The sequence below is a fragment of the Ostrea edulis genome, chromosome 6, assembly GCF_947568905.1.
Source record: "Ostrea edulis chromosome 6, xbOstEdul1.1, whole genome shotgun sequence".
Lineage (NCBI taxonomy): Eukaryota > Metazoa > Mollusca > Bivalvia > Ostreida > Ostreidae > Ostrea > Ostrea edulis.
The window spans coordinates 46,476,502-46,544,802 of NC_079169.1; the positions used below are offsets into that span (position 1 = coordinate 46,476,502).

Sequence of the window (68,301 nt, forward strand, 5' to 3'; positions counted from 1 at the left end):
ACAAGTCTCCTAGTTACTCAACAAACAGCGACTAAGTATATCACAAGTCTCCTAGTTACTCAACAAACAGCGACTAAGTATATAGTATATCACAAGTCTCCTAGTTACTCAACAAACAGCGACTAAGTATATCACAAGTCTCCTAGTTACTCAACAAACATCGACTAAGTATATAGTATATCACAAGTCTCCTAGATACTCAACAAACATCGACTAAGTATATAGTATATCACAAGTCTCCTAGTTACTCAACAAACAGCGACTAAGTATATAGTATATCACAAGTCTCCTAGTTACTCAACAAACAGCGACTAAGTATATCACAAGTCTCCTGGTTACTCAACAAACAGCGACTAAGTATATAGTATATCACAAGTCTCCTAGTTGCTCAAGAAACATCGACTAAGTATATCACAAGTCTCCTAAATACTCAACAACATTGACTAAGTATAAAGTATATCACAAGTCTCTTAGTTGCTTAACAAACACCGACTAAGTATATAGTATATCACAAGTCTCCTAGTTACTCGACAAACAGCGACTAAGTATATCACAAGTCTCCTAGTTACTCAACAAACAGCGACTAAGTATATTACAAGTCTCCTGGTTACTCAACAAACAGCGACTAAGTATATAGTATATCACAAGTCTCCTAGTTACTCAACAAACAGCGACTAAGTATATAGTATATCACAAGTCTCCTAGTTACTCAACAAACAGCGACTAAGTATATAGTATATCACAAGTCTCCTAGTTACTCAACAAACAGCGACTAAGTATATCACAAGTCTCCTAGTTACTCAACAAACATCGACTAAGTATATAGTATATCACAAGTCTCCTAGTTGCTCAAGAAACATCGACTAAGTATATCACAAGTCTCCTAAATACTCAACAACATTGACTAAGTATAAAGTATATCACAAGTCTCTTAGTTGCTTAACAAACACCGACTAAGTATATAGTATATTACAAGTCTCCTAGTTACACAACAAACACCAACTAAGTATAAAGTATATCACAAGTCTCCTAGTTACTCAACAAACATCGACTAAGTATATCACAAGTCTCCTAAATACTCAACAACATTGACTAAGTATAAAGTATATCACAAGTCTCTTAGTTGCTTAACAAACACCGACTAAGTATATAGTATATTACAAGTCTCCTAGTTACACAACAAACACCGACTAAGTATATAGTATATCACAAGTCTCCTAGTTACTCAACAAACATCGACTAAGTATATAGTATATCACAAGTCTCCTAGTTACTCAACAAACAGCGACTAAGTATATAGTATATCACAAGTCTCCTAGATACTCAACAAACAGCGACTAAGTATATAGTATATCACAAGTCTCCTAGATACTCAACAAACAGCGACTAAGTATATAGTATATCACAAGTCTCCTAGTTACTCAACAAACACCGACTAAGTATATAGTATATCACAAGTCTCCTAGTTACTCAACAAACATCGACTGAGTATATCGTACATCACAAGTCTCCTAGTTACTCAACAAACAGCGACTAAGTATATAGTATATCACAAGTCTCCTAGTTGCTCAAGAAACATCGACTAAGTATATCACAAGTCTCCTAAATACTCAACAACATTGACTAAGTATAAAGTATATCACAAGTCTCTTAGTTGCTTAACAAACAGCGACTAAGTATATAGTATATCACAAGTCTCCTAGTTACTCGACAAACATCAACTAAGTATATTGTATATCACAAGTCTCGCAGTTGCTCAACAAACATCGACTAAGTATATCACAAGTCTCCTAGTTACTCAACAAACATCGACTAAGTATATTACAAGTCTCCTGGTTACTCAACAAACAGCGACTAAGTATATCACAAGTCTCCTAGATACTCAACAAACATCGACTGAGTATATCGTACATCACAAGTCTCCTAGTTACTCAACAAACAGCGACTAAGTATATAGTATATCACAAGTCTCCTAGTTACTCAACAAACATCGACTGAGTATATCGTACATCACAAGTCTCTTAGTTGCTCAACAAACATCGACTAAGTATATCACAAGTCTCCTAGTTACTCAACAAACAGCGACTAAGTATATAGTATATCACAAGTCTCCTAGTTACTCAACAAACACCGACTAAGTATATAGTATATCACAAGTCTCCTAGTTGCTCAAGAAACATCGACTAAGTATATAGTATATCACAAGTCTCCTAGTTACTCAACAAACAGCGACTAAGTATATAGTATATCACAAGTCTCCTAGTTACTCAACAAACACCGACTAAGTATATAGTATATCACAAGTCTCCTAGTTGCTCAAGAAACATCGACTAAGTATATAGTATATCACAAGTCTCCTAGTTACTCAACAAACAGCGACTAAGTATATAGTATATCACAAGTCTCCTAGTTACTCAACAAACAGCGACTAAGTATATAGTATATCACAAGTCTCCTAGTTGCTCAAGAAACATCGACTAAGTATATCACAAGTCTCCTAAATACTCAACAACATTGACTAAGTATAAAGTATATCACAAGTCTCCTAGTTACTCAACAAACATCGACTAAGTATATAGTACATTAGAAGTCTCCTAGTTACTCAACAAACATCGACTAAGTATATAGTATATTACAAGTCTCCTAGTTACTCAACAAACACCGACTAAGTATATCACAGGTCTCCTAGTTACTCAACAAACATTATTCACGAAAGCACAAACCACACTTACAATACTCGATAAACCCATTTGCTAAACGAAATCGAAACCAGAATACAATTATACTATAACTCTTTTTCTATTTCTTTGGAAATAAATTACCCCAATCAATACAATGCATCATTACAGTCCTAGATACTCACTTCCCCAAGATATCAAACTATTTTTACATTGGTTCAAGGAATGGTCAAGTACATCCTACTTAGCTAAGACTAAAGCGTAAGTCTGAACCTACATTTCTTTGGCAGAAACTTAAATAACTCACTATTTGGGGTCATCGAGAGCACCAAACACTTCGTGTTACAACCTAAGAAATTATACAGATATGAGAAATAGAACGGTATCTACAGTATTTTATGTACTTTACCATTGACTAGTCAGAAACCGAAATGTGAAGATAACGAAGAGTGATCAATTTCATAAATCCTATCAAGAATACAAAACTAAGATTAGGGCAATCAGAAATGGGATCAAGTGTCCATGATTAGCATCCCATGTTGACCGGCCATATCCGCCGTGAGTCCTACGTCTTGATGGGTTAAATGGAGTAATCTGTAGTCAGTATTAGTATGTAAAGAATAGCTTAACAATTGATGTGAAAAATATATTTCTTATTGTAAGAAGAGTTCTGGGAATCAGAGGTTTTTTGGTTTGTTTTTTGTTCAAAAACACTGTTTTTGGCCCCCCAGGATGAAAATGAAAATTAAAAAACTTATTGCACATCAACAGGAAATCATCAATCATGTTCCAAACGATGATTTGGTTAATGCATAAATTGTAAGAGGAGCTCTGGGAACCAGGTTTTTTTAAAAATAGAAAATACATCGTGTTTTTCAAAATGAAAATTCTGGAACCTTATTGCACATCTACAGGTCACCACCAATCCTCATCCAAAAAACAAAAAAATATTTGGCTACTGCGTAAAGTGTAAGAGGAGTTCTAGGAACCGGCTTTTTATGGGAAAACATAGTTTTTCGAACCCTCCCAAATTTCAAAACCTTATTGCACATCTATAGGACACCACTAATCATATTCCAAAAGATGATTTGGCTACTGCATAAAATGTAAGAGTTCTGGGAACCAGGGTTTTGTAGAAAACACAATTTTTCGACCCCGGGGATGATTTTATGGACAATGAAAGATAATGATTTCTGTTTAAGCATTACTCTGCAATGAAAAAAAACCCCAAATTTTATCCGGCGTATAATTCTAAGAAATAGACTTCATTTTTGAAAATACATGAGGGAATGAACACTTCACGTCGGCTTACGGCTAACACGCATCACAAAAAGCATGCTGGTAAGAGATGAAGTTCATTCCTTCCTATATTTTCTAAAAATGGGGTTTATTTCTAACATTTACATTTTGTTTTCATTTCTATCAGACTTCCCAGCCCTTAAAATAGACGAACTATATATATGTCCTTTATACGCGCTTTGTCTACAACCACAGTGAAATCATGAAGAAATGCCCACCATTACAATGTGTTATGTTTTCAATTATAAACACATTGGAAATTTAAATACATGTATTTCAGAAAATGTACAAATGACGGTAAAATTCGCTTATTGAAATTATAAACTAACAATGAATCAAAATTGTTTAGATGATCCCCCCCCTCCCCCCCGCGGAAGTCTGGCTCTAGAGTGAGCCTTCTCCCAGTACTCTCTCTCTCTCTCTTCTATCACTCACTCAGTTGGTGAGTTAAAATGACATTAATTCCAATGTGTTTTATTCACCGTTTAATGAGCGACTTAAGCAAAATCATTTAATGCCCTGCTGAAAAAGGTCTTGGTATCTAAACAATCTCCATAAAGTGGTAGTAGTTTACCAGGTATAAATGATGGGGGGAAGTCCTGCTATGGGGGAAGTTTGACTCTACAACTAGTGATATAGAGTAGTCTGGCTCTAGAGTGAGACTTCCCCGGGGGTTCTCCTGCTCTAGAGTGAGCCTTCCCCCAGGGGGAAGGCTCACTCTAGAGCCAGGCTTCCGGGGGAAGGCTCACCCTAGAGCCAGGCTTCCGGGGGAAGGCTCACTCTAGGGCCAGGCTTCCGGGGGAAGGCTCACTCTAGGGCCAGGCTTCCGGGGGGGGAGTCTCATTATAGGGGAAGGCTCACTCTACAACACCAGCACTTTATCATCATTATATCTTATTTTTAGAATTATTTTTACGACCGGTGGATGGACAATATTTATCACACGAGTCAATTTATGGGAAATAAAGCCGTGATATTTTCAGTATTAGAACAATGACTTTATCCATCGATAGTGCCAGAAAGTTTTAAAGATTTTAGTTGAACGTGGGTTTTATTAATTATCTACTCATTTTTCCATCAATGGACCGAATTTAATTCACGGATCTAATTTTATGCTGGGTCTCTAATAGGAGCGTTCCAAAAGGTGTCAATCGACAGTATTTGAAAAAGTGAAAAGAATTCTCCCCACAATGAATATTAATTACAATGATATCGACATTTTGCATCAATATCAATTGTACAAATTCAATGACCAAGCAATTAAAAACAAAAATCCAATTTTTATTACTTATTCAGAGATATTGTCATTGGGAAAAACATTTTCATTGATGGATACATTTGTGTGTGTGGTATGACGTTGATATTTTTTTGCATTTAAAATCATTCCTTTGTTTTGTAGATTACAACCAATCACCTGATGAGCAGGTAAGAATTGCAGTTTTAGATGAAATCAAACATCTCAATGTATGTGTTTTAAGTTATATCTACATGTTGAAAACACATTTTGGAAAAACGATTTACGGAATAAGCAATGAACGTGCAGTCTATTTCCTTTTCGTAAGCTTCAGTAATATGCAACGAGGAATGTAGATAATATTATAATAATCTTGTTAGACTTACTGAAAAAATAACGATAGGCAAAAATTTCAAAATTATTTTATATATCAATAAAAAATACAAATGTGCTTGTGTATTTTCAGGCTGAAAGTAGACATGCAATATAGATTTACGTGTACTTAAGGCAAAAAAGGCGTAAACTACGTAAGAGTGCAGTTCCTGCTATTACTGGACATTCAACATTCCATTGAAAACATCTTACCGACTCGGAATTATAAAAAAACGTCTTCCAAATATGACTTTACACGTTACAGAAATTCTCATCGTGTTTCTCTGTCTTCTTCCACTTTGTCATGCTAGAAAGTTATCGCCACTGGAACTGGCCATAAGGAAGTAAGTAGAAAATTCTTATATACATGTAAGCCTCAATGAGTGTGTGAGGGAATGTCACTCATTTTTTGGTTGTTTGTAGTTAGTGCGGAAATCTAGTGAAGTCAAATTAGGAGCGTGAAAAAAAAATTGAAAGTCGTAACAACGAGATAAAAAGTTGTGATTACAAGATAGAGAGTGGCAATTACGACGGAAGGGACTCGTGACAAAAAAAATAAAGAAATAAGTTGTAATAACGAGATGAAAAGATGTTAATTATGGGGTGGGGGGGGAGGTGGGTTCGTAATTACGTGATAAAACTCGTAATAACGAGATAAAAAGTCATAATTATGGGGTGTCGTAATTACGTTATAAAACTCGTAATAATGAGATAAAAAGTCATAATCATGGGGTGGGGGTCGGAATAGCGTGATAAAACTCGTATGATAACGAGATAACAAGTCGTTATAACGACTTTCTCAAATCGTAATAACGAGGTAAAAGTCGTAATTACAAGGTAAAAAGTGGAAATTACAACTTACGCAAATCGTAATGATGAGATAAAAATTCGTAATAATGAGATAAAAAGTCATATTACTAAGGTAAAAAGGCGTAATTATGAAATTAAAATTCATAATTATGATTTAAGAAATTCGCAATAACGAGATAAAAAGTCATGATAATGGATAAAAACTTAAGAAATTCATCATAAGGGAAGCGTATATTTCCCATCTACCAGTTGTTCTATATTGACAATGTTATGATTACATCATATATGTATTCATGTCGACATAAAACAGTCGATTTTCAAACTGTCAAATTCTTGTTATATTTGACTCGATAAAAGTTTCGCCGACTTTTATAAGACGGCTTCATTATGAAATACAGAAGGCGTTCTATAATGATATAATGTTTTGCAAATTTCTTCCCTCGAAATCGTCCATTTGGTTTAAAGTATTAGAACGCGCTGACATTTTATACTGCTTTCTTTTATTGTATTCATTTGTTTTCTAAAGGAACTTTTCCTGGCGTTGATCACTTAGTTTAAATGCTGACTTATATCATTACGAACAATGCCTCGTTAGGTCATTTGCAGCAGCCATTATTGTTTACATGTACAGTAGGGACGACGGGTGTTGAATTATGGGATACTGACCACTGGTTGAATATTCTTAAACATTGGTTAGTAATCCCTAAGGCTAAATTTACTTTCAGCAATAGAAATTTCTATCTTACGCAATTATATATTTAATACAATGCACAATAATAAACATCTTAACATGCTCATTAAAATAAACACGTCGATATTATGTGAAAAACTCAATTACATCCACTGGAAAATACATGTAAATTCACTTGTATAACATATCTTTACATTAAAAGGAAAATAATACTTTGATGACGAAAAGATGTACTTCAGTCCGATTAGGGTTGGGGTCATAGATCGCGTTTTGGTCGAAATCTCGACTCCTTGGAGTAATTTTAGAAGGACTTTTGAAGAGTTAAAGATTTGCAAATAAATTGGACCACTTTCGATATTGGCCACATGGGTGGTATGTGCAACAGATATCTTAAATTGAACTTCCTCACAAAACATCATCTCACTTTTTATTGTTAACTAAAGATAAACAAGTCATATTCGAATAAACAATTGAGGGTTTAGGTGACCCCACTTCTGAGTGGGATTTGTACCCCGCTGATCTAAGAATATAAAAGTAACATAAATCTTTAATGCGATCACTTCTCAACAAAGTGATTAAATACTTAACATTTTCCAAGACTCCTTTTCAAACAACAACAGAATTTAAAATTTTCTTCAAAAATTTAAAATAAAATGCTTTGGAAGGTTCCTGTAGCGACCGGTAGTCTCAACGACAAAAACTATTCAAAACTTCCTCTGCAACTGATAGTCCGTCATCCATGACTCTACCTCTTACATCAAAATACATATTCATTTTTGAAATGAAAATGCATCTTAAAGTAAAAGATAACAGTTTCAAATAAACAAAGTAATTTAAAAGATGAAGCCACCCCACTTCACTCCGTCAGCAGGCATTCATCCCACTCCGTCAGCAGACATTCATCCCACTCCGTCAGCAGACATTTTATTTATCTAATTCGTGCACAGCCCATTGTCAAACTGATAAGATAGTCATTATCATCATGGAGTTGTTTATAAACATTAAAGAATTCATTGAAAATTCTATTTTCAAAAATGACTTCAGGTAACCACCAAAAGTGTCGACAATGAAAATAATGGTACCTTTACACACATAAACACGTATCTGAGAGTATATACCATCCCTTAAGAATTTATGAGTTTGGACCGGTATTAGAAAACAAAAATCATTATACAATCTGAAAATGGACCATACCTCACGATCTGATGTATCTAAATTATTTATCTCAATATTCGTCAAGATATCAAGTTGGTAACTTTCCATCTGCTCAGATATCTACAATTTGTTTTTATCAAAATAGAATTCTAAGTATTTTTGTTGGAGACGGAGGACCTTAATCACTTTCTACATCGCGCATCTGTGATCACGTGCATTGGGAGAATTGGAGCTGATATACATGTACGTGTACTGCATTGTCCGTTTTGTACATTTTAATCAGTTCGTATGACAGGCGTTTACTAATGGGATATGAAGTGTGTCATATTTTTTTTTATTGTCTCAGACAAATTTCAAAGGGGATTCGACAAAGGTTTGTACTTTATCCAACCAAAAAAATGTGCCTGAAAACTCCAAAATGGCAAAACGTATTTACGAAGGAGGTGGGGAGGGGGGGGGGGGGGGGGGCGAAATCCCCTCTGCATCTGCCATTGGACTGCCTATTAAAAAGAAACAAAACACGCAAAACAAAACTTGCATTATATTCGCATTACGTGTATCTCGTTCTCGAGAAAATAAGTATCTTTCATGCATATCACTTCAGTTTCCATTCAGTTCCTGTAATACAATATTGCAATTTCAACTGTGGTTCCAGGTAGTGTGTTCCCCGTGTAATTAGAAGTTTGTGTACAGGTATAACATAAATTTATTTACCGAGATATCCAAAATACTAAATAGGGTTGCGTTTGTAATAAATCAATTATACATGATTACGCAATTTGTTTTAAAGGTCATGCTTTGAACTAATTTACAAAAGTTTTGAATTCTAATTGCTTGTCATATGTTTGTCATATCTGAAATGATGAAAATTCTTAAATAATTAATGCATAATTGTCACTTTACGTACATCTTTACCATTCATTAAATAGCAGATATGTACATCAACAATTATGCATGGATTATTTTCTTTATTCTCGTGAATTAAGCTTGGAGAATCTCGCATTCAGAACTACGGAGGTGTATGAAAAATGGGGGTGTCTCTCTGTGTGTAATCAGACTCTTTATGACGCTTGTTACGGTTCCGGGATAATTTTGCTGACTAATAACATACATGGATGATTGAGACTCAAAGAAAACACACTCTAAGTCAGTAGGAATTCATACTTTATTCAGTTGCTACAAATGTAACTACTATATGCAAAGTATATTTTTACACTAATAAGATTTTCATCAATTTTCAGAACATGTGCATGAATGCAATTTTTAGGTAGCTAGTATTTCAGGCGTACACATTGTCGCCTAAAATCTGAGACATGGAAAGCAGTATGAAAGATAATTTTGACCTCAATATTACAGTATTCGGCCGGACTATAAATTGGGAAGGGGTGTGTTATACCACTTTTGGGCATTCAAAAATAATAATAATAATAATAAATAAATAAAAAAATAACGAGAAATTATGCTACGTGGGGATTAGTAGATAAATTTTCAAAATGATCACTGCCTTGACATGAAATAGAGTTTTAATGATTTTTATTTAGGCTTATCCTATTGTGCAATTGTCAGTAGAGTACAGATTTTCCCGTTTTCTTTTAAATCAATTATCTTTATTCCATTAACAGAGGCTACACATGTATGTCAGGCATGCAAATATTGGGGATATAGGGTCCAAACCTACAGGTAGAAAATAAATATATCTACCTATTTTGTGTGCACTTCAAGTTTTTAAAATACCACATGTTAGTCCATAGTTTACATTGGGCCCCCTAGTAATGAATGGGATGTAACTATGGGAAAAATGTTTGCATCCGCTCATACATGTACATTTTGTACATGTGGCTGCGCTCGCTCTAGATAACGATGGCTCTGTCAACATATTAGAAGTACTTTCCTTTGATATAAAACCTGAGGTTACCATAATGCATTCAAGGTTGTTTTTTCACTTACCGGAAAGACCTAAGAATGTGCGATCTCCTTGAAATCTTGTGAAATTCTTAAGTTGTACGTAAATTAGATTTAGATTAGCACTAAATTATCTCCCTTGCAAATAACAACATTTCAAGCGATGACATGTTGTAAATTCCACATCATGTATTTTCAACCAGTCACTTTTAAGACGAAATACAGAGTCCGGAGACTTAGAGATTTCAGCAAGTTAACTGTCATACATCGTCATAATCTCTGACTTCCGTTTGAATGAATATATACATACATGTGCAGTAGTAGCAATGCATGTAAATTCCTTTTTAATTGAATTGTCTAGCTGGGTGGCTCAGTAGATTTAATACGTTGACTGATAATTTTATATTTATTTAGATTACTTAAATTATTCACATTACTTAAATTACGTAAATTTGAAACTTTTCAACTTCAAAATATAATGTTGTACATCCCCTTCTCTTTCCATCTATATCAGATTTCTCTGATGTTTTATTCATCCTGTTAAAATCATGCACGACGTACAATAAAGGACGAAAAATTGTACGCAATCAGTGATGACTAGAGTTTTGTACAGGTACACCTTTTTGACTAGACTATCTGTGCATCTTTGCTATGTTGATGCACCACACCCCTATAACGCCTACTCAATTGCTTGCTTGGTGTTTTCCGCCACACTCAACAATTTTTCAGTTATCTGGAGGCGCCCAGGTTTTTCATTGGTGGAAGAGAGAACCCAGATACAATGTACCTGGGAAGAGATCACCGACCCTCGGAAAGTAAACTGGGAAACTTTCTCACTTGCCGGCGCAAGCGGGATTCGAACCCGCGCCGACCAGAGGTGAGAGGCCGTGTGATTTTGAGCGCGATGCTCTAACCACTCGGCCCTTTGCCTACTCCAAAAAATATAGCTAATTACAAAATTGAATATAAAAATCTAACCATATGTCCAAAATGAGGTTAAAATTCCCGAAGTTTGTGGAGAATAGGGCATTATTCTACAATTCTGGTTCCCGTGGAGGTCCGGGTTAAAATGGGTCCTCAGTACCCTTTGCTTGCCTTAAGAGGCGACTAAATGGGCGATCTTTCGGATGAGACCGCAAAAACTGAGGCCCCGTGTCACGATAGTGTCGAGCATAGGCCTACATTTTGCAGTCCTTCACCAGCAATGGTGACATCTCAATTTGAGTGAAACATTTTCGAGAGGGAACTTAAGTCAAATAATATACAACCAACCAACATTCTGTGGAAAAAAGGACTTTATTATTTTGATATTATGTTAAAATTCATGAATCTGACTAAGATGGGACATGCACATACCGTATATATGTGTAATCAAATATTGATTAAAATCTAAATAATATCTTGGTACCATTTACAGCACGCGGCGACAAACTAGGTAAGTTCCACTCATGGATTATTTAATAAAATACGAAAGTGTTCTGTGTGGATGTACAGTTCACGAATTATGCAGGAAAAAATCTAAAAGAAAGTACCGCCAACGGTACATATTACGCCCGTGAAAATGCTTACATAGGGTGTTTTCTTATACCATGATTTGTAGACCTTTACTACGGGTAGTATCAGCCATCATCAGGCTGTGACATACTTTCTTTGCTTAATATGAATATTTCCTAAAAATGAACCAAGTTCAACAACCTGAAAGTTTCTTAAGAATAGAAGAAATTCAAAATCCTTGACACATGCAAATCTTTCATACCCGTACAAATATTCTGTAAAATGAGAAGATCCTCACTTGAAAACTGTGGAAGGAAAAATAAAAGATAAATCATATACTCTCTATGCAATATTTCCTCAAAACCGACTAAGTTCAACGACCTGTAATTTTCTCAGAAATTGAAGAAAATCAAAATTCTTGCCACATGCACATCTTCTATACCAATATAAATACTCTGTAAAATAAGAAGGTCCTCATTTGAAAACTGTGGAAGCAAAAACTGACAAATCATGTACTCTCTATGTAATATTCCTCAGAACTAACTCAGTTCAATAACTTGGTTTTTTCTTCTTCAAAAATTGAAGGAAATCAAAATGCTTTCCACCTGCACATTCTCAGTATCCATACAAACACTCTTTAAAACAAGATGGTCCTCACTTTAAAATTGTGAGAGGAGTTAGCCGGAGAAATTATGTAACCTCCATATAACAATAATTTTCAAATAAAGGGACAAATCTCCTGCAAGAGAGGTCAAAATGGATCGAAATTGCAACATGATCTAGAGTGATCCACACAGAAGTAACATAAGTTCCAGCTTGATATGTGAAAGAGAGAAATGAAATTAGAAACAGAAAACCCCAAACGGACAGACAGACGTACAGACATCGCTGTACCATAATACGTCCTGTTTAAAGACAGGTGCATACAAATTGCACATGCTTAGTATGAAAGGTGAAGATAACGAACATCCTCATAACTCCTATAAGCAATACAAAGTAGAGAGTTGGGCAAACACGGACCCCTGTATATAACAGCGGTGGGATCAGGTGCCTAGGACGAGTAAGCATCCCCTGTCGACCGGTCACACCCACCGTGAGTCCTATATCTTGATCAGGTAAACTAATCTATACTAATATATATTGAAGATAATATACTAATCTATAACAATACTATAAGACCGTGTTATGTTTTCAAAGCATGCATTGACAGAAACGACTAAATCCTACACATATCTAAAAGAGTCCTTTGATAGGAAACGTGCACACCTTTGGTGTGAGTGTTTTGACCGTGCATATTTTGAATGAAGACTGCAACATTTAATCAAAAGATTACAAAAGGTATACTAAACAAAACAAGTTGCGGTCATTTTAAAAAGGACTGCAATATATGGACCGTAGGCCCCGAGTGTGTTTGAATGCCGCAGCAGCAGTTAAAAGAGCACACAAGGTATATTAAAAAATGACTCATCAGACAAAAGTTTGAATGATTAAGATATATAGCTATATATTGATCATCATAACGCAATATACATGGATACGTATACATGTAACCAATGAGCACGCGTCTCAGACGAATGGACAGAGCCAACACAAGCTTTGTCCCGAGCGCATGAATGGCAATGTTGTTTTATTCAATCAAAATTGGGTTATAGAATTTATGAATATTTATCAGTGAATCAATGCTAAAGATAAAGGCAATGCAGCGATATGTTCTGACTTTGATTTTTTGTTGTTTGCCTTCATACATTGTGATTACATTCCTATATTATTCTTCAAACACGTTTAACATTTACTACATTACAACCGATATACATTTATCTAATGATTTCCAGTAAAAGGGCCACTGCAAACAATGGTGCTCTGTTTGATACAATATCGAAATAGTCATGACTCAGTACATGTATAAATGATGTATGTATAGCAATACAATATAACACAGTGCGTCAAAGTATAGAGATTAATTCAATATTGTTCGTACGATCATGAGATGTGGAAACCCAACGGGTACATTTTTAGAAATTACTGTAAATTTAAGTTGCTTTGAAAGAAATCAAGGACGAATAATGCGTACCTATTTTTATACAGGAAGTGCGTCACAATACATCAAATAATTGCTTCGCCCTTCAGGTACACGTATAATCTGTGTGGAGTAAATAGGCTGCAATGTACAGATCATAATTTGAAGTCCCGGTTTTATTTTAAACTTAGATATGATTGATTGAATGAATATTGTTTAACGTCCCTCTCGAGAATATTTCACTCATATGGAGATTTAAACTTATACCAAAACCTCACACGTTTCATTAGAGTTTTGATAGTTGTGTAATACATGTACATTGTATAAATTATATATGGTACATGCATACATTAAAGTGTAGATATGGGCACTAACAATGAGATGTGGGTAACCTTTAGAAACGTAAACGTCTTCATTGATAACTATGTATGTTTAACACAGCATCATTTAACCAGTTGTTTTGTGAATTTATTCAATCATGCCACAGGGGTTACATCAACCTATGATACTCATCTTCATTGATTGTCCCCATAAACGTCATAAACAGAATGACAATTTCCGTGATTGAAACTCGATGCTAAGATGTTTGTGTGAAATAATCATATGTGACCGTACATAAATATCAAGGCTATGAAAGGTATCATTTAAATTTGCCTTTAAGTTTGATTTTTTTTTTCAGAAACCTTCCGGAAGGACAGTCATTAAGGATGTTTCTGGAAGTTTGTGAGGCATGTGGTGAACTTTATGGATCCGCCTTTACACACTTCTGCCTGATCGAAAGGAAACACGAAACATACTTCAACTGTCTGTTAGCCATGGGGTTTAAACGGTAAAAGGATTAATGGATTATCAGCTCGAACGTGCCAGACCATAACACATTCCAAGTCCCGAAATATATCGATATCAAATGGAAAATCTAATATTGTAATGTTGTACGACAGTGCATGAAAATAAAATATTGTCAAATAATCTTGTTTCCTTTCTTCAAAACGTTCTTGTAATTGTAAAATCTTTAAACTGATGTGATAATGAACGTATCAGTCATAAAGGCTTGGTCAGTCATATACCGTTAATTATTTGCCTTTACCAATAAAATACATGTACATACGAGAAGGCTATTTACATTATTGAATAAATGCAGCTCAATCCGAATACAGAGAACACAAAAAGGAAATCAGCCTTCGGTGACGATCCATCCCCAAACACCACCCCAGCATTCGCTGTGTGTTGACAACTACAGTGACTGAATATTTTAAATCCTGGAATTTCAGCACAGGTTTCGTTCTTTAAGTTTTCTAACACACATTTATCGTCGCTACCAACGATTCCAAGATTGTTGGAACAAATTTGGCATTCGACATCGTTGCTTCCGAACGGCACGGTCCAGTTTTGCAGTCCACATGTTTGTGATACTTCGTTAACAAAATTGTATGTTGCATTAAATGAAATTGTCTCCAGTGGGTTCTTTTCATGCCATTCAAAATTTCCACTTTCCAGTCGTCGTAGCCCAACAACAGATATTTCGTCTTTAAGAATTTTCTCTTTCGTGCCAGAACATCCATTTCGAGGATAAATATTCTCGATAACGATTTCGGATTTGACTTCTATATCGTCATTCCTGAGGATACAGTGTACTCTGTATAATGCATGAAAAGACTCCGTGGAGGTGTCATTGTGGGCAATATAACCATATATCGTACCTAGAGCGACGATTGGAGAAATACTCAGTCTCTGCACGGCCGTAGTCGGTTGCCACATCGTAACTTTGCATGCTTTGTCTTTACCTGCCTCCGTTACTCCAATTAATAGTAAGATCATAATCAAAACGATGCGCGTCTTTACAAATATCATCTTCATTGTTATTAACCTATTGGTATTTTATAGCACAATAACATTTGTCACTGCCAATACCTACAAACCAGTGAAATTAATCGCGTTTAATCACAACTTTAATTTTAGGTTGTATTAAGGTCAACTTATAAAGTAATCGTGTAAAGCGGATTTTCAATGAACATTTAAATCTAGATACAGTATACTGTTCTTTTCATGTTGAGGGAAGCTTAAGTCCATTATTATCAAACGTTCCTATGTACGGTACAACAGACTACATGCGCACTTAATATACATGTATCTCATACGTCAGTACTAGTATATAAAGTGCTTTAATTCTAAAATAAAATCTGTATATTAATAAAACCAATTTTTTTTATTCAATGTTGCTTATATAATAAAAGACAAAGAAGGTCAACAGTAATTTTTTTTTATATAGTTTGCGTATTCTTAGTTACTAAGTTAACTTCAGTTGATCTTTATTTACGTCTTTATTGTTCTTTGTTTTAGTTTGATTGACATGGAAAGCGATTTAGGGTAATTGTGTTGATTAGATAAAGCGCTATATAAATGTACAATAATAAGAATAAATAATAATATACACAAATACTTCATACAATGTAACAACCATGATTCATGCGTCCAATCACTTATTCTACTTTGTGTCGTACTAAAGCTCGATTTCCTTTTCGCATTAAATGGTTTAGACCTATGTCATTTTCATAAAAAAGTCTTCAATCACAACATTTCAAAGAAAGTGCACTATACTTTCACACACTCCATGTCCTGCACTTATATCTCGAGTTCAGTGATGGCGGTTTCTTGGTCTCTTTAAATATCGCTTGCATACACATGTAACGCGTTCTGGAGTAAAACTGCCAAATGCCATTCCATCTTACGGCTTTGTTTCGTGACCGGGAGTTCGTTTCTTATCTTGGCCGCTTCCAATCAAAGACGTACTAACTGTTCCTTCACCAACGCTAAATCTTTAGAAGTGAGAGTCGTGTTAAAATGAAACGTCTCATGTCGCGCAGGATCCAACATTCTCACTGCTACGGCCCTGTGGGTTATGCATAGATCAGAATTTATGGTATACTATCTTCAGCCGGTGACGTCTCAATAGTGAAAACAAAAATATCGAGGTGACGTAAAACATCATACAAGCAAATCACTTACTCAGGGCTTGAGCCCCGCTCGTGCCATGGCCGCGTTTTAAGTTTGAAGCAGCCATGGCACAAGCAGGGCTCGAAGTAGCGACCTATCAGTTATGAAGCGAACACTACCAGTTTCGAATACGTCATGTATCTGTCTGCTAGAATGTTTTGGTGTAAATTGGACTTTATTTGAAAGAATATGAAAAAAATTATGCACATGTAGTACCAGTAGTTCATTACAAGCTAAGCATAAAATTCTCTATTTGACTGAATTTTAATGAATTATAACATGGAGTCCCGTGGGAATCTGGGTTAGAATAGGTACTTAGAACCCATTGCTTGTTGTACAAGGCGACTAAATGGGGCGGTCCTTCGGATGAGATCGCACAAAACCGAGGTCCCGTGTCACAGTAGATGTGGCACGATAAAGATCACTCCCTGATCAAAGGCCATAAGCGCTGAGCATTGGCCTAAATTTTGCAGCCCTTCACCGGCAGTGGTGACGTCTCCATATGAGTGAAATATTCTCGAGAGGGACGTTAAACAATATTCAATCATTCAATATAACATGGATACTAGTAGTTTACAACCTGTGAGTTTCTAATTAAGGGTTGTGTACATCTACCACATTCCAAACTTTTCTGTTCTTTTTCCCTCTATTCATTAATCTGTGACACCGAGTAAGTGAAATAGAACATTTCATGTTTTAAGGGATTAAAGGGAAAGGCAACCTCAAAAAATTGTATATGATAAATGATAAGATCAATTACATCATACACATTTGTCATATTAGTTTGTTGATATACGGCCTAGATAAGCTTCAGTACTAATTTGAAACCGTTAGAAATTGAAACTCCCGCCATCTATAGAGGCTGCTCTAATAATGTGGAACTCTTTTGTATTCAAGATCACAAAAGACAATAATTTTGACGTCATACCGTCTGTTCCGGTTTTGCTGAGATTCTAATATGTGCATGTGATATGGTTTACGAATAAATAGGTTGATGCTTCCTGTCAAGCTGTTAATTGCAATAATGCGAAGGGGAGATGTGATTTTTTTCTCGACATTCTTGACCCAACCAAGTCATCTGAACCTGAAAAGAAAACACTATGTAAATTGTGAACCCATCATAGATTTGCGTAATGACAAGTTGAGTTTCAGGACATTTCTATGAAGAAACGTGTACCGTCTGCCTTGTCTGCGACTTTAACTTCTATTTCTCAATTCCCTCTTGCGAAAGAACGGCCTCAAATCTATACGACTCCAAATTAACTTTTTCGTGACTTGTCATGTTTACAGTGCTGCTGATGAAATAAACCGGAATTGAAGGTGTGACATCATCAATTAAACTTCAATGGCCGCTCTCTTAGCGGCGGGTAATTCAAAATGTATGATATATTAGTATTGATTTAATCGTTAAGCAAGCATTGGTAGTGTAAAATATTTACGATGTCAGTAAGCAATACTTTATTCATAACAAGAGGCCCACAGGCCTTATCGGCCACCTGAATACTAGTGAAAAAGTATCACTACTTCCATGGACTTTGAAATCTAGAAAAAATTTCCTGTTCTAAATATCTAAGCTAAATTCTAATGTTAGTAACAGTATAAAACAAGATGTGTTCTTAAAACTCCAATGCCCTCAAAAGTGCATACACTGATGAAAGGCTTTAAAGAATAGGTGTATTAACATTAAAACATCTGCAAGTATGCATTTAGCTTTTATACAGTATCAGCAAACTTACACATAAATACTATATACTAATTTTGGCCCTACCCTGGGGTCAGAACCCTTACTCTGAGGATCATCAAATTTACAATTTTGGTAAAGACTACCTACTCTATCCATTTAGTTTCAATTTAGTATAAATAGCACTAAAGAAGATGTTATTCAAGTGTTTTACACATAAACACTATATAACAAGTTTGATACCGCCCTGGGGTCAGAAACCCTACCCCGGGGATCATGAAATTTACAATTTTGGTAGAGGCCTTCCTGCTCTACAATACTATGCATTTAGTTTTTCGTATATGTGTGTGGTTCTTGAGAAGAAGATTTTTGAATATTGATCATTTTGGGACATTTTTTACCCCGCCCCTAAGGCACCAGGGGTGCAGGAATCCTGAAATTTATAATTTATGTTCCCCTTGTTCTAAATATGTTTCATACCAAATTTGAAAAGAATTGTAATGATAGTTATCAAGAAGAAGTTTAAAATGTCTATTGTTCACACATATAATAACTGACCATTTTGGCTCCACCCTGATACCAAAACCTCTAACCCTGGAATAATCAAATTTACAATTTTGGTAAAGGACTACCTGTTCTTTCTAAATATCTATTTACTTTCAATTTAGTATCAATAGCACTAAAGAAGATGTTATTTAAGTACGTATTTTCCACATAAACACTATAAAACAAGTTTGGACCCGCCCTGAGGTGAGAACCCCTACCCTGGGGATCATGAAAATTACAAATTTGGTAGAGGCCTTCCTGCTCTACATCACTATGCATTTATTTTTTCTTACATGTGTTGTTCTTGAGAAGGTTTTTGAAAATTGGTTAATTTTTGGCAGTTTTTGCCCCACCGCTAGGGCCCCAGGGGTGCTAGAGTCCTGAAATTTACAATTTATTTCCCCTTGTCCAAATGATGCTTCATACCAAATTTGAAAAGAATTGGACTGGAAGTTATTAAGAAGAAGTTAAAAATGTTCAATTGTTAACGCATGGCGGACGAATTGCAACAATTTGTTAGGGTTGTCCTTCCCTTTAACTAGTAATGAATTATTACATCATTTTTTCATATTCCATTAAATTAAGCCCAATTTACACCAAAACATCATTAACAGCTTTGGAATGTTACTTTGAACTCCTGAACAGGTGTTGGCATCATGCACTGAAAAGTCGCAAAGGTTACTGCTGTACAGCTACTGATGACGGCCACCCAGCAATTTACGAGGGCTGTTCGATATGCAATGTGTATTGTACCACAGCGCGATAACGCTTTGTACGATTTAGTGGATGATGATACTATTGAATAGCTCTATTTAATACCTTTCTAACAGTATAAACACGAGCCTTTAGCTCCACATAGTTTTAAACTTATAGCCATTTCAATAGAGCCAGTCGCTGACCACTGTTGTAAAATGATTGGGAAACGGGTTGAGAATATTGAAGAAATTAAAGCTTAATATATAAAAGTTCGCACAAAACTCGGCCATTCGGTAATGCAGACTTTTACTGAATTGGGGGAACTTTATGGGTCTGATAAGGTACATGTATCTTATGAGACAGTTCGCAGGTGGAGAAAGAAATTTCTCACTGGCACAAAGTCCGTCAAAGATGCAGCAAAATCTGGTCGACCTGTGACAGGCAAGGCAAATGTCTCCTAAGCCATGGAAATAATTGAACGTCAGGTACACGGATTCGTGATATTGCCAAAGCTGTTGGAATATCGCTATTGCGGATGCATTTCATTTTGAAGCGTATTTTGAAAGTACGAAAGATTTCTGCCAGATGGATACCGCATATATTGACAGATGACCAAAAACAGGTACGAGTACAAACCGCTAAGCAAATGCTCAAAATGTTTCCCAAATTCAATCAAAGACAATTTGTAAACATTGTTACTAGTCACGAAACATTGGTTCACTTTTTCATGACACATCGTCTCATAGTGATACACTCATATGTTAAATATGGTATGCCTATGTCAAAGAACAAAGAAGTTATGGTCCGGACACGAATCCATTGTAAAAAACCTTAATTTTGACCATGAGGTCAAGGTCATATAGAGGTCATGAAGGTATTCGACAGATTGTCTCATGGTGATCCACCTGTGTGCCAAATATGGTATGCCTAAGTCAAAGAACAAAGAAGTTATGACCCGGACACGAATCTGCAGACAGACACACGGACGGACAGACAGATTCCTATTATAATATATACCCCCCCCCCCTTGCACTTCGTTCGGGGGGTATAAAAATGCGCGCCTGAATCTTAATAAATATACGTGTAGTATGTCTATTTTAATGACTGGAAATTCCGACAGAAATTAACGAATATAAATATATGAGGGCGTGAACTGCGACACTTTAAGCCGACATGCTTCCCTTGGAACGCTAACGCACTTCACAAACCATGCGGCCGATCACGTACGGTAGCTCAGTGGTAGAACGTTCTCTTCGTAACCGGGAGGTCGTGAGTTCGAGCCCGCTCGTGCCATGGCCGTGTTAAACCTAAGAGGTTAAAATAGGTAGTTATTGCTCCTTCGCCAAACGCTCGGCATTTAGAAGTGAGTCACAGGTCTTGTATATCACTAAACACCGAAGGTCCCGTGTCACGACAGACGTTAGCACGGTCAAAAACCCTCGATCACTGTTAAGGTCCTGAGTGCTTAGCATAGATCTAAATTTGTGGTACTTCACCTACAGCTGGTGACGTCTAAATATAAGTGAAAAATTCTCAACGGGATATAAAACAATAATTCATGTAGCAAGCAGCGTAAAGCGTCGGAGTTAATGCCCGTATGTACTTTCAACAAGAGGCCCACAGGCCTTATCGGTCACCCGAGTACTAGTGAAAAAGTATCACTACTCCCAAGGGCTATGAAATCTAGAAAAAATCCGCCGTTTTTCAACAACAGTATAAAACAAGATGTGTTCTTAAAACTTCAATACCCTCAAAAGTGCACACACTGATGAAAGGCTTTACATAATATAATAGGTGTATTAACATTACGTATGCATTTATATCTTATACACTAAGTTTGGATTCAAGAGCTTGTTCTGGGTATAGTCAGTTTTTAAATCGAGGTAAGCTACTGACAAACAAGTTGATGGTACAGGGATTTCAACAGTCTCGATTGAAGTCAGCATTTCGCAAATTCTATGGTCGTTATAACGATCTAGTTCGTCAATACAACCTTGCATTGGGTCAAATGCTGTCTGATGTGTTTCATACCGATTGTTAAGCCGTTCTTGGCACACTGATTTTGACTGCAGATAACTCCGTATACCTGATCCGGATATAGGGCTCACGGCGGGTGTGACCGGTCAACAGGGGATGCTTACTCCTCCTAGGCACCTGATCCCATCTCTGGTGTGTCCAGGGGTCCGTGTTTGCCCAACTATCTATTTTGTATTGTTTGTAGGAGTTATGAAATTGATCACTGTTCGTTATCTTCACCTTGCATTCACACTAATACCGAAACCCCTACCCCTGGGATCATCAAATCTACAATTTTAGTAAAGGACTGTCTGATCTTTCTAAATATCCATTTAGTTTCAGTTTTGAATCAATAGCACTAAAGGAAAATATTTTAATAAAGTGTTTTACACATAGATACTATATAACAAGTTTAGCCCCGCCCTGGGGGTCAGAACCCCTACCCCGGGAATCATGAAATTTACAATTTTGGTAGAGGCCTTCCTGCTCTACACCACTATGCATTTAGTTTTTCTTAAACAGGTGCAGTTGTAGAGAAGATTTTTGAAAATTGGTCAATTTTTGACAGTGTTTGCCCCGCCCCTATGAATTGATGCCCCCCTTGTTCCAAATATGCTTCATACCAAATTTGATTGAATATTGTTTAACGTACCACTCGAGAATATTTCACTCAAATGGAGACGTCACCACTGCCGGTGAAGGGCTGCAAAATTTACGCCTATGCTCGGCGCTTATGGCCATTGAGCAGGAAGGGATCTTTATCGTGCCACACCTGCTGTGACACGGGGCCTCGGTTTTTGTGGTCTCATCCGAAGGACCGCCCCATTTAGTCGCCTCTTATGACAAGCAAGGGGGTACTGAGGACCTATTCTAACCCGGATCCTCACGGGATATACCAAATTTGAAAATAATTGGAATGATAGTTATCAGGAGGAAGTAAAATATTACTATTGTTTACTCATTTAATACCTGACCATTTTGGCCCCACCCTAAAACCAAAACTCCTACCCATGGGATCATCAAGTTTAACATTCTGGTAAAGGACTACCTGCTCTTTCATTAGCACTAAAGATGTTATACAAGTGTTTTACACATAACACTATATACTAAGTTTGGTTCCGCCCTGGGGTCAGAACCCCTACTCCAGGTATCATGAAAATTACAATTTTGGTAGAAGCCCTCCTGCTCTACATCACTATGCATTTAGTTTTTCTTACACATGTGGTGCGGTTGTAGAAAAGAGTATTTTTGAATTTGGTCAATTTTGGACAGTTTTTGCCCCGCCCCTAGAATCTCAGGGGTGCAGGAGTCCTGAAATGTGCAACTGATGCCCCCTTACTCCAAAGATGCTTCATACATGTACCAAATTTGAAAATAATTGGAGAGATAGTTTTTAAGAAGAAGTGAAATATTTCTATTGTTCACACATTTGATAACTGACCATTTTGGCCCCACCATGATACTACAACCTCTACCCCTGGGATCATCAAGTTTACAATTTTAGTAAATGACTACCCGCTCTTTCTAAATATCTATTTAGTTTCAATTTATAATCAGTAGCACTAAAGGAGATACCACTATATACATGTAGTAAGTTTTGCCCCACTCTGGGTTCAGAACCCGTACCCCGGGGATCATGAAATTTACAATTTTGGTAGAATCTATTTTGCTCATCATTACTACATTTATATACTTACTTTTTCTGCTAGATGTTTAAGAGTAAAGAAGAATAATCTTTAAAGAAATATATAAATTTACCCCCCCCCCCCTAAAAATTAAGGCCCCGTAAGGGGGTGGGGGTGAAATTTACAACTTCCAGTCTCCTTCACCTACAAATGCAACATACCAAATTTGGTCAATATTGTCCCAGTAATTTCTGAGAAGAAGTTAACGGACGACGCCGGACGCAGAACTATTGCAATAAGTCACCTAAGTTTCCTCAGGTGACCTTAAAATGAAATAAATAGTTTAATTGACAACGGGTCTTTTTTTCAAATATACGATATGATGTTTGACACAAGCTGTCGTGCATGTACTTTCCTCTTCACACATTGAACGATGGATAGGTCTGGAAAAGGTGCACCTACATGTATGTCGAAAGCGACAAATACCTACCATCAATTCAAAATCATATCACGAGGTATAAACATGTACTTGTAAAGTATTATCAAGAATGTATACAATATGGAAGGTTGGTTGAATATTGTGTAACGTTTTTTCTCTTATGGAGACGTCACTAGCTGCAAGATTTTGGCCTATGCTCGGCGCTTACGGTCTTTGGGAGGGACCTTTATCGTGCCACACCTTGTGTAACACGGAACCTCGGTTTTTGCGGTCTCATCATAAGAACCGTCCCATTTAGTCGCCCATAACGACAAGCAATGGGTACTGAGGACCTATAGTCAGTGTCATTATTTAATCTACAGTACACACATTAAGTAACATCGAACTCCACGGCATGACACAAACACACCTTTTAATTTCTTTCAGTGGATATCCATATGTTAATAATTATACAGAATTTAATTTATTCAGCTTATTATTGTTCCCAGTATCCGTGTGTTTACTGTTCCATATTTATGTACTGTATGTAACTTTGGATTTCAAATGTACATGCAGTAACAAAGTACTCACTTTATTTTACAGAAGAGATGTATAAACCTCCGATTACTTTGTGGAAGAAGATAATCGCTGATAAACGTATAGACCGGTTAATATGTGTTTACGAATATTGTTTTATTACAATGTTGTTTTCAACATGAATCTTTATTGCTTTCAATAGACTCCTGGATATTCTTTCTGGAAAGTATTATCACGTGATGGAGCTTTCGCACACATGTCCACGCAGGCCTTACAACACTGCCGTCCCCAGGTAATGTCGCTCTGACTAGGATTTGTGCAGTATTTTGGACAGTTGCCTGCTATCTTCTGCTGGCAATAGGAATCAAAAGCTGTGTTGTATACGTTGGCATAGTTACCCCAAGGACAAACTGTCAAGAAATCAGAAAAACGTCAACTGACATGAAGAATTGTGTTAGTAACTTTGAAATACGAAGTCTTTCTATGAGTAGTAAAATGTTTAATGGTATTGTATTGATACATTAGGTAATTACGTTTGCAATGAAGAAGAACTCCCTCTTTGTTAAAGACTTGCTTTACGATTAAATATCCCAGTATCTATCACTTGTATGATTCTCTTATAATTCAAAAAGCATTTTGAATTAAAATCAACACACTTTTTGTACCAAGTACTATGCTCAACAATTTAACACACCATCCTTTTGCTGAGTATTGTATATATACATCAATTAGGGTTATTGCTCTTTGTGAACCCCTGCACGCACTGTTCCCAAAGCTGTTTCACTCCTACTTTTATCATCAATCGATGTTTGGGAGAATTTGATTTTGAAAGCCTTTCATTTGAATTTATTGCAATATCCTGTAGTGAATATAATGGTAAATAATCTTCGTTGATTACCATATTCAAGGCAGAGTATCTTAAAGCTATTGGAAAAGATTGAAACACCTGTGAAAATAGGTATGGAAAGGTTAGCCACATGTAAGGGAGAAACACTAAAGTGTCATTTAATTTCTTTCAATTTCATGAGTTTATTGCGAATCTGACTGGCTGAAAAATTCCATAATTTACTTCATCAAAGGAATTTGGAGATCATATGCACCGAGTAGCCAGCCCTACATTGTATATATATGTACTTAATCATATACATGAGTGACCACCGCACTGAAGCCGCCAGTCAGGTCATAAAACAAGTGTTCGGTAACACAGAAGTAGAAAGTTGAATCCTGCTTTGTGCTAAAGTCTTGACCAGTCCTGATCGTTTCCTCCAATACCATGCAACATAGTTCAAGTCACCGCCTGACTTCTTCATTTTCAACTCCGTATTTACATATATGTGTACAATGTGCCCTTCATTACAATCTCTACCCAGAGTTATCGTTCCCGCTACGCTCCACTAATACCTCTGTCAACGTCTAAAAAGTTATATCAAAACATACAAAAACTAACTTAGCATATCGAACTGTAATGATAATATCTGAACAAATCAAACACTTCTCTGATTTTTTTTAAAATCAGAAGATGGTAAATATGAGACACCTGAGCGAATTAGAAGGTTTATATAAATATTCATTCATTCAATAATACTAGTATAATCATGGAATTCGTTGTTTTTGTGAACCTACTTAAAGATTTAAAGCATAAAACTTAAACTTATAAAATTATTATCCATGATGCTATAGGTATAGGTAAGTTTTGCCAAGAATCTTGACATTTAGACGTTGACAGAGGTGTTGTAGCGCAGCGTAATGTGCCCTCTGGTGAGAGATTGCCTTCATTAGGCTACACAGTCATTTAATTCGCAGTAACTCTGGCGACTTCGTTGACTGCGCAACCATTTTATTAAACAGTGCCTCAAATATTGGCCATATCAATTACAGGTAAATACTGAAATTTGTCACATGTTTATTCCTTTATGAAATTATCCAGTGGATATCACCTATTACGTAATTTTAAAAAAATTATTACACCATGTTTTCCTACGTCGTTCGTGACGTCACAAACTTCAATTTTACGTAGTTTGATTACAAAATGTCAGGAAACAAAATTCCCAACATTATAATGAATAACGTTATTAGGAGAATCCCCCGTGGTTTAATATGATATATATCCAACTCGTTGCGTGTTTTCTATCCCCTCACAAAACACACAACTCGTTGAATATAAATCATATCATCCTATATTTATTTTGTTTTATTGTTTTGAAACACAAATTCAATGATAAGAAATGAAGCTAACATTTTTTCGTGATGAGAGTATCAAAAGGAAACTAAGACAGAACACTAGTTCATCAATTCGAGTAGTAGCGCATTTTTGTAGCTTTCTGTCCCATTTTTCATTTGATACTTTCACCATGATGTTTGTTATTTATTTTACTGTCCATACCATTGACTTTATGTATTTATTAATCTTTAATGACAGAGTGCCCGATAATTAATTTTTATGATCATTTTCATTAGTGCAACAGGAAAATAATTTTGAAACCGAATATTCTTTCAGCCGATTAAAAATCTTAAGAAGCATCGAAGGTGAAATTTGTTATTGGATCAAATACAAAACATGATTTTCTTCAAAAATTAGCCATTTTCCAAAAGATTTTAAATTTATAGCTGTGCCACTTAATTTTCATTCTGCATGATTCTTACGTGGACTGCTACTGAAATTGTTAGGTTCATTTCTTAAATAACCCGTCAAAATGTTGGTACATGTGTATATATATATATATATCTCTAAAATTGTCAGTGTTGTGTTAGAAAATTAATGCAAAATAGAATTCTGAGATCCCTCAAAGGAAACGTTTACTTGATATCAAGGGAAAACGTTTAAAATCTGTTATACATGAACATCATATCAATACAGATGTTGCACTGACGATATGAATATGCAGTTACATATTTACGGAATAGCAGATGCTTTTCGTTAACGACAGAAATCAATGGACCCTGCTATGCATGATATCGTATCATTAACATCAGAAGAGGATACCAACATCATAGATTGCTGTTTCAATAGTTTCCTTCTTCAACTTGTAATAATGACCCAACTGAAAACAAAATGCGGAAATATTTCAAATTGCCTAATATCCTTAATTGTTTAAAAAGCTGTCATATCGTGCCATATAATTTACATTAAGTATCAACAAACAGCTGTTTTGCCAACAAAACCGCGATATTGATATTGTACAATTTTCTTTTAGTACAAGCTACATCATACTGGTTAAAATGTGAAAATGAACGAAATGAACTCCGTGATATTATAATCGTTAAATGATAGTCGTTAACATTTACTGAACTAACAACACAGTATGAATTGAATAAGGCGTTAACGCATGTTATGCGATTTTGTCAGCAAAACCGTTTTGCGTTATTTCTAAAGCATCCATCAATTAAGAAATGCGTTCTATTTATCATTCAAGCAAGTTGTTTCCTTCTTAATGTTAAAACTTATGCCTGTTGTCTCCACTAGAACAAAATCACAGCAACACAATATTTTCAGAACTATGGGATGAAGTCTTTAATTTGCAAAAGGAATGGGGTATGGTAAATCTACATGACATTTTGTACTCTTTACCTTTCTTCAGGTCATTTAAAATATCTTTTTGGAAAAAAGAAATGGGAAAAGTGTTCTTTTCTAGCATGATTCAATACCCCTACATTACATCATGTCCGTATATACCTTATTGCAATAGTGTTATTGTATGAAAAGTCTATATCAAAACCTAAGCTATATAAGTTTGACAGATATACATGTAACGATCAATGTGTACTATTAAAAAATTATCAGTGGAAATTCGGTCTACCTTATATCGTATTGAATTTACCAGTGTTTCTTAGTTATACATAGTGTTTATGCTGCAAAATAGGAGAGCATTCTTAACAAGCATTCTGAAAGTATTGAATAGCAATACAAAGTTCCCTACCGGTCGCAAAAATTACTGGACCACAGCAGTATTCCGATTTCATTATGTAGGTTATGGTAAAGGGGAAAATTAGGGAACCAGGATAGGATTAGTTGGAAATCAACTACTATTCAGGTACAAAGACTAGACCAGGAAAAATTCAAAATCAACATGTAACTTGTTATGACAAAATAATGTACCAAATATAAAATTAATATCTGTAAGCACAAAAAAGACCAGAAACTGATGATTCACGCTATTTTTCTAAGTCCAAGGAACATAACTTAGTGCAAAAAAAATCAACAGACCGAAATCAAATTCGAACTTGATCTGCAACTTGTTATTGCAAAGCCAAATATCAAATGAAGATCTGCATATTTTAACAAGAGTACCGCAAACGGTACAATATACGCCTGTCGGACAGTAAACTTCAACCTGGAAGCATATTTTGCACTTTGAATTGATACAGCACACATTCTGAATAGATTGATTGATGTTTTCCACCACGCTCAACATTTTTTTCAGTTATCTGGTGGCGCCCGGTTTATATTGGTGGATTGATTGAGTGTATCTTGCTTAACGTCTCGCTCGAGAATTTTTCACTCATATGGAGACGTTATATTGGTGGAAGAGAAAACCCAGATACAATGTACATGGGAAGAGACCACCGACCTTCCGAAAGTAACCTTTCTCACTTACCGGCGCGAGCGGGATTCGAACCCGCGCCGACAGAGGCGAGAGGCCGTGTGGTTTTGAGCGCGATGCTCTAACCACTCCACCACGGAGGCCCTCTATTCTGAATAGAAAAGCCTTAAAGTGGGTCATGGTGCACCAATCCATCTGACATGTGAACTGATTATGTATTTCTCTGAGAGTGAGGTTGTGACAAAATGTCGGTGCAATATTTATATATGACGATAAATAGTCCAGGAAACCATTTGATCTACTTTTAGCCTTAAAGTAGGTCAGGGTGCACCAATTTAGTTAAAATGTTTGAAGTGCGAACTGATCATGTATTTCTCTGAAAGGGAGGTTGTGACTAAATTTCAGAGTAATACCTGTGACCATACCAAAAGAAATCTGGAAAACTTACTTACTTCTACCCTCAAAGTACTGTAGGTCATAGTGCGCCAATCCAGCTGAAATGTAAACTGCACTTTCCCCCCTCCGAGAGGAAGCCGTTGACTAAATATCAGAGCAATATATGTATCCGTAATTGAAAAAGCCCAGAAAACTGTCTGACCTATTTATAGTCCAAAAGTAGGTCAAGAATGAACCAATCCATCAGAAATGCAAACTGAACTTGTATTCCTCTGAGATGAAGCCTTTTACTAAATATCAGGGCAATAACTGTATCCGTAATGAAAAATGTTTGACCTATTTTTAGCTGAAAAGTAAGTCAAGGATGGGCCAATACAGCCGAAATGCAAACCTCCAAGAGGAAGCTTTTGACTAAATGTCAGGGTAATGTTTGTATCCATAATGGAAAAAAAAAAGCCCGGAAAACTTTGACCTATTTTAGTCCTAATGTAGGTCACGGACGGACGGACCAATCCAGCTGAAATGCAATCTGAACTTGTATTCCTCTGAAAGGAAGCTTATGTGTAAATTTCAGGGGAATATCTGTATCTGTAACGAAAAAAAGTCCGGAAAACTGTTTGACCTATCTTTAGCTGACTGAAATGCAAACTCACTCTTACAAGTCTTGAGGGAGATATTGTGACCAAATTTCAATTTGCATGTTCGACACCAAAGACCTGTCCTATAACACTTAGGAGCTATATTTCGGGGCTCTCTGACTAGTTTTAAACCCGTTTACTCAAAATGTTTTCGATTATACATGCATTAATCTACAAAACTGACACTGTAGTTGAATGCGAAAAATACAGTGCAATGTGATCATTAATTGATTGTATTGCCACACCAACTTTGGCAGTTCATTAGATATGTACCTGTAACTAAGCTTAGAATTAAATGAATTCCAAAAAAGACGATTTAGAAAAAAAATTCCCTTCATGTCTGTTAAAATATTCTTCCCATCCCAATTTCTGAAGTTTTCTAACGTTTATATAGTATGCATTTACTTTCTGTTGTGTGTGTTTGGTGGGTTTTTTTTAACCCCCCCCCTTCCCCCATCAATTCGAAGACGTGTTTGTTCATCTAGAGTTAGAATCCGTATAGTGCACCATTCTCTCGCATTTTGTATGATTCGTCTTGCTACATAGTACAATGTTTACTTGGAATTTTAACTAATAAGTTGTATTGGCACATGCTAATTACAACTCCTGCATAAACGTTTTCAGGAAGACCTCTCATACCTGTTCTAGTTTTAAGAAAATGACTTACGATTGTCTTTGTAGGACTTGCCGCCCTCGTCTTTCAGTAGAAGTTTCTCGGAACAACTTGTCTTGCAGGCCGTGTATACCCTGGCTTGGTAACAGTACATTCTACTTTTCTCGTTTAGTATTGCACAACCCTTTGAGTCTGTAATATAATTACGACATTCAACTGTATAATTCAATGATCGGTAGGGGATCTATGAAAATATCAGGAACTGACCGGTACTTTCACACCATTTAGTACGACAAATGTTTATAAAACAAACATGTCCTCTTCTACAAAGGTTTGAAATTAATATGCATGTATAGAAAATTTAGTGACCTTTTGCCCTGAAAATTAATTGCAATTATCTACTTCTACAGGTCTCTAGTTCACGTAAGAGTCATTGCTGTGTACATGCAAATAATAGCAGAAAGCTTAGACTGTATGCCCTGAAAATTGATAAAGGTCATTTACTACCCATGACCAACCCGGCTAATGTACATGTATGGACAATAAAGCATTTGCCAGGTTCTTTGAGAAGTGCACTTCAGCTAGCAACGGTTTGAAGGCGACGTATTTTTAATCTGGCGCCGCGTACCCAGTAGACTATACCATTCATTGTGCCACTTTTCACCTCTGAATACACTCGTCATAGAATCACCTTTTTGACACACTATTAAAATATTCAACTTTAATAATTTCTTAAATCACAAAGGATTCCATGTCTCTTGAATGAATGAATTTCTAAATGGAAATAAAACAACGTTCATGGGAATGAATTTAGATTGACATATCCCCCATTTCTAGGGGTGTTCGTTTCATTTCTATGAGACCTATACCGATCAGAGTGATTCTCTTCATAAATACTTACATGTATACCTGTAGGTGGCACGAGGTTAAGTGGTAGTTCCACATAGGTATACTAATACAAAATGCATATTCTAACGTGTTTCTGTTAATATGAACAATCCATCTCAATCAACTTAGCCTGTAGCGAGTATGAATCTTCAAAAAAAAAAAAAAAAATACGCCAATTTCAATGGTGGGAAATTCCGTTACAAATGAAAGGAGACTGTAAATAAAAAAGTTTATTTAATTTTTGAAAATAGACGAGGGTATTAACTACAACACTTTAAACCGGTACGCTTTTCATGAAGCGCTAACGTGTGAAGCACAACAGTGGATACCTTCATGTATTTTCAATTTTGTTTTATACGGTACCAATTTTCACGCACCAGATGCGCATTTCGACAAATAATGTCTCTTCAGTATATATCATAACTTCTATAAGCAATACATACATAAATGTACTAGAGGAGTTGGGCAAACACGGACCCCTGGATATCAGAGGTGAGATCGGGTACCTAGGAGGAGCAAGCATCCCCTGTCGACCGGTCACACCTGCCATGAGCCGTATTAATGTATCTTGGTGAGGTAAACGGAGTTATCTATAGTCAAACTCAGTGTACCAAAAACGGCCTAACAATCGGAATGAAACACGTCAGACAGCATTTTACCCAATGATAGGTTTGTATTGGCAAATTAGATTGTTATAACGAGCATAGAATTTGCGAAATGCTGACTTTAAACGAAACTGTTGAAACCCCTGGATCATCAACACCCATCTTATGTAGATGTAAATGATTTTAAGGTTGATTTACTGGCTTCTTATAGTAATATTAAACATCCAACATCTGTTCATATAAATTCATTGATAAATTCTTTTCTCTCAAATGATTGTTACATGATTTATCTTTTTTACCTTGGGTGGCATTTTGATTTTGATGAACTACTAGAATTCTTTTAAAACATTGTTCACTAACGAAATGTACATATAAAAAAAATAGTATAAAGAATTTTCGAAAGCAATGAAAAATACTTAATCTGTATATAATTTTACATTAATGTCCAAATTAGTTTTTATTGCTTGATAAATTTGAAATGATACAGATATGTAACTAGTTATAAAAATAGGGTATTAAATGCTTTAAAAATCATGAGAAGGTGATTGTAAAATTATTCTGTGAAGTAAATGGAATGTTACGATAGAGTACTTCGTGTTTTTAAATACACACCCGAAATGTAACGTTCCGAATAATCATAGCGAACTTACCAGCAGCGGCTGTAATGAACGCTGAAGCAACCAGTAGAATTCCCAATCTGTAGTCCATGCTTGCGATTTCACCCCTGAGGTAAGAAAAAAAAGATGTTAACGTTTAGAGCCCAGAGGTTGTTACTTGTCCTGACGAAGACTCACCGAATGCGAGACATCACCTGTTAGGCGATTTAAATACTTTTAAAAAGCACAACATCTATATTGATTTATATACATGTATAGTATATTATCTGTGCCAGACTCCTAATCTCACTGAATATATATATTGCGACAAGCACAGTGGCCGTAAAATCATATTCTCGAAGCTTAAAGTTTAATCGTATTCTCACGAGATTCGGATTAATTTCGTTTTGATATATTATGTTGGTATATTTTAGAAATTCATTCTAATCTGTGATATAACATTCGGATTTACCAGTGTTTTATATAGAGTCTACATGCATTTTATTTTTCATGGAATGGTCAAATACTAGTAATTTAAACGATCCTTTAGCATTTAAATAATGTCTATGAATAGTTTTTTTTAATTTTTAGAACGAATTTGCTTTTATCTGCAAGTATTTGTTTCCAAAACATTGAACGATGGATTGAATAAAAGATAAACGTTTAACTAGTAATTTGAATTTTCGCTGAAATAAGATTGAAAAACGTTTGATTTCCAGAATAACATATCGATTTTTATATGTGTCAAAACGTTTTCAAGTAATTAATTCAATGATTTCAAGGATTCTGAATTTCTTGTACAGTATATACTATATATTCTATCTTGTTCGAATAACATAAATGTGTGGGATAATATTGTGGATTTGCATTGTAAACAGTTTTGAGCTTGAATTCTAAGGATTGCTTGTACATGTATATTGTTTAACGTCCCTCTCGAGAATATTCCACTCAAATGGAGACGTCACCACTGCCGGTGAAGAAGAAAAAGAAAAAGAGAAAAAGATAAAGAAACACATAGTGCAATTTCATATTCATTTTAAGACATTAAAGATATTTAACACAAAAATGATGTAAACGTTGAAATCAAACTATTACAACCACTAATGATAATTACAGTCATCAGTTCAAGGTCACCAAGTACAATGTTTAGTATGCCACCCACGAGTACCAACGCGTTCCCATGGGCAATTAAGTCTCTAAATAACTGTATAGGGATGGTGTTCGACTTTAATTGCAGAGCTTGGACCAGTTGTTGCAGAGTCTGAGACAGTGGTTGTCTTTGCAGATGCGCCTATCCAGTTCGTACCATGTTCGATAGGTTTCACATCTGATGATTTGGATGGCCAAGGATGAACCTGGATAGTGTGTCTTTGCAGAACACCATCTATTGAACGAACAGTATATGGTTTGGCGTTGTCATAATGGAATACTGATCCTGGATGCTGCATTATATTGGAACCACGTGTTGCTGGATGACTTCATCAATACACAGTTGAGTCGTCGAAGTACCCTGTATGTGAACCATATGCTGTATTATCTATATAGGATATTGCTGCCTACATCATAACACTTCCCCTCCAAACCTGTCAGTCTCCTGGATGCAATTTAGCACAAAACAATTTTGGCGCCTAGATACCCGCTGAGTGCTCCATCAGGGTCTCTGCAGTAAAAATCGAGATTCATAGAGCTGTCCCAAGCTATCCGCCACCGTTGCCGTGACCATACTGTATGAGTCTAAAATCAATGAAGTCTGTCCCGGTGCACTATAATTCCAATATTCCGTAGTTGATTGCCTACAGTCTGCGAATCTGAGGAATGGCAGGTGCCGTAAATAACAGGTACGAAGATGACGCAATCGGATGAAGCGCGCTCCTGTGCTGTTGACGTCATGCATGGTCTACATGCTCTGTGAGGACCAGGCCATGCTGTTGATATTTAGAGACACATTCTAGTCCAAAGTTCCAAGATAATAGCACATTACTTACTCATTCACTAAACCTACTGCGAGGAAATAATATTAACTTAACGTAGTTCCACACTCGTGTGAAGTCATAGGATTTTGCAAAGTCAATAATTTAATGATAGGAACATAAATTTTGTTGGAATCTTTTTCAATAGTTATTGTAAAAAATCTCGTTAGCCATAAAATATTTCAAAATTCTTAGTTATATTTGAATAGTCAATGATTTGTTTCAAAATATTGAATCCAAGGACAATAACTCTGTTTTCATTCAATTATTTATCAAGTCCATAATGCGATAGATTTCCTTTATTTTTGACAAACATTTTACCAAGGTGATAAGGAATCATTATCTGTGTCGTTTCATGAAATTACATACAATTTTAATCCCGAGTGATTTAAATAGCTCAGTTGTATCGTGCCAGACTTCAGTTTTTGATGGGGGTATACATAATCTGGAAGCTATAAATTTGAAATTATTAAGGAAAGGTATGGATTTTTTCCCATGAATAACTATAGCAGATGTAACTCTACTAATATAAACAGAAAAAATGATATGTAAACCATGCTATAAGGAAAATGCGTCCACATTTGTTTGTTTTTTAACATTTTGGGGAATAACGCTAATTCAATAATTTTGCACATATTATTCTAAAATTTGATGAACATATTGAAAATGACATGTGTTTTAGTTATTGACATGTTTCCCGATAAATAAATGCAATTCAAAAAATATTTTGTTGTTTTGATATTAAAATAACAACAAATACCTGTTTCCAATGAATTTCATAAAAATTTACATCGGGGTATATGACTTTAGTGGTGTATGTAATGAAAATTAATATGGAAACCCTTAACTGTTTTGCCTTTTTTCATTACTCTGAATGTTAATTTATGGATTCAAAAAAAAAAAAAAAAAAAAAAAAAAAAAAAAAATGCTACCTAAACCCCAAAAATCCAGGACTAAGGACCTACCTTAAATAAAAAATATTGGTCGTTGTTAAAAATAACTTGAACGAACGTCATCGATTCCAACCGAAAACATGTCTGAACATCGATCTCGGTGTTAGATTCAAGCCAGATAAGTTTGAAGATGACTGTATGCCTATCACAGCGGAGGATTACAGAGACTCAGTCTGGGTGTACCCCTCAAGTTCTGTGAATATTGACAAGAATCCAGCCTTGAAAAAGATAAAATCACTCCAATTTTCATTTAATACAAAAGCTAGCGATGTGTCGGTGGAAAATTGCACCTCTGAATCTATATATTGACTTTTGGGCTACACGGAAATTGCATACGACAATAAGCAAGAATCATATGTTACACGGGCATTCGATATGTTAGCTTTAGTAATTATATAATATAAGTAAACAATGTTTATAAACATTCTATATCAAGCAAATCGAAATTATACTAATACAATACAGTACTAGTTGACCCGAAATAAACCAGTTTTATACTACCATAAAAAGGCAATATTCTAATTGGAAGCTTAAAAGTTGTTAAAGTAAAAAGTGGAGTAAAAAAAAAATTGATTACCATGATCCCATACAGTGAATGATTTTTCCTGTACTTTTTCCTTTCGTGCCCGCGACTATAACCTTGGTTAGAAATTTTAAGCTATGTAGGGTATAAATACTTTGTACTGGGAAGTTAAATTGATTGACTGGTTAACGTCTTGTCGAGAATTTTTCACTCATATTGAGATACCACTAGCTGTAGATGAAGTACCACATATTTAGATCTATGCTTTGTGCTCAGGGCCGTTGCAGTGCGAGTTCTTTAAAGTGCCAACGCCAGTCGCATGAGAGACATATCCGAAAGACCCGTGGTTCTCACTTCTAAATGCCGAGTGTTTGACGAAGGAGCCATTGATTGATTGAGGTTTTACGCCGTTCTGGCAATATTTCAGCCATTTTATGGCGGTAACTAATTGAATTATGTTTGGTTGTGAGTGTTTGAGTTTCTCTGACAGGCCCCAGTGTGTCTACTTTTTCGAAGGAGCCATCACTACCTATGTTAACGATTGAGGTTAGAAAGAAAACGAACGGGGCCCGAACTCATGAAATCCCGCCGGGGAAGTTACGAAGCGCACGCTCTACCTCTGAATTAGACGGTTACTGCAATTGTCTTGCGCGCCACTACATAAGCTAAGCCAGAAGTCATTGTGTTTTAAACCTTGCTGATATCCACACTACTTTAAGAAAATGAATCCACCAAAGACAGGTTCAGGTACAGAAGATTGAGATATAGGCAGCCGGATTAATGAAAGCAGATGTATGTACGTGAAACCCCTGCAACTACGAAAACAATAACTGTTGCGACAGTATCTTTCTTTAGATATATAACATTAAATTTGTACATAAAGTTATTTACTGTATTACTTCAAATTAAAAAAACCTTGCGGCATTTTAATTAATATGACATTGAGTAGCTTTGACTTTCGTCAAGGTCAACGACCCATTGTATTTCCGCAGTTTGTGTAGCAATATAAAATTGTTCTAGATTTCGCCACGGTTGAACAATTATCATAAAATTCGTATCTACAGTGTTTAACAGATGTTGCAGCTTCTTAGTGCAAATCATAATTCCTACTTTTTTGTTATGCTTTGATATATTGATTATTAAACAGTCTTACATTAGCCGCCTTGTGATAAACTCACATTTAAATGTTTCTCACAATTGTCAGAGTTGGAGGAGGAATGGTTGATTATTATACTGTTTTGCGTCCCATTTGAGAATTTTTCACTCATCTACTAGAGGCCATCTTTAAGGTGATATCCAACTTCGTACAAGTTTTGATGCACGTTCTGTGATATTCTGTGAATTTATGTCCCTTATATTTATTACTTGCACTGTATCCCGTGGGGATCCGGGTTACAATAGGTCCTCAGTACCCCTTGCTTGTCGTAAGAGGCGACAAAATGCGGCGGCCCTTCGGATGAGAGAGCAAAAACCGAGGTCCCGTGTCACAGCAGGTGTGGCACGATAAAGATCCCTCCCTGTTCAAAGGCCATAAGCGCCAAACATAGGCCTAAATTTTACAGCCCTTCACCGGCAATGGTGACATCTCCATATGATTGAAATATTCTCGAGATAACAATATTTAACAATATTCAATCAATCAATTACTAGCGCAGTGGATTCAATAAATATTGCAGGCACGAAATTTCGTGAATTTGTCGAAATGTGCGTTTGTTGATATTTGATTTCGTTAAGATTTACGAAAAGCAGCGAATTTAACGAAAAATATGAAAAGAATTACTTTGACAAAAGAGTTTCCCCAAGTATGCATCTCGGTTGTGTTATCCTGGGGCCTTTATCAACTGGTTTGTCAAACACACGACTCGTGAGTGAAAGCTGAAGACGTTTTGGATATACGACTTTTAATTACCGTTCTTCCTCACGGTACTACCCGTTCGCACAATAGCATACATTTGGCAATATAGCTAAAATGTTGGTACGAGGATGAACAGGTATATATATATATATATATATATATATATATATATATATATTCTTGTGTACCTACACATATGTTGAAATTACATTTCATGTATGGCTTGATTGAACCCCACCCCATTCGATTTATTAAAAATTTTGTATCTTCACAGACAAACTATCGAACCGTTACCCCTTATCATTCAGATACTCAAAGGATCCCATGCATTTACCGTGTAGTATGTCAAAGATACTTTCAATGTCGATATTGTGTTCTCACAAAAGACATCGTGGAGATTTCGAATATCACTAGAAAATTCAGAAATGTCACCTGCACCTATAATAGTGAATAATTTGTATTTTCACTGCACTAAGCAGGCTTGATTACTTTCTAGATGATGGCTTTTGTAATCCCAGTCCTAGTTATGCATGTTTTGGTATATTTTAATGTTCAGCTAGCTGGACACAGCACCGTGTCGTTGTGGACCTCCAGATTTTTATTTGAAATAAATCAAAACAAAGTTTCCTGATTGTATGCATATGATTAGGTCAAGTAAATTGAAAATCAGAAACTAAAAATGATACTAACATTTTTCAGAAATAAAACTGATAACAATTGGATTGCATTAGAACATTGTTAATCGTGTAATAAACATTTTAATATGTTACAGTGATTCAAAAGCAGACGGTAGTAATTGGGTTCATTTCCTGTAGTTACATATATTCTCAATAGTATTTTCATTGAAAACTTACTTATATGATAAGCTAGTACACAGAAACACAAACAAGAAAATGTGAGAGAGGGAGAGAGATCCAAATGAACATAAAGATAGGTTTGTCGAGTTTGTAATTTTGCTTTGAGCAAAACATCTCTTGATAATCCGCTGAAACCATGATTCAGTGTTTGAGTGAACCATTTCATTTCAGAGTACATTGTCATTATAAAAAATTTCACTGTGCATTGAACTTTTATTATAGGTTATCGAAATTGGCCTACAAATACCATTTCATACTGCAAGGGGATGTATTCAAAACAGTACTGAAAAATCAAACTCTCATGTTTTGTGAATCGGAAATTCTCATTTATATGCAAAACGTACAAAATAATCCAAAAATTACAACAACAAAAAATATCCGTACCTTCTCTTTACATATGATCTTCTACAAGGTCACGAGCGGGTCGACCGTGCCTAACCTTAACTTGAACTTACTCAACAATTATCAAGACGATCCAAACGAACGGACTGGGTGTATTTCTATTGGATGAATTGACAAAAATACCTTATTCATGTCAACATGAAATTTTAAGTAATTTTAAAAACCAGTTTGTAGGCCTACAATATTTCTTTTAAAGATACATATAGCTAATGATGTAAAACATCATTGTTCATGTACTAGTATTTGTATACAGGAAATCAGCTCAAAGAGGCCTGGATTCAATACATTTATATTATAACTTTAAAAGTTCAGAAAACCTATTTTTCTTTATGCATGGCTGATGCTTGCGTGACAACATCAATTAAATAAAACTAACAGCAGATGTTATGTAGATTATGGTAGTCCACTGTATCAGTTTATATATTATGTAGTTGTATACATGTACACTGTACGTGTATTGAATATATATTCTGAAAATATACTTTAAACAATTTCCCTTTGTGATACATTTATCTTAGAAAAATACAATTAAACCCAGGAAAATAGGAATACTTCAATACTTATTTATGAGCACGGCTGTATCAATTGACAACACAAAAGTAATTTTTACTTAAATCGGATAAAAATCCGATATGAACTTGTTTTTATACGCCCGTCATTAGACGTCCGTATTATGTTATGGCGCTCTCCGTGCGTCTGGCTGGCTGGTCGTCCGTCCGGGGTCATGTTTTCCGGACTTTTGTCCGTAACGGATGCATGTACAACTTTGAAATTTGGTAACAATATCTCCCTCAAGAATTGTAAGAGTGAGTTTGCATTTCAGCTGGATTGGTCCATCATTAACCTACTTTAGGGCTATAAGTAGGTCAAACAGTTTTCCGAACTTTTATCGTTACAGATATTGCCCTGAAATTTACACATAAGCTTCCTTTCAGAGGAATATAAGTTTAGTTTGCATTTCAGCTGGATTGGTCTGTCCGTCCGTGACCTACTTTTGAGCTAAAATAGGGCACACAGTTTTGCAGGCTTTTTTTCATTATGGATATAGATATTGCCCTGATATTTAGTCAAAGGTTCCTCTCGTAGGAATAGAAGTTCAGTTTGCATTTCAGCTGGATTGATGCATCCTTGACCTACTTTAAGGAAAAAATAGGTCAAATAGTTTTTCAGGATTTTTCCCATTACGAATTCAGATATTGCGCTGAAATTTAGCCGCAGGCTACCTCTCAGGAGAATACAAGTTCAGTTTGCATTTCAGCTGGATTGGTCCATCCTTGGCCTACTTTTGGGCTAAAAATAGGTCAAACGGTTTTCCGGGCTTTTTTTCATGACGGTATCCGATATTGACCTGATATTTAGTCAAAGGCTTCCTCTCGGAGGAAGACAAGTGCATTTAACATTTCAGCTGGATTGGTGCACTATGACCTACAGTACTTTAGAGGTAGAAGTAGGTCAAACAGTTTTTCAGATTTTTGGGGGTATGGTCACAAGTATTGCTCTGAAATTTAGTCACAACTTTCCTTTCAGAGAAATACATAATCAGTTCATATTTCAACTTCATTGGTGCATCATGACCTACTTTGGGGCTAAAAGTAGATCAAATGGTTTCTTGAACTTTTTATCATCATAGACATTTTGTCACTACCTCACTCTCAGAGAATTACATAATCAGTTCACATGTCAGATGGATTGGTGCACCATGACCCACTTTAAGACTTTTCTATTCAGAATGTGTGTTGTATCAATTCAGAGTGCACAATATGCTTCCAGGTTGAATTTAACTGTCCGACGGGAGTATATTGTGCCGTTTGCGGTAGTCTTGTTTTTCTACTCGACCCAATCCGAAAAGATTGTGTTTTGTACTTATTTGGTAAGTTATTTGGTTTAATTGATTTTGTCAAATTGTAATGAATTGGTATTTAGGCAATGACGATAAATCCACATAATAGAAAGGTTGGACAAAATCTTTGGGACGAACACTTGGGAAAACACCCATATGATAAAATGGACATGTCAAGTTTCGCACCCTAGGAATGTTAAGTAGTGAACCCTTTGTCCATCTTGGAATATTTAGATGGTTATGATTATTGATGCATATTTTCCGTCCAATTGAGCATTGTCCCTTTGGATTACCCTTACTGGTGAATTTAGATGGCTAATTAATTCGCCTACCTTAAGCAGCTTGTAGAAATCTAAAGAAAATTCAGGAGAAAAGAATGCGGAGTCATACGCATTATTACAAATACATCTGGAATACGTGGCCGAGTGGTTAGAGCATCGCGCTCAAAATCACACGGCCCCTTACCTCTGGTCGGTACGGGTTCGAATCCCGCTCGCGCCGGTAAGTGCGAAAGTTTCCCAGTTTACTTGCGGAAGGTCGGTGGTCTCTTCCCAGGTACATTGTATCTGGGTTCTCTCTTCCACCAATAAAAACTGGGCGCCACCAGATAACTGAAAAATTGTTGAGTGTGGCGGAAAACAGCAAACAATCAATCGACCAAGACTTTCAGGGGTAACATGTCTGACATCCTTAATGGTCTAAACTCCTCTTTTTGCCAGCGTTACTTGTTTTGATTTATTTACCCAGGCAGCTAAAGTATGGATGTTACTTTACCAGCCCCCCCTTTTTTTTAGTCCCCTACCGACGAAGTCGAAGGGGACTTTAAATTTGCGCCGTCCGTCTGTCTGTCCGTCAGATATTATATATCTCAACTGATTCGATATGCAAGAGCTTGTTCTGCGTATAGTCAGTTTTTAAATCGAAGTAAGCTACTGAAAAACAAGTTGATGGTACAGGGGTTTCAACAGTCTCGATTGAAGTCAGCATTTCGCAAATTCTATGGTCGTTATAACGATCTAGTTTGTCAATACAACCTATCATTGGGTCAAATGCTATCTGACGTGTTTCATACCGATTGTTAAGCCGGTCTTGGCACACTGATTTCGACTGCGGATAACTCCGTTTACCTGATCAGGATATAGGGTTTATGGCGGGTGTGACCGGTCGACAGGGGATGCTTAATCCTGCTAGGCACCTGATCCCACCTCTGGTGTGTCCAGGGGTCCGTGTTTGCCCAACTATCTATTTTATATTGCTTGTAGGAGTTATGAGATTGATCACTGTTCGTTATTTTCACCTTTCATTTGGTACATTGCTTTGCCATAACAAGTTACAGATCAAGTTCAAATTTTGTCTCGGTCCTTTGATTTTCCACTTAAGTTATGACCGTTGAACTTGGAAAAATAGCATGAATTGTCAGTTCTCCTAACTTTTTTTGTGCTTACAGATATTCATTTGATATTCAGTGCATCATGATGATTGCTTTGCCATTACAAGTTACAGATCGATTTTGAAGTTTTATTAGTCTAGTCTTTGTACCTGAATAGTTGTTACATCCAACCATTCCTATCCTGGTTTCCATTACTAGGATTCCCTTTTACCATAACCTTACCTTTAGTCTCATAGTGAACCTCGAATATTGTTTTTATATTATTATTATATTAATTTTTGCCTCTGGTAGGGGACTTTGTATTGCTATGCAATACTCTCACAATGCTTGGTGGGTTTTTATGTGGGGGGTGGATGGGTTGCGGTGATAATTTTCCGAAATGTGTGGATTCCCTGCCTATCTCATCTCTCTTTCGATTTATGTAATCGTTGAACGCTTTTTGTAAGCTCTAGAGGTTGTGTAATCCCGTGGGGATCCGGATTAGAATAGGTCCTCAGTACCCTTGCTTGTCGTAAGAGGCGACTAAATGGGGCGGTCCTTCGGATGAGACCGCAAAAACCGAGATCCCGTGTCACAGCAGGTGTGGCACGATAAAGATCCCTCCCTGATCAATGGCCATAAGCGCCGAGCATAGGCCTAAATTTTGCAGCCCTTCACCGGCAGTGGTGACGTCTCCATATGAGTGAAATATTCTCGAGAGGGACGTTAAACAATATTTAATCAATCAATTAATCTAGAGGTTGTTATTTGTTTTTATACCAGCATCTTCACAATCCCAGGGTTATTAATTCGTAGCCTCGCACTAACCTGGGTTTGGGACAGAGGATGACGCAGTAACCTAAAATTAAATCATCCAATGAGATTCCTTGTTTAAGATGAAAGTTTGATAAGAGCAAAAACAGAAAGTAAACGATGGTCTTACGTAGGGTACATTTCTCAACATCATGAACATTGTGTGTTGATTTTATTTGTAACGTAATTAATGATTCACATTTTCGTCCCTTAAACGTACATACATGTAGCTATTTATTGATTATAAAAATCTATTTCAATTTTAAATAACTTGTTCAATTTGTTGAAACACTATCGACAAACATATTTGGAAAATCCATCGCTTTGATGCTGCTCGTATTCTAAACCTCCGTCTAATGTTTTTTTGAAATTTCCGAAAATCAATCGACAGTCACAAATTCTACAACATGTTGCAGATGACGCGTCATGCGTGTTTAGTTTCATTTTCGACCGATTATTAAAACCGTTGTCTGAGTGACTCAACACTACAGGCTTGCAAACCAATCATATGCTCCGTCTCGAGCCCATGTTTTGAATTGTAACTGATGTCAAGGGTTAGTGCGAGGTAACGAATCAATAACCCTTGACTTGTACCAGTAGGCTAACAAAAATCTGTACATAAATTAGGATGAGATAGACAGGGAATCCACATATTTCGGAGAAATTACCAAAAAATATTCAGGGAGGGGGGGGGGGTGTTAAGTAGTATCCATACTTCAGGTGCCTGAGTCTATCTAACCAAAGATTCCTTTCTGGTCATTTCTTTATCTGAAATTATGAAAAGCTCATGTCAATTTCATTAAAATATGAAACTATGTCTTAATCATCTGGTGTTGTGGTAATACGTTTTAGAGAATTGTTTTTAATGAAAATTTGATTGCATAAAAAGTCAAACACATAATTATCAGTGTATCGTACGAATATCCGACTAACCTTGAACAAGTTTGAATTTGATATTTACATATTCAATGTGTTTAAAATGTATATTTTGGTAAGAAACTTTGCTTAAGTTAAAAGGAGCTACGCCAAATACTTTTCACCCCCTTACGCCACACGGAGCTTCTGTCAAATACTCTCGGCATATGCTGGTTTCTTCAGACGAATATTGAGTTCCCATTCAAAGGAAATGTTTCTGGTCGAAAATACTTGGGACTCTATGCAGAAGGAATGAAGATTTCTCATCAAATACACCGAAAAATATACCCGGCGCCTACCCTACTTGTATATTGTCGAAGTGTTTGAGCATTTCCAAAGAGTTCCAGACTCCTCAGTTGCTAGTGCTAGCTTGTCAATAACTATTGTCTTCCTTGCAATACTTTTAGCAATCTAGATTTATCTTAATCAAACACTAACAGTCTTTGAATACTTATTGACCCACTTTCTTCGCTTGGAATTCACATACCCCGCGCTACACCAATCACGGTCCCCGCATGTGGCATTGTACACGGTGTGAATATTGAAAACAAAGAAGCATGTGGTTACTTACAGGACTTATTTATACCATCCTTGTGCTTTTTAGGTCACCTGAGTAGGTCCGTCGTGCGTTCACAATTGAACATTTTTAACTTCTTCTTAATAACTACCAGTCCAATTCTTTTCAAATTTGGTATGAAGCATCATTGGGACAAGGTGGACATAAATTGTAAATTGCAGGACTCCAGCACCCCTGGGGCCCTAAGGGCGGGCCAAAAACTGCCCCAAAATGACAAATTTTCAAAAATCTTCTCAAGAACCACACACATGTAAGAAAAACAAGAGATGTTTGTAAAACACATATGCCCCCCATGATGCAAAATTGAAAAGGATTATACACACACACATCATTTAATTGAGAGTAGTATCATCAATTCAAAATATTGAGCAGACAATATCTTCCTATGTCAAGAGTGGATTGACCATGTGACCTAAAAATCAATAGGGGTCATCAACTCCTGAAGATGTACCAGTGGACCAAGTTTGATGTCTGTCAAGCAAACGGTTCTCAAGATATTGAACGGACAGTATATTCCTATGTCCAATTTGACCCTTGACTTTGACCATGTGACCTTAAAATAATTAGTAGTCATCTTCTCCTGAAGATGTACCAGTGTACCAAGTTTGATGTCTGTCAAGCAAAGGGTTCTCAAGATATTGAGTGGACAGTATATTTCTATGTACAGTTTAACCCTTGACCTTTGACCACGCGACCTCAAAATCAATAGGTGTCATCTTCTCCTGAAGATGTACCAGTGTACCAAGTTTGATGTCTGTCAAGCAAAGGGTTCTCAAGATATGGAGCAGACAGTATATTCCAATGTCCAGTTTGACCTTTGACCATGTGATCTGAAAATCAATAGGGGTCGTCTTCTCCTGAAGACGTACCAGTGTACCATGTTTGATGTCTGTTAAGCAAAGGGTTCTCAAGATATTGAACGGACAGTATATTCCTATGTCCAGTTTGACCCTTGACCTTTAAACATGTGACCTCAAAATAAATAGGGGTAATTTTCTCCTGAAGATGTACCAGTGTACCAAGTTTGATGTCTGTCAAGCGAAGGGTTCTCAAAATATTGAACGGACAGTATATTCCTGTCTAGTGTGACCCTTGACCGTTGACCATATGACCTCAAAATCAATAGGGGTCATCTACTCCTTAGGATGTACCAGTGTGCCAAGTTTGATGTCTTTCAAGCAAAGGGTTCTCAAGATATTGAGCGGAAATTATATTCCTATGTCCAGAGTAGATTGACCCTTGACCTTTGACCTTTTGACCTGAAAAACAATAAGGATCCTCTTCTACTCATAACTAACCCACATATGAAATATCATTATCATCAAGTGAATGATTCTCAAGATATTGAGCGGACAACACATGGTCTACAGACCGACCGACAGGTGCAAAACAATATGCCCCCTCTTTTTCAAAAAGGGGCATAACTAAATGCATAGTCATGTAGAGCAGGAAGGCTTCTACCAAAATTGTAAATTTCATGATCCCCGGTGTAGGGGTTCTGACCCCAGGACGGGGCCAAACTTGTTATATAGTGTTTATGTGGAAAACACTTAAATTACATCTTCTTTAATGCTATTGATGCTAAATTGAAAGTAAATATACATTTAAGAAGAACAGGTAGTCCTTTACCAAAATTGTAAATTTGATTATTCCAGGGGTAGGGGTTTTCGTATCAGGGTGGGGCCAAAATGGTCAGTTATTAAATGTGTGAACAATAGCCATTTTTATGCCCCCCCCCCCCCCCCTTCAAAGAAGAGGGGCATATTGGTTTGCACCTATCGTTCGGTCGGTAGACCACATGTTGTCCGCTCAATATCTTGAGAACCATTCACTTGATGATAATGATATTTCATATATGGATTGGTTATAAGTAGAAGATGACCCCTATTGTATTTCAGGTCAAAAGGTCAAGGGTAAATCTACTCTGGACATAGGAATATAATGTCCGCCCAATATCTTGAGAACCCTTTGCTTGAAAGACATCAAACTTGGCACACTGGTACATCCTAAGGAGCAGATGACCCCTATTGATTTTGAGGTGATATGGTCAAAGGTCAAACTGGGCATAGGAATATACTGACTATTCAATGTCTAGAGAACCCTTTGCTTGACAGACATCAAACTTGGTACAGCAGTACATCTTCAGAAGAAGATGACCCCTATTGATTTTGAGGTCACATGGTCAAGGGTCAAACTGGACATAGGAATATACTGTGAGTTCAATATCTTGAGAACCCTTTGCTTGACAGACATCAAACTTAGTACACTGGTATATCTTCAGGAGAAGATGACACCTATTGATTTTGAGGTCACATGATCAAAGGTCAAGGGTCACACTGGACATAGGAATATACTGTCCGTTCAATATCTTGAGAACCCTTTGCTTGACAGACTTCAAACTTGGTACATTGGTACAGCTTTAGGAGAAAATGGCCCCTATTGATTTTGAGGTCACATGTTTAAAGGTCAAGGGTCAAACTGGACATCGGAATATACTGTCTCTTCAATATCTTAAGAACCCTTTGCTTGACAGACATCAAACTTGGTACACTGGTGCTTCTTCAGGAGAAGATGACCCCTAGTGATTTTGAGATCACATGGTCAATGGTCAAACTGGACATAGGAATATACTGCCTGTTCAATATCTTGAGAAACCTTTGCTTCACAGACATCAAACTTGGTACATCCTCAGGAGAAGATGCCCCCTATTGATTTTGAGGTCACATGTTTAAAGGTCAAGGGTTAACCTGGACATTTGAATATACTGTCCACTCAATATCTTGAAAAGCCTTTGCTTGACAGACATCAAACTTAGTACACTGGTGTATATTCAGGAGAAGATGACTCCTATTGATTTTGAGGTCACATGGTCAAAGGTCAAGGGTCAAACTGGACATATAATATACTGTCCACTCAATATCTTGATAACTTTTGCTTGACAGACATCAAACTTAGCACACTGGTACATCTTCAGGAGAAGATGACCCATATTGATTTTGAGGTCAAAAGTCAATAGTTGAACTGGACATAGTAATATATTGTCTCCTATATTTTAAGAATTGTTTACTTGATTGACACCAAACTTGGTACACTGGTACAGCATAAGGAGTAAATGACCCCTATTGATTTTTAGGTCACATGGTCAATCCACTCTTGACATAGGAAGATATTTTCTGCTCAATATTTTGAATTGATGATACTACTATCAATTAAATGATGTGTGTGTATAACCCTTTTCAATTTTGCACCATGGGGGGCATATGTGTTTAAAAAACATCTCTTGGTAACTTCTTCTTGATAACTATCATTCCAATTCTTTTCAAATTTGGTATGAAACATATTTAGAACAAGGGGAACATAGATTGTAAATTTCAGCATTCCTTCACCCCTGGGGCCTTAGGGGCGGGGCAAAAACTGCCCAAAAATGACAAATTTTCAAAAATCTTCTTCTCAAGAACCACAAACATATAAGAAAAACTAAATGCATAGTAATGTAGAGCAGGAAGGCCTCTACCAAAATTGTAAATTTCATAATCCCCGGGGTAGGGGTTCTGACCCCAAGGCGGGGCCAAACTTGTTACATACATTGTAGTGTTTATGTGTAAAACACGTACTTAAATAACATCTTCTTTAGTGCTATTGATACATGTACTAAATTGAAAGTAAATAGATATTTAGAAAGAACAGGTAGTCCTTTACCAAAATTGTAAATTTGATGATCCCAGAGGTAGGGGTTTTGGTATCATTGTGGGGCCAAAATGGTCAGTTATGAAATGTGTGAACAATAAACATTTTTAACTTCTTGATAACTATCATTCCAAACTGTCCCAAACTGACAGATTTTCAAAAATCTTCTTCTCAATGACCTCACACATATAAGAAAAACTAAATGCATAGTGATGTAGAGCAGGAAGGCCTCTACCAAAATTTTAAATTTCATGATCCCCGGGGTAGGGATTCTGACCCCAAGGCGGGACCAAACTTGTTATATAGTGTTTATGTGTAAAACACTTAAATAACATTTTCTTTAGTGCTTTTGATACTAAATTGAAACTAAATGGATAAAGCAGGTAGTCTTTTACCAAAATTGTAAATTTGATTTTCCCCAGAGTAAGGGTTTTGACCGCAAAGTGGGGCCAAACATAGTATATATAGTATTTATGTGTAAGTTTGCTGATACTGTATAAAATCTAAGTGCATACTTAGAAATAGCAGAAAAGGATGTACAAAAAATGGTGAATTTCATAACCCAGGGTTATGACTTTAGGGTGAGTCGAAATTAGTCATATATTTTGATGTTTTAATGTTAATACACCTATTATTTAAAGCCTTTCATCAGTGTATGCACTTTTGAGGTCAGTGAAGTTGTAAGAACACATCTTGTTTTATACTGTTGCTGAACATTAGAATTTAGCTTAGATATTCAGAACAGGAATTGTTTTCTAGATTTCATAGCCCATGGAAGTAGTGATACTTTTTCAATAGTATTCAGGTGACCGATAAGGCCTCTTGTTTACGTACGTAGCCTGACAGACTTTTCAGGTGAAATTTTATTCTGCTTAAAGGTTTTCTATCATTTATGTTTTAAAGAGAAAATTTTAAAGATATCTTCCAGCATATTCCTATTAACAAAAGGTTGACACTTTAATTTTTCTGGGCGATAATTGATGGAAACATCAATGTTTTCGTATCATATTTGTTACCCCTCCCACCCCCTTTCAAAGAAGAGGGGCATATGGTTTTGCACCAGTCGATCGGTCATTAGATCACATGTCCGTTCAAGATTTGAGAACCCCTTGCTTAACAGACATCAAACTTGGTACAATGTAAGGAGTAGATGACCCCTATTGATTTTGAGGTCACATGAACAAAGGTCAAACTAGACATAGGAATATACTGTGCATTCAATATCTTGAAAACCCCTTGCTTGACAGACATCAAACATGGTTCACTGGTACATCACAAGGAGTAGATGACCCCTATAAATTTGGATTCATATGGTCTAGAGTCGCACTGTATTTAGTAATATGTTGTCTCCTGTATTTTAAGAATCAGTTGCTTGATTGACACCGAGCTTACTGGTACGTCATAGGAGGTAGATGACCCCTGTTGATTTTCAGGTCATATGGTCAATATACTATGGACATAGGAAGATATTGCCTGCTATATATCTTGAATTGGTTTGGCACTACCACCATTTAAATGATGCATGTGTTTAACCCTTTTTCATTTTGCACCACTGGGGGATATGTTTTACCAAAAAAAAGGTGAAGATAACGAACAGTGAGTGACCAATCTCATAAATCCCATAAGCAATACAAAATAGATAGTTGGGCAAACACGAACCCCTGGACACACCAGAGGTGGGATCAGGTGTCTAGGAGGAGTAAGCATCCCCTGTCGACCGGTCACACCCGCCGTGAGCCCTATATCTTGATCAGGTAAACGGAGTTATCCGCAGTCAAAATCAGCGTGTCACGAACGGTCTAACAGTCGGTATGAAATATGTCAGACAGCATTTGACCCAATGCTAGGTTGTATTGGGAAACTAGATGGTCATAACAACCATAGAATTTGCGAAATGCTAACTTTAAACGAGACTGTTGAAAACTCCTGTACCATCAGCTTGTTTGTCAGTAGCTTGCTTCCATTTAAAACCGAATATACGCAGAACAAGCTCTTGCGTATTGAATCAGTTGAGAGATATAAACTCCATATGCATATGATAATGGAATATTACTACATAAATATAGGAAGTTGACGATGGAGAAACTGAAATCCTCCCCTTTGTCTTAAAGTTGAGTTGTTAGTTTGCCGTTATATCTAATTTCAATAAAATATCTAAGTATGAGCAGAAGTGGACGACTCCGTTGTGTCTTTTATTTCGAGCTATCAGGGATATATTAAATCGCCATATGAATGAAAGTTATTATTATTAATAGATAAAACGTCGTCGATATATCTGAATGTCGAATTGATGGCCACAACAAGAGATTTTTTCTTCTCATGTAGGAGTTTCTCAATAAATTCAGCATTTCTTGTTTTATTAATTTTAAGTACTTACGATTTAGTTGATTAATAATTTTTTTTTAATTATTTGAAAAATCAAATAGCTACTCACGCAATACATGTAACCCACCCAGCCAAATAAATTGATTAAAAACTACATTGTTACATATATATATAAATCATTCTAATTTTTAGAATTGCAAACAATTCCCCATTTACAGGATAAAATTGTCCATCAAATCACATGAATTTTACCACGTGTCATAAAAATGCACTGGACTTTTTCACTAACCTTAGATTATGCTGCAAGTTTAGTAAAAAAAAAAATAAATTAATAATATGCCGATAAAATAAAACGCACAAACACGTGCAATAATTAGATGTGGACAAAGGGGAATAACTGCATTGTGTGTTGTTATTGGTGCAGATCTTATACTGCATGTACTATATACATGTAATAATTATGGACTCGATTTTTTGTCCTTTCATGGGATGTGTTTTCTTTTAATATAAAAAACATTGTACCTTACCGTAGTTCATATTTGTCCCCCACCGCAACGCGGAAGAGGACATAGAAATACCGGTGTCCGTTATAGCTTAACTTCTATAATCAGCTCGTGCTCGTTAGGAAGAGTGGTCTTGAACTAACCAAATGTATATTCACTCCTCCTAGGCACATAATCCCACCTCTGGTGTGTCCAGGGGTCCGTGTTTGTCCAACTCTTTATTTTGTATTGCTTATAGGAGTTATGAGATTGATCACTGTTCGTTGTCTTCACCTTTTATTATAATGTGTTCAGAGTAAGGCATAGAAAGTAATCTCATATTAGACCTTTAATTTCACATATTTCAAACTCTTACTGGCGGTTTTCATTTTTAAAAATGTCCGACACTTCTGAAGATCGAATTACGTGATCACCCTTTAACATACTTTGGAGTAACGGTCTTTGGAATAATCATCTGGTCTATTTTATTTCACATAGGCAGAGGTGGGTCTTTTTTTTTAATTCACATGGGGGATGGGGGCATATCAAGATATATCGATCCACACTAGATCTTTACGGTATTATCATTTTATTATGGTTCAACACATCAATCAAAATGCTCATGTTACATGCTTCTGAAGATCGAGAGGCATGTCTCTTATATAGATATATACTCGTGTTCAATTATGTGAAGATGCGTATAATTAATGAAAAATAAGTTTAAAAACTTGCATGAATAAGACACCATGCTGACTGACAAAATTTGACAGGACGACAACTTGCATTTGCTCCGAAATTAAAAAAAAAAAAAGATGAGAGGATGAAAAGAACATAAAATTCATGCAAAAAGACAACGATTAACCCACAAAGCAGTGATTTTCTTTTGTCCTCCTCTCGCTTGGCGTTCTGTTGCGTTTTTGTCTCGGTAATCTGCAAAAAATTTCATGAAGGTATATTTCAGAGACTACAACAGCTGAGGTGGACTCAGTTAAGTAGCCTTGCTATCTGCGAACCGATTTTTATTATTCTTTGTAATACATTACTTGTATGTAACTAAAGCTTCCTCGGGCTGGATCAATTCTTAATGTTATTACAGGTTTTTTTTTAACCAAACATAGTTTATCACTGTAGCCACTATAACGTGAAGGGCTAGCATGGAAATATACATCTCTCGACCCATCTCTCTCTCTCTCTCTCTCTCTCTCTCTCTCTCTCAAATTCAAGTATAGGTATCCTCATATAGTACAGGTTCAAGTTAATCCATACCATAATCCCCGGTGATGTCAAGACGGGGCCTATAGGTTTCTCATTCAGAAGATATTCTTAAAAAGTTCCCTTTTCGTAGTCTGAGGTTAAGGTCAAATCAGTCACACATTAGCATTTCAAAATTGATGTAAAGTTATTGTATATTTTGCAATTTTATTTATTACATCAAATTTATTTTACGATTACATATGAAAGACAATCAAAACGAAAATTAAAAAAAAAATACTAAATGGCTAATATATAGTACATTTATATAACTGTAAACAGTAGCGTTACAATATTTCTCACAACATTCCATAAAAATAAAACATTTTAGCAACTTTCAAGAAGAAAGAAAGATAACTCCCCGTATGTACTTCTTTTCCATATCTTGATATGGAACCAAGGACTTATGAAGCTTGTAACGATATAACGATTTCAAAATCTTTCGAAGTTATTGTGGAATATGGAGCTGCCAAAGCAACTGTAGACGAAATGAACACATTTAAGACTATCAAAACAACAGTCAAATCAGTTTGCATTCAAATCCTTTACAGGACGAATCCCCGTCTAAATCCTCAGTAGGAGTTGATGGAGGGCGTGACCTGTGGTTTGACTATTCTGCTGGTATTGGAGGAGGGCGTGGCCTGCGGTGTAACCATGCTGATGTTGACAGTACATCTTGTACGTTGGTTCCAACGTCATTGCTGGTATTTGGTTCTATGCGAAAATACAAATTTTAATTTTTATACATTTTCTGAAAATGAAGACATACAAAATGTGAAAGTATATGAAGTTCCTAACCAGGGGAGCGGCGCAGGTGATCGAACGATTAAAATAACGTCAAAACAAAATCTGTCAGATTAATAAAGAATACTAATCTCTTCCTAACTCATTTCCATACACTGTCGAAATTTTCATTCCTGTGAAATCCTTGGTATTTGCACCCCTCCCCAGAATTTTTTTGTTTGTGGGCTTGCATTCGTATTATGATGAGATTTGTATCAAATTGAAAGGACCTCTGAATTCTACGGAGTCTGGACCACAAACTGTGCAAAGAGCCATACATGTAATAAAACTATTATTACAGTGACAATTTGAAATTTGAAAAAGCGAAGGTATGGCAATTATAATTTATGCATATCATAAATACCTTGGACTTCCGAGGGCATCCATTTTTAAGTCCACTGAACAGACATGTAAACTAAGTGCATCGCAACGATCATGATGAATTTAAAGTCGGAGCAATCTAAAAAATAGACTAGAAAACTACAGATCCACACCCTATAAAAACCTTTGATTTCCAGCGCAACGTTTTATGCACACGATCCGGGTCTTCTATCGCTGTATCAAACAAATAGTATAAATATATTAGCATATTTTCCCACTACATACCTTCAAATATTCACTAAAGCCCAATTCGAACTGAACACTCGCAGCTTGTTCGCGATATATTGAAATGTTGACATATTATTGTGTCTGTGAAACTTGAAATAAATAGATATGTTAAAAGAAAAATTTGCCTGTTTACACAAATTCTGATTTCTATTTGCCTTTCCATTGAATTCAAAAAAATGTTTTGGCTTGAACATATAAGCTCCCCACGCCACGGATGACCTTTCATAAATGGGGGGTTACAAAATATTAATCACACCGTAAACACACATAGTGCTAACAAGGGTGGTGTTCCAATCCTTGTTAACTTCAGTATTGTAAACAGAATGAGTTTCTCAAAGGTAAAAATAATTATTAACACATTTCAGCATTAATAACATCAAGTATAAAACATAATCTGGTCGGTGGCATCTGCTGTACAGGAGTATGGCAAAATGAGGCGGGGCCTCAAGGTGAATCGTCAGAGCATTACTATATAGCAATTAATAATAATAATGTTTCCAAAAAGTAATAATAAGGTATCGAACCGCATTAGAATTCAGTATTTCGTATTTGGCCCTAAGTGTACTTTAGGCAACATTATCTGCCATTATTGGCTGACCGACTCATAGATACAGACTTTCTCCGAGGTACCATGTGATAGGACTTAACCAATAAAATAACTGTACGGAGACACTCGACCAATCGTAGCAATGCATGATACCGCACAGCATGAGTTTTGTCGTACAGTGCCAAACAAGTTTGCCGTACACATATGATAGAATAGATAATTAAAACATGCTGTGTTTTAACAAGTACACATGGATGAGATCAATGTGACTATGTTGTATGTTATCCTATACTGTAAGTAAATATTCAGTTACTAGTAATATGTCTATTCGTCATAAAAATATCGAATCGTCTAGCAGACGATGTCAACCAAGCACTGTTATATACAAGCACAATGATAAGCTATTGTAAGGTACAAATGACTGCTTGATTATAATAAATAACTTATTACAATTGTTCTAGCAATAATCTGAGTTACTTCTAATACTGGATACCAGTAAAATCAAAGGTATACAAAATGCGAAACTCAGGCTAGTACACAAGTCATATCAACAAAGATACAAGTATATTCAGAACAAATGAATTAGCGCTATTACAGTTCTTCAGAATTTATGTATTGTAGCGTTTGCACAGAACATAAAAACTAAATGGCATCAACGAGTTGGCTAGGAATAAAACTTTCCAGCACTCGACTTTAAGCAAACACGTAAACCTGGCGGATCATCAACTTGCCATATCGGCGCCACACCTCAAAGCAAATATGACTAGGTGTCAGGAAAAACACACCACAAAGCATGAGGACGCAGTTAGATCACTACTTATGTGTGTGGATTGGATGGTTACAGAAAACTTGCCACTCTCAAAATTCAAATCATTGATTGATCTGTTGCATAAACTTGGACTTGAGAACATTCCTATTTAGAAATCATTTTGCAATATTAACTACTAGTATGAGTCAAAATTTTCTGCAAGTAAATTACTAGTACATGAAAGCTTGTCAAAAGTTGCGGACACACATTTAAATGAAAGCTTATCAGCATCTCCAGTGGTTACAGTTATGTCTGACGAAAGCATTGACATTTCCAATACAAAACCACTGGTTATTTACGCCCAAATCATATCTGATGATATGAAACCCTCTACACTTTATGTCAACAATATGGAATGCACAGATGCGACAGGCAAAGGCATCGCTGCATCTTTACTTGAAGAATTTCAGCAGAGAGGGATACCAACATCCAAAATTGTGAGTATGGGATCCGATGGGGCCTCTGCAATGACTGGGAAACAGAATGGTAAAATATTTTCTCAATATTTATAAATTCAAATGATTTAAATTTTAATTTCCAATTGGATACATATATGATAATGTACATGTTAAATATTTGTTGTTCTGATTTAATTTTGATTACAGATCATGTTTAAGTGCAGCAGCCATTACAACACCAAAATCCCCATATTGTTAACGTCCACTGCGTAGCACACCGATTATCTCTATGTACGTCACAGGCGGCTTCGAAAAATTCCCATCTCCAGGCTCACCAACAAATCTTGACAGAATTGTTTTGCTACTTTAAGGTGAATAAAATGCTTAACTTTAGATCACAATTGAAAGACAACCTCACGTCATTTCATTATTTGATTAATGTAGAAGTAACTTTAGTTTAGTTATAATGATAATGGTTTATCTGAAAGGCACCATCATTGGTACATGTATATCATATATGCAAAATAGATATTGCAATTATCATATCGAACTTCTAATTCATAGGGTAGCAGTAAGCGGCAGGGAAAACTGAAAGACATTCAAACTATTTTGGATGATCCTTGTCTTATTATTAAAGAGATTCACTCTGTAAGGTGGCTGTCTTATTTCAATGCCCTTTCAACAGCCCAGAGAATCCTAGATAGCCTCCTTATCCATCTTGCTGAAGCTGATGGCAATGAGGACCCGAAAGCTGTTGGCTTGAGGAAAAGGGTAACTGCTCTATTGTAGTACTTCTAATTTCATTCCAAACTTATGTTTTTGTCAGTTTGTCTATATGCATTACACAGCACAGTCAGTTGACTGAGCGACAGAAATTACAATATACATGACAATGTGATGATCAAAGGAGTTCAAAATATGACTTCCCCCCTGTTTTAAATAATAGATTGCCAGTGAATCCTTCATTTCAATGACATACATGATGATGGATGTCATGGCTCCAGTTACTAGACTGTCTCAGTTCTTTCAAACAGAAAATGTGGATTTAGATCTTGGTTTGAACTATTTTTATTAAATGAAGCATTACATGAAACATACAAACAGATGCAAAATGAACAGGATTCGGAAACAAGTGCTAGCATTTATATAAATCCGTCTCCTATTTTACATTCATAAATCAGAATCGTGTTATGGTTATGGCATTAACATATATATGCGATTCGTTGATTGATTGATTGATCGATGTTTACCGCCACACCCAGCAATTTTTCAGTGATCTGGTGGCGCCCAGTTTTTATTGGTGGAAGAGAGAACCCAGGTACACTGTAACTGGGAAGAGACCACCGACCTTCCGAAAGTAAACTGGGAAACTTTCTCACTTACCGGCGCGAGCGGGATTCGAACCCGCGCCGACAGAGGTGAGAGGCCGTGTGATTTTGAGCGCGATGCTCTAACTCGGCCACGGAGGCCCCATATACTGTACAAACAAAATAATGATAAAACAATGGTGATGTTAATGTGATGATAATGTGTGATGGGGTTGTGTGGATATTTCAACATCATTTAGAACATATACAAAAGGCAAATATTAGAATATAAGCGAAAGTGTTACTGATATATCAGGTTTTATAGGGTACAGCAAATCCTTTACTTTGAATAATAAATGTATGTACTGATTTAAACATAGTTATGTTTTCAGATACTGATAAGTGTGAATTTCCAAAAAGCAGAGTATTTGTGTTAATGTTACACAATCGTGTTAGATTTAAAAGATACCTGACCCTGAGTTGATGGTACAATGGGCATTGTAAGAGATAATGTTTGCTGTCTTCTACTTCACCACATAAGCATAAAGGACTGTCGACAATATTTTTTGTGAATAAATGATACTTTAATGAACTGGAATTCATTCGTACACGTGCATGTAAAATATGAGCTTGTCGTGAACCTATGAGAAAGTATGGCGGAGGAGATTTGATATTTATGTTCAAATGCCTTTTGAGATTTGATATTGAGGGGTTGTTTTTCACATCTTCAGGAAGACTTTTCCACAGAGAGATACTACTGGGCGGAAATGAATTTTTGTATTGCGTGGTTTTACATTTGGTTTGTAAAATATTGTCAGCTTGTCTTGTGTTATGCGAGTGGGATTCATATATTTTGGGAGGAACAAGATTACATAAGTACTCGGGAACTAGGCCGTGGGCCATTTTCTGAAATTGGATAATTTTCTGATTTTTCCTTCTGCTTTCAAGCGGTTCCCAACCCAATTCTTTATAAAGATTAAGTATATTTGTAAGGTTTGTACCCCCAGTTACATGTATGATTCTGGCTGCTTCTTGATTAAGATGTTCGATTTTATAACCAAGTTCAGTAGAAATGTTATCTCATATTACGTCAGCATATTCAAGAATAGGTCTGATAAAAGAAAACTTCTCCAATGATTTCCTATCTAATACTTTGTATATAACAAATTTTCCGTAGCGTATTTAATCTAACAGAAGCTTAGGAGAGAACTGTATGAACATGAAATGACCATGACCAATTTTGGCAAAAATGTAATGCGTAGATGCTTATGACATTCAACATTTTATGACACAGTTGTTAAAGTCCGGGTGAGTAGTTCATGTGCGTTTGTTGCTTATTATTAATGATTCTGGTTTAGAGGGATTGAAGTTAACGAACCATTTCCTAGACCACAAATGAATCTTTTGAAGATCGTAGTTAAGGGTATCGCTAGCGCTTTGCGGGTTGTCAACGACAATATATAGAGTAGTATCGTCAGCAAATAATCTAATGTTACATTTCATGTCAAGGACAATGTCATTAATGTAAATGAGAAATAGTAGAGGTCCTAAACCTGAATCTTGTAGAACTCCAGCATTAATTCTAACCCATTTAGATGTTTTGGAGTTGATAACTATCCTTTGTCTTCTATTGGATATATAGTCTTCTAACCAAGATAAACCTTTATCTGAGAAACCTGTCTGATAGAATTTGAATATTAATCCCCGATGCCAGACCCTATCAATTGCTTTACTGATATCGCAAAAGACTGCTCTTACTTCTTTTCCCTGGTCAATAGCTTTACCAATATCGTTAGAAATATCCAAAAGTTGATTCACAGTGGAATCGCCTTTAATAAAACCGACTGATTCTTGCACAGGATTTAGTTTTCGTATATATAACTGATCATATGATTATAAACACATTTTCCATTACCTTCCCAATTATACTAATTAAAGAAATTGGCTGTAATTGGTTATTTCGTTTTTACAATCTTTTTTATGAATTGGAATAACATTTGCTTTAAATTTTTTCCACATATCTGGATAGACAGAAGAGGTTATTGATTTATTGAAAATTATTGTTAAGGGATAGCTCAAAATTCTAGAAGCTTCTTTTAGTATTCTTGGGTTAATGAGGTCTGGACGTTTGGCTTTGCTTGTGTCTAGGGAACAAATGATATCTTCTATCTCAGCTCTAGAGATCTGTATATTACACAGATAGTTTTTGTTTGGATTAGAGTCAGAATGATGAGGTAAACTCGACGATGATTCGTCTACTTGAGACTGTTTGGAGAAGAAATGATAGAATAGTGTTGCCTTTTCAAAGTCGTTGTCGTATGTAATACCATTATAATGTAATACCATTATAGTTTATGGGAGGAATGCCAGTATGAGAAGCTTAGCTCTTGTTAAGGTCATTTGATCAACAATTCATTTTTCAGAAAATTACACCTATTTAATAATTAATTTAATATGATAATATATTGAATATGATTATCTGTATTACAGTTGTGCTTGTTGGATCAAAGTCTTTTTTCCCTCATAGGTTAAGATAGATTTGTGCATATCTGAATTTGAGAGGATTAAAACCATGGAATTTACCATCTTCAAGCTTTAAAGGAAGAATTAGATATGTAACCAGGGTTTTTCAAGAGCCATTCCATAACGAAAAGCAATCTTAACTTGCAGAATCTGACATCAGATTGCATTGCTACTCTGAAAGAAAACATATTTTCTGGGTTCCTTTCCTTAATCTATATTAAATAAATGCACAATCTCTGAATTTGGTTTGTAATTTCAAATCTATTTAGACCTTGATATCTAATTCCATTTTGTTTTTCAAACCAGGTTTCCATCTACTGATCTCCTCTCTGCATTCAGTATTCTTGCCCTTAGACCCATCAGCTTCTTCAACTCTGATGAATTGGACGAATTTTGGGTAAAGGAAATTGATACTTTTTGTCAGTTTTATGACAAAGAGAGGACTGTTCAATGGTAACCACAAGAACACAAGTGAACCAGTTATCTCAGGAGAAGAGACCAAAGCAGAGTGGACATGCTTGAAAAGAGTAATTTTAGCTGAACGCTTTCCAAGATATTGTTTTTGGAAGTTATATAATTTGATTGTTACGTACCATAAGGAACAGTTTCCACATTTAATTATATCAGCACAACTGACCCTCACATCATCAGTACACACTGCTGGTTGTGAAAGGGGATTCTCTATGCAAAATCAAATATTAACCAAGCTAAGGAACAGGCTTACTGTTGACACCCAGGGGATCCTGATGAGTGTGAAGATGTGTAATCTGGACAAAAGACCTTTAGTTGAAAGAGCATTAGGGGTATGGAAATCTGAGAAAAAGCGAAACATTTACTATCTATAGGGGGGGGGGGGGCGTGATAACAGTAAGCTTTTTTCTTAACTTGATTTGTCTATACCATTGATAAAATTTGGACTCATTGATATAAGCTTGGGACTCATTATTGTAAATTGTAAGCAAGGGAAGTCCGCTGGACTTACGATAACCATTTTCAAAATGAATCACTGGTATGTGACCCACTTCATAAGATACTGAATTAAACTAGAAAATAGATTATTTACGTCTTGGCATGTGCTATAAATAGAATGGATGTATAAACATGTTCTAATAAACAAAAACCGTCTCTCATGTAATTAAAATAATGAATTTGCATGGCTGCATTACACAACTAAATTAGGATATAAATAAATTACACAATAATATATAGTATGGCAGATTCATATGATGTTAAGATACCCCGGCGTCACCAGTTTTCGACGGTGTGAGGATAAATTCGCTTCGTGCGGACGAAAGGTTGAATAGAACTTTATCTCACCTATGTGCTTTTAAATACATCATATACAGTTTTAATTTCGCAATTCCTCGTTGTTCACTATCGTATCCTTTCTGCAACAAAGTAAGCAAATATGACTGACACTTACCTTGAGTAGCGTGCGTAGTACGTCACCAGTTTTCGACGTTATGCAAATGAGGCATTTGGTATGTACGGTAGCCCGTACATGACAATTAAAGTACACGTTTTTGGTCGTTCAAAGTTTTTAAAATGAAATTTTTGTCACATAATAACTAATTGACAGTTCAGTTTTAGTTCAAAACAAATTTCAAACTTATCTACAGGTAAAAACATAATTCATTTAAAGGTGTTCTTTTAATTCTTTTCTGGGTCACATCCAGGGCAAAAGAATTGTGCACCCCTTCTAATAGCTTTCGCATTTATACAAAACTGCAAATGTACCCAGGAACCACATTTACCCCAAGAAACAATTTTAATGTAATTCAAAGCATTCATATCTTTGGGATAGAACCTCTTGCAAACGCAACACTTTTCATCATCAGCGACATCAGAATCTGAATCTGAGGGAGACTCAAGCTGCATTGGTGTTGTTGATTTAGGCTGTAATTTTATTTCTTTTTAGTGATGAGCGGGTCCTGGAACTGTCGCTGAAGTAGACTGAGAACTATTCAGGGATATCACGCCTTTTCTCTTTTTGGAACCTGATGACTGACACTCTATACGAGTCTTAATCTGTTGAAGAACACCATCATCCGTAATTGGCTTCCCAGCAACCACTTTACTCGATGTTTTACGTACTTTAGCTGTTTTTACGTTTTGGGGAATCTGGCCTCCTTTGCATTCCAAAAATTCTTTTTCCTTTGATTGTTTGGGTTGTTCATTTTCCTTGTCTTCACTACTGGTACTTGAGCTTGAATTTGGTGATATGATAGAGGAAGAAGTGGCTGCGAAAGTAAGTGATGGGGCAACAAGGGATTCTGAGACTACAGTTGGGTCATAGGGATAAATTCCACATTTTCTAAAGGCTACCTGAATATTGGATGGTGTCAGTGTGGCAGCCTAAACTTTGCAGGCAATTTTACAGACATCAAACCTCGTTATGACATTTCCACCAGATTCCCTCAAATGTCTGGCACGCAGAGTTCCAGACAGGCTCGGAAGGTCCATAGCAGCTCACATCTAAAGGCTGAAGAAGATGACTGTAATGGGGTGGTAAAACAAATAGGATGATGTTATTTTCCTTTGCCCACTCAATAAGTCCTATAGATATGTGACTCCTGTGTCCATCATAAAAAACAAACATTGGAGACTTTTCATCATGATGAGGTAAGTATTTGAATAAATGATCCTTAATATAGGACATGAAGATATACGTGTTGGACCATCCAGAATCACTCATGGTACCTGTTGCTCCGGGACTTGCACCATCAAGAAGACCATCTACAAATCGTTTTCCTGGAAAAACAAAGCATGGTGGGACTTGTTGCCCAAGAGCATTCCCAGCACCAATGATGGCAATGGTCTGAGACTTCCGAGATGTAACAGCTTGTGTTTTGTATGATGATCCAGACACTATTTTAGGAGGTTTGTGGTCTGTATACAAGCCTTTCTCATCAATGTTATAGATCGCATGTGGCCTCTCTTTAAAGTTATGTTGTGACATGATCTTATCCAGTTCTTTGAAGTAATTATCTAGAACAGATCTTGTTGCACACTTTGCCCTGGCTGCTTCTAAACTCCTTGTTTTCCTAACCTTCAAATCTGGCCATCTCTGAAGAAAATTATATAACCATTTCAAGCTAAATGGCTTTTCTCGTTGGCGCAATCCAAGGTGAATAGCATAATCTGATGCAAGATTAATAGTCCCCACTCTAGAGTAGCCATATCCCAGCTCTGCCATTGCATTAATGTGCTGCGAAAGTAAAGCCTCTTGTTCCTGGGAAAATAAAGGGGAATGTCCGGATTTTACAGTGTCAACATCAATGCGGCCTTTAATTCTGTCTTTAAGAGTAGTGATTGGAGCTCCATAGGTTGTTGCTGCTCTTTGGACAGGTATCCCTTGTTCCAAAACTGCATTGAAAGCCTCATTTAAAACTTCTGGGTCATAATGAGACCGATAAGGCCCTCTCGTTTTTACTTGTGTCTATAATAAGCAAAAAAATCCATTTGGTTGCATAATACACAAAAATATTGTTAAGGGAAAAAAAGAGAAAATCTGCAATATTTGTATAAGAAGACCCTTATCGGCTTCCATACTTTTTTTCTCGGTAAGCATCATTGGAGACTTTTGTCACGTGATGTTTATAGCTTCGCAGACGGTAGTAAAACATTTTTTTTTTTTTTACCTTTTATATACATTGCACATGCATGAAAATTAGGGGATGGTGAAAATAGGAAATTTTGACTTTAAAAGATAATAAATCTAAGGTACTTACCGCACAGATCATCATTTTCACCCGAAACTCCATGTGACAACTCGAAACGTGTGTCTGCGTCAAAACACAACCTCGTGACCTCTGAACTCGCATGCAACCCCGATTGAACTCGGAAATAATTAGGTAAGCGTCGAAAACTGGTGACGTCGGGATAATACATTACATACTCTGCATATTATATAGGTCTTTCAATGTGTTATTGATACAATCGAAACCCATCAAATCTGTGCTGATCGACATTGTGAATTTATGATTTTACATGTAAGTGTCGATTGGGGTTAATGGTCACCCAAGGATTCGAACATGTGATTCGGAGTTTTGATTTTAATTTTGTTGTTGTTAGCTATTTTATTTGATACTGACAAAAGTACTAGGCTACTCAATTGATACGAATCGATCGATATGGTACGCCTTTTTGGTCGTTCAAGCTCCCCCCCCCCCCCCCCCCCCCGCACTTGTCTTGATATACAATCATGGATTTGTCTGGCAAAATTCGGTCTTCACCATATGGGAGGATTACCTCTCTTTTACCAAACTGCTGTTGAATTACATTTTCACTGCACATATACAGTGCGTATAATCTTTTCACAGCACATACATGTATACAGTGCGCATAATCTTTTCACTGCACATATACAGTGCGTATCATCTTTTCACTGCACATATACAGTGCGTATAATCTCTTTACTGCACATATACAGTGCGTATAATCTCTTCACTGCACATATACAGTGCGTATAATCTGTTCAGTTTTGCGTTCACCGTTCACAAAGCGTTCATCGTTTGCTCATGGACATACATGAGGGTGTGCTCGAATTGCGACATAAAAAATATGTACAATGATTTCGTTTCAAGAAATATGAATTTATGACATATTTTAACAGGACATATTTACGTATAAATTATACGGAATGCTCATTTTATGCATTACTGGAGGATGTGGCCTCTTCTGCACCTACATGTACACGTACATACACGTACCCATTTTAACCGCTTCGCGCCTCAGCGTTCCCCACGTGCAAATCCTGTACAATGAAGATAAGATTCGTCTAATGTCATACTTTTAATGTGCACGAAGCTCTCCTGTATTGAAAACTGTATATTTGCTGATACATGTAATCACTGCGCCTATGCTTAATTCCATATGCATTACAAAATCTGTATACGTCTGAAATCCATGGGGTAAATCCACCAATTCATCTTGTATAGTCCTTGTAAAAATGTAAATTATCATTGTCTACATAAAGATGACTGATCGTATAGAATAGATGAAAGGAAACGAATAGTGATTAATCAGCAGAAAAAAAGGTCCAACCCATCTCATGTATAGCCGGCGTCCGAGAATAAAACTCCTTCGGGACTACATGCTAAGGAAATAGTTTAGTTAAAAATATCTGTCAACATCTATGCCCCCCCCCCCCCCCCCCAATGGTGCAAAATTAAAAAGTCTTATACACGTGCCTCATTTAAATGATAGTAGTGCCAAACCATTTCAAAATATTGAGCAGACAATATCTTCTTACATGTATGTCTAGAGTGGATTGACCATGTAACCTAAAAATAAATAGAGGTCATCTACTCCTTATCCTGTATCAGTGTACCAAGTTTGGTGTCAATCAAGCAAATAAATCTTTAAAAATAGGAGACATTACCTAGTTTAACCCTTGACCACGTGACTTCAAAATCAACATATTGAGCGTACAGCATCTGGTCTACATATCGACCGACCGTCAGGTGCAATACAATCTAATCAAAATCAGATCCTAGGATACGCTCACAATCGCTATAATATACGGCGCGGATCTAAGAAGTCCGATTTCAATTAGATTGGGTGCAATACGCCCCTCTTCTTTGAAGGGGTCAAAATAATGATAATATCTTTTATTCATACATGTGCAATTAGTTACTATACAAACTAGTTAACATTGTAGTCCTGTCTTTAATCTATATACATATCAAGAACATACATGTATATTATAAACAAGAAGGTGAGCTTGAAAAAATTGGAGTGTAAATGCATTTTCTATTGTGTTACATTTCATGTTTGATATTACAGAGGTACATGTAGTTATTAGTCCCCTACCGACGAAGTCGAAGGGGACTTTAGATTTGCGCTCCGTCCGTCTGTCTGTCCGTCAGTCCAGTTTTCCACACTTTTTTCTATGTTCTTGCAGATATTTAGTTTATGTTTGGTACATTGCTTTGCCATAACAAGGTTACTGATCAAGTTCGAATTTGGTCTCGGTCCGTTGATTTTTTTTTACTTAGTTATCGGCCTTGGACTTAATTAGAAAAAATGTTGTGAATTATCAGTTTTCCAAATTGTTTTTGGTTATGCTTACAGATATTCGTTTGATCTTTGGTACATTACTTTGCCATAACAAGTTAAAGATTAAGTTCGAGTTTCGACTCGGTCCATTGATTTTTCACTAAGTTATGGCCCTTGAACTTAGAAAAATAGCATGAATTATCAGTTTTCCGGACTTTTTTTATTGTGCTTGCAGATATTTATTTGATATTTGGTACATTGCCTTTCCGTAACAAGTTACAGATCAAGTTCGAATTTCGTCTGAGTCTTTTGATTTTTCATTGAGTTATGGCCCTTGGACTTAAAAAAATTTAGCATGAATTATCAGTTTTCCAGACTTTTTTTGGTTGTGCTTGCAGATATTCATTTGATATATATAGTATCTTACTTTGCCATAACAAGTTACAGATCAAATTCGAATTTCGTCTGGGTCTTTTGATTTTTCATTAAGTTATGATAGCCCTTGAACTTAGAAAATTAGCATGAATTGTTAGTTTACATCCAAGTTTCTTATCTCTGTAGAAAAGAGTACTACACTCATTAAAACTTTTGGCATAGTAATACAACAATATAGCTAAATTGTTCATGATCACCTACATGTCACAGTTTATTGACTTGGTTAAAGACCTAATTAAACCTAATTATAAATTTCTCTTTTTTTTCCCGGTCTAGTCTCTAGAATAGTAGTTGATTTCCTATACTGGTTCCCCAATTTTCCCTTTTACCATAACCTACATAATGAGCTTTGAATAATTTTGTGGTACAGTAATTTTTGGAACCGGTAGGGGACTATGTATTGCCATGCAATACTCTCAAAATGCTTGTTCAAGAAATAATTATTATAGCGTTTTTGTGTATCTTGCAGGAAGTGATCAATCTCATAACTCCTATAAACAATAAAAAATTACATCCTTTGTCTCGAAATGTTGATTTGAGATATAAATGCTTAGGCGTTAGCCGAGGCTTTTTTATTTCAAATCAACATTTCGAGACTAAAGAGGTTATCCTGCAACATACGGTACACGAAATGAAAGGAAGTCTACCACAGCTCAGAAATATACAGCCGATTGGTTTCCTATATAGCTACGAATTAAGTCACTGTGACGTCATCACAGTTTCTGAAGCGAACTGGGCCTCCTGTGTGTTTTTTGCTGACGAAAAACGTGATTATGAGGTGGTAGCACAGGCACTTGTTTCATACAGTGACTTGTAGTTATATCACATAGGTGGGGATGAATGGCTATCTAATCGTAAAATGAGACTTGAAGCGAGAGGTGTCCGAAATCTAGCTAGGCACCTTGTGGTATTAGTAAGGAGGGGGTGACCCATGTATGAAACAAGTGCCTGTGGGTGGTAGGGGTATTTTAGATCAATAATTTTAAATATATATTTCAAGTATTTAGTTTGATGTTGACGGATTATATCAACAGCTTTGAAAACACAGTCCAAGAAAACTTGTTTTTTGTGCATCAACATATTTACACTTGTATCGATCTCGGAATGCGGACGACTAACTTAGGCTATATAATGAATGACAGCTGTTTTACAGTGATTAAGAATTTGTTATAAGACATATTTTGATTGAGTTTTATGATATAAAATTGAACTAGGAAGAATTGTTTTAGCACACTGAAACTTCCATTTTCCATAGTATTTCAAAAACATTTTAAATCAAGCATAAAGTGGAAATTTGAGACTTACAATACCTAATATTTGCCTATATGTATATGTGCTTCAAACAAGGAACAATGTTGTGAACATATGTTAGTAAATTAAACTTGCCAACATACCAAATAGCAAAGTCCTTGGCCAAACAAGATGTGTTTGTGAAACACAAATGCCCCGATAATGGCAAATTCCGAAGGCAGCCAAGATCACACGGACAAATATCTTGATACCAGTAGAAAGATCTTGTCACAAGAAATGTTCATGTGCAATATGAAAGCTCTAAAATTTATCATTTAAAAGTTATGACCAATGTCAATTTCTTTAAAAAGTAGGTCAAATGTCAAGGTCAAAAAGTTTAGTACCAACGGAAAGGTCTTGTCACAACTAATACTCATCTGAAATATCAAAGCTCTAGCACTTACTGTTCAAAACTTATTAGCAAGGTTAAAGTTTTCAAAAAGTAGGACAAATTCCAAGGTCAAGGTCACGGGGTCAAAAATGTTGGTACCCACAGAAAGGTCTTGTCACAAGATATACTCATAAAATATCTAAGCTATAGCTCTTGCTGTTCAAAAGTTATTAGCAAGATTAAAGTTTTTTAAAAAGTAGGTCAAACCCCAAGGTCACAGGGTAAAAAATGTTGGTACCCACGGAAAGGTCTTGTCACAAGATATACTCATATGAAATATCAAATCTCTAGCTCTTACTGTTCGAAAGTTATTAGCAAGGTTAAAGTTTCAGACAGAATGACAGACAGGACAAAAACAATATGCCCCCCTCCCCTCACGATCTTTGATCTCGGGGGCATAAAAACAACACTATTTGGTCCGGAAGAAAAAATGCTCTAAGAATTATATTATTTGACCTTTAAATCAAAGGTCAAGGTCAGCAAAAATGGCAGATGACACACCGTCTTATCATGGTATACCCATGCACATACCAAATAACAAAGGATTGTCCCAGTGGCCTGGAGGTTAGAGCGTTCGCCCCGCATGCGGAAGGCCGGGGGTTTGAATCCCAGCCGCGACAAACTTAAGTCGTTAAAACCGGTAGTGACAGTTTCCATCGCCAAACGATGACTTTAAAAATGGATGCCCCGTGTCACAGTAGGTTTGCACGCTAAAGAACCCTTTACTGCTCAATGGCCGTAATCGCCAAGCAAAGGCCTAAATTTCAAGCCCTTCACCGGTCTTGTTGAGGTCTCCATGAGTGAAGAATTTTTGAGTGGGACGTTAAGCAAGATACAATCAATCAACCAAATCACAAAGGTCTATGTTAATAGGCAAAAAGTTATGGTCCGAACAACAAAAAATGACAAAATATTCTATTATTTGACCTTCACATAAAAGGTCAAAGGT

At 36.3% G+C, this 68,301-nt stretch overlaps 3 protein-coding genes and 2 long non-coding RNA genes across 12 annotated transcripts in view; 2 read left to right on the forward strand and 3 right to left on the reverse strand.

Moving 5' to 3' along the window:
- Nucleotides 1-14,621, forward strand: part of LOC125683551 (uncharacterized) — a 43,452-nt gene extending 28,831 nt beyond the window's left edge. For 6 of the 8 annotated variants that reach the window (XR_007373014.2, XR_008795813.1, XR_007373012.2 and 3 more), the window contains 3 exons: nt 5,377-5,402; nt 5,678-5,927; nt 14,332-14,621. Coding sequence is in view for 1 of the 8 variants with exons in the window: in XM_056139784.1 (XP_055995759.1) it covers nt 5,377-5,402; nt 5,678-5,701 (50 nt within the window). In the remaining 7 variants the exon portion in view is untranslated. The other 2 variants (XR_007373015.2, XM_056139784.1) reach the window with 2 other exon arrangements.
- Nucleotides 14,622-24,300: 9,679 nt separating this feature from the next.
- On the reverse strand, nt 24,301-32,681 carry LOC125647771 (uncharacterized). The gene is made up of 3 exons (XM_048874587.2): nt 32,497-32,681; nt 30,408-30,545; nt 24,301-24,575 (listed from the first exon to the last, which is right to left on the reverse strand). The coding sequence occupies exons 1-3, from the start codon at nt 32,552-32,554 to the stop codon at nt 24,361-24,363; spliced, it is 411 nt and encodes a 136-aa protein (XP_048730544.2). The 5' UTR covers nt 32,555-32,681; the 3' UTR covers nt 24,301-24,360.
- Nucleotides 32,682-33,460: 779 nt separating this feature from the next.
- LOC125646389 (uncharacterized) lies at nt 33,461-36,697 on the reverse strand. Its single transcript, XR_007359702.2, has 2 exons — nt 35,378-36,697; nt 33,461-34,367 (listed from the first exon to the last, which is right to left on the reverse strand). It is a non-coding gene; the product is annotated as an uncharacterized LOC125646389 (long non-coding RNA).
- A 15,715-nt stretch (nt 36,698-52,412) lies between these two features.
- LOC130046813 (uncharacterized) lies at nt 52,413-53,643 on the reverse strand. Its single transcript, XR_008795821.1, has 2 exons — nt 53,409-53,643; nt 52,413-52,975 (listed from the first exon to the last, which is right to left on the reverse strand). It is a non-coding gene; the product is annotated as an uncharacterized LOC130046813 (long non-coding RNA).
- Nucleotides 53,644-54,520: 877 nt separating this feature from the next.
- Nucleotides 54,521-60,477, forward strand: LOC130047283 (zinc finger protein 862-like). The gene is made up of 6 exons (XM_056141917.1): nt 54,521-54,606; nt 54,869-55,088; nt 55,149-55,494; nt 55,626-55,777; nt 55,971-56,177; nt 59,543-60,477. Exons 1-6 carry the CDS (start codon nt 54,521-54,523, stop codon nt 59,555-59,557), a joined length of 1,026 nt encoding a protein of 341 aa, XP_055997892.1. The 3' UTR covers nt 59,558-60,477.
- The last annotated feature ends 7,824 nt before the right edge of the window (nt 60,478-68,301 follow it).

What these genes read in the sequence shown, in the direction of transcription:
- LOC125647771 (XM_048874587.2), bottom strand. Translation starts at nt 32,554, where the DNA reads ATGGACTACAGATTGGGAATTCTACTGGTTGCTTCAGCGTTCATTACA. An exon ending in GTTCATTACAGCCGCTGCTG is followed by an intron (nt 30,546 to 32,496) that starts GTAAGTTCGCTA and finishes ATTATATTACAG; the next exon opens with ACTCAAAGGGTTGTGCAATA. An exon ending in CAAGTCCTACAAAGACAATC is followed by an intron (nt 24,576 to 30,407) that starts GTAAGTCATTTT and finishes ATTTCTTGACAG; the next exon opens with TTTGTCCTTGGGGTAACTAT.
- LOC130047283 (XM_056141917.1), top strand. Translation starts at nt 54,521, where the DNA reads ATGTCTATTCGTCATAAAAATATCGAATCGTCTAGCAGACGATGTCAA. An exon ending in AAGCACAATGATAAGCTATT is followed by an intron (nt 54,607 to 54,868) that starts GTAAGGTACAAA and finishes CGAGTTGGCTAG; the next exon opens with GAATAAAACTTTCCAGCACT. An exon ending in AATTGTTTTGCTACTTTAAG is followed by an intron (nt 55,778 to 55,970) that starts GTGAATAAAATG and finishes TCTAATTCATAG; the next exon opens with GGTAGCAGTAAGCGGCAGGG.